Source organism: Sus scrofa, chromosome 2 (genome assembly GCF_054392235.1).
Source record: "Sus scrofa isolate SSC_HxYL_T2T_F1_AM1 chromosome 2, Sscrofa_HxYL_maternal_Yorkshire_Landrace_v2.0, whole genome shotgun sequence".
Taxonomy (NCBI): Eukaryota; Metazoa; Chordata; class Mammalia; order Artiodactyla; family Suidae; genus Sus; species Sus scrofa.
Genome location: NC_139384.1, coordinates 25,357,034 through 25,429,122, shown reverse-complemented (window position 1 = coordinate 25,429,122; position 72,089 = coordinate 25,357,034).

Genomic DNA, 72,089 nt, shown 5'->3' with positions numbered 1-72,089 from the left:
TTTTTATCAATGACAAAATGAATTTATACAATAACATTTTCAGAAATACATAGTAACATATGTAATGTATTCATAAAGAATATTGACAATTTTCAAAGAATCATCCCTGTTTACACACCTATCATATACAAGGCATGAAATCAGAAGCAGCAGAAGGAAAATGGGTCAAATCATTGCCTCCACCTCTGAAAATATGCAATTTAGGAGTTCCCATCATGGTGCAGTGGTTAATGAATCTGACTAGGAATCATGAGGTTGCGGGTTCGGTCCCTGCTCTTGCTCAGTGGGTTAACGATCCGGCGTTGCTGTGAGCTGTGGTGTAGGTTGCAGATGCAGCTCGGATCCCGCGTTGCTGTGGCTCTGGCATAGGCCGGTGGCTACAGCTCCGATTGGACCCCTAGCCTGGGAACCTCCATATGCCACGGGAGCGGCCCAAAGAAATAGCAAAAAGACAAAAAAAAAAAAAAATGCACTTTAGTAGAAAAATAATATATTTATGAATAAGTTATTAATCATGGGAGTGTGCAAAAAGAAGCTTAGGGTGACACATATTTCTTCATTATTTCAGAATGGCAAGATGATATTTTTGTTTAGCAGTGGAGAGGACAAGCAAGAGGTCACTACAGAAGAAAGAGTAAAAAGTGAGACAGATTATCCAAGAACAGAGGGAAGCAAGTTTGGCTAGAATATTTAATCAGTACATGTCAGAGTCTCACGGAAAGGGCATATTTGAAATTAATAATCTTCTGACACTAATTATAAAAGTTATTTTCTCTCTATTTCCTCTCTCTGACTTTAATTTCTTTCTTTTTAAAACAGAGTGGTTGGGTATGCCATGATGGAAGATAATATAAGAAACAGAATGTATATATGTGTATGACCGGTCACTGTGCTGTACAGCAGAAAATGGCACTACATTGTAAATCAACCATACAATGATAAAACTTTTTAAAAATGCAAATATATAATAAAAAATAAAAATTATTAATTTTATAACTCATCATAGAGTAAGTATGTCCACTTCCAACTAATTCTTCACACTGTAGTCCACTCAGAGTTTCCTTTTCAAAATGCAGATCCTGTTAGGGCACTAGTTTGATTACATCCCCTTTCACACAACATCAGGGAATAGGGCTCTGCTCTGATGGTTCTACCTACTTTCCAACCATAATCTAGACTTACTTTCCTCTAGCTGTCTCTAATTCAGACACACGTTTTCCAATTACTAATATTCACATCATGCTTCCTCTGACCTCTATGCCTGGAATAATCTTTACCTCTCTCTTCTCTTAACTCCTAAAAGTCCTTTCAATTCCTTATTCATATTTATATTAAAATCCTCTTTTATATGCTTTAGCAGCATTGTATCACTTTCATTCATAGCACCTATCACAGCTGCACCTTTTCAGGTAGCTGAATGGAACCAACCTCTACATATTCCACGCCACTGAAAGTTCCATGAAGATCACAGCTATGTCTATGTTTGCTTTCTATGTTATTTCAGCACCTTATTTGTGCCTGAAAAGTGTATATTGAATGGATGGATGAATGAATCAAACAAGGAGTAGAGAAATTAATGATGACAGTGAAAATGGAAAGAATGTATATAAAGTATATTTATGAGTGTCTTCTTCCTGATATTCTAATTCTCCACATGGTCTGATAATACTAATGATTTTCTTTAGCTTCTCTCCAAACAGTGCAGACACAAGAACTTGGAAGTGCTGTCAGAAATAACATCATCATTATAATCATCATCCTCAAAATCGTTTTTCTTTATTATTATCCTCATTATGATCACCGCCATCGCTATTATCACTACTAGAATAGCAAATGCACCTCTGTTCAATATGTTAGCAAAATGGAAATTAAAAGTATATATACATCTAGAGCCAAGCATATTTTCCATGAATAAAGAGGATTAATGATCAGTTGAAGGGGAAGAAAGTGTAAATCTGCAGAATTTATTCATGGTTTGAGATATCATGTGAAAATTTAGCTTTGAAAGGAAGCAATAAAATTTGCATTTTTGAATTTATACCTAGTTTGACACCCTCTGGGCCAGGACAAGGAACAGATGCTGTCAATACAAATTGCAGGACTTATGTAATATTGTGACATACATGAGTGAATGTAAGCAGCATTTTTCTCAAAGATCTTTCCATCACAAGGCAATCACTTTTTAGCAGTTGTCCTTCATCTACAATATATGGCCCTCATCACCTTAGAAGTTAACAAAATATTACTGCACCATGCTGTTTTCTCAATCTGAATGTGTATCTTAGGTGTATGAAATATTACCTATTCATAGAACACTTCCTCTGAAATTGAATATACATGCACACCAAACCTATAATGGGTTATTATGAATACCTCTCTTTTCCTTTGCAGAAAAAAAAATAATTAGGATTTCTATTTTGGAAAATAAAAAGCTGCATTTGTTCAAAATGTTACCTAAGGTATCAAACCTGTATCATATAGTATATTATGCTTTTGCGTATAATATTACATTATAGTAGGTTAAGCAGAGTATCATGCATGCATTTTTTCACAGCATATAATTAACGTCTAAAATATTTGTTAGGTGAGTGAATGAATGTGCTCTACAAGTTAATAACTCACTTCTGCAGTTTTTGTTAGTGATTAAAGTATTTTTTAAAAACAATTCAGTCTGAGGTGTACTCACATACAAAAACACCTGATTCATTTGATCTTGCAAAGTACGGCGTATTTGCTCAAAGGGTAAGAGTAGTATGTGCACAAATTACTTCACTATCATCTTAAATGTAATTTCTCCGTTTTCAACTGTTTCAATCCCATATCCAAAACATAAATGAAAAATTCTAACCCGATGTCTAACTCTTTAATAAGTAATAGATACTGAATTAAATCAACACATCTCTATTTTTTGTGATTTTCTACCAGTATTAATTTTCTTAAAATTATACATTTTAGTAATAAATGGATAGGTAAGTATGGAGTCAAATGCTCTCTCCTGATTTTCAGACAATTCTTTTGGCTAACATTATGAGGAAACGAAACTTTTTTACTCGTGAAAATAATTAATTTGAAACAATTGAAATTTATGAAGTTCACATTTTAAATAAATGTTCAAATTCCTCAGAGAAAGAACATTTTCTCTACACCTAAATTAAGGCTATTATCATCTAACTATTTCATTTATTCACATATATGGGAGTCCCTGAGAAACTGGAGACTGAGTGACGTATTAAAAATACAGGTGGATTCATTACAGATTGTTATACATTTTGAAATCTCATGTAACTTCCTTCAGAAGTTTCAAAACTCAGTGGGCCTGCATATGAAAAATAGGAATCTTTTAAGTCCTACCTTTTCATTATTTCCTTCATTTTGTCCATACAGTTTTTCCAGCTATCACTGACTGGCCTTGAAAATGAAACACTGAAAATTCACTATCTCAAGATATTCTAATGAGACTTTGGCCTAAATTTTTTTAAAAAAGTATAACCTTCATATGAAAGCTCTTAAAATAATCCAAAAAGTGTCTAAATGGTAACTTTCTCAGTAGAAATTCAAACTTGACTTTGATGTTCACTAGAAATAGTAATCTTTCATTATATACAATCACCTAGATCAACTCTCACTCTACAAATACCAGAGATGGAATTAAAATCTTATTTCCCAATTTGTTTTCATTTATCTATGCTGCTTCTATGTTTGAATCTTCACAAATGAATGCAACTGACCATGGAGGATAAGTAATTTCCTAAAAATAAGCCAGTATAGGATGTAGTGACCATTTACAGTTATTTTGGCCACTCAGAAACCGAATATCCTTCCAACATTGTGGAAGTCTCCAGGCATGTAAAACAAAGTCTCTCTCTCACAATAGAAGATATAAAACTAGATATCTGTTTTGCCAAGCCCCCTCGCACCTACGAATATACACACACAAATAACTTGGATTTAACCAGTCAGCTGTACCCAACCCAGACCTGAAATTGTAAGCATAAGCATAAAAAAAAAAATGTGTATATCATTCTGGCAATGTTGAGACTATCAACATTCAGTTTTTAGACTAACTACATTCAGTTTTTAGAGGTAGTGATGCACGACCATATTGAGAAGTTTCTAATGACATTAATACAGAATTCAAAAAAAAAAAAACAAGCAAGCAAAGAACTGAGGCAATAATTAACATTTAGAAAAGCAAAATGTTGTATAAGCACAAAAATATGTTTATGCACATTACGTGGCACAGGGGCAAACAACAACTATATAGTCCCAAAAAGCACATTCATGAAAAATACAGATTTAAGTAAAAATTGGGATGCCACTGTATTACAAACAGGAAGAATAGGAAATGGTTAAAAAAAAAAAAAAGTTTAGCATCATCTCTTACATTTGGAAAAAAAAAGTCAGAATTTTCCAAAGAAACAGAACAAAAATGATAACAGGATGAGTATATTTGTACACAGAGACAGATGGAGAGTTGAGAGAGAGGGAGGAGAGAGAGAGATTGAGATTTATTTTTTAAAAGATTAGCTCACATATTGTAGAAGCTTGGCAAGTTCTACATCTGCAGGGTAGGCCAGTAGCCTAGAGACCCAGGGAAGAACTGCAGTTCAAGTCCAAATGCAGTCCACCGGCAGAATTAATTGTCACATGGGGAGGTCACTCTTTTTCTATTAAGGCTTTCAACTGACTGAATGAGGCTCACCCACATTAGGGAGGGTGATCTGCCTTGCTCAAAATGTACTGATTTAAATGCAAGTCTTCTCTGACAAATACCTTCACAGGAACATCCAGAATAATATTTGCCCAAGCATAAAGGATGAACATTTTCACTCCGTATGACTGCTCACGTCAGAAAACCAATCTAGGTTTGGAAATTCCTCATCGTGGGGATCTCACTGGCCCACAAAGATCATCTCTTCTTACACTGAGAAGTCTGTACTCTCTTTCTATTCTCCTTACAGCTGGACACACTTTTGAACCTGTAATATAAAGGAGCAAGAAGCTTTCTCTTTCTCACACTGAGGATAGTGACCAGAGTTGCAAAGTCAGGTTCTTGAAATAGAAGTGAGGACAGAATGAAGTGAAATATTCTCAGCCTGCTGGCAGTAGCAGCTGTTCCCTCTTCAGACTAGTTCTAGGCTGTAGTTTGGGGATTTGCTGCTAGAAACTGCCTTGAGCCTAACCGGCAAGACCTCTTAATGAATTTTTAAAACAACCCAATATCTGTTTTATTTAATCTTCCTTTTTTCTGTGTTTTAAACAAGAATCAGTTTTTAAGGGGATGGGCTGAAGTAGAAGTACAGCTGCTGTCAAAGTAAATTTAATGGGTGACGAGGAACCAGCTTGCAACAGAGTAGGTATGTAAGACACTAACGGAACTGCAATCAAGAGAAGAAACCCATAAAACCCAATATGGTCAAGGGCAAGGGAGGAATGTTTTTGGGGGGCTTGTGCTCATCTATTCACAGGAGGAGTGCAGTATCATGGGAAAATCAAGGATTTTGAAAACATATAGGCCTGACTTCTAAGTTCTGACTCAATTATTTTTGAAGGCAAGAGGCTTCTCACACACCTTTACACAAAGACATTATTAAGATGACAGTTATTATTTGAGGATAACAAAATCACAAGTGTCATCTAGACAGGATTTGTAGAGACATCAACACGTGTATTTTTATTTTCTCCATGTTCTACAGAATATTCCAATGTGCAGTGGGGCAGGTGCCTCAGTATGTGTATGTGTGTTTTCTCTGTTGACTTTCAATGAGTCAGATTACCACTACTATTTCATTAAGACCTGCCCTGTATATAGGTTGACCATAAATTGAACAGCTATAAGTACTTGCAAAAATAATAGAAATTTCCTGTTTCATGTCTACATACATCCTATAAAATACTTCATTTACTTATGGAAGCTCTCCTTATAACATGTTTCAATTAATTCTACAGTAACTGAAAACAGTTTTGCTGTTATAATATCTTGGTTTTCATGTTTTAATGTAATTTAAATTTTTTCCAGATATTGTTAAGGGAGGAAATAAACAATGAAAAGACTAATGCAAAGTCTGCTACCTACATGTCCCTGATAATAAACCTATGTGAATTTCAGTTTTGTCAACTATAATATAGTGGGATTAGATAAAAAGAGCTCAAATATTCCTTCTTATATTAAGATTCTGTGAATACAGATTGATTTTTTTTTTTTTTTGCCCAGGATGGTACCAAAACAAATATTTCTATTATTACAAATCTAATAAAATTTCCCATTTCTGAAATTGAGAGTAGCATTCCAGAAAAACTGAAAAGTCACAAAATTATAAGCATGAAATTTACGATGGAATAATTTGACACCCAGAATTGACATCTTATAACTGCCACTTTCCAAACATTATTTTATCTTATAAATATACTAAGGAAATATTCTGTGACTATATGGAGACATATGGAGAGAATTACTCATTTTCACTATTTTTTAATATGTGGGTATTTTGGTGGCAACTCGGGCTTAATTTTATATTAGGTGTCCACTCTACAGAAATGTAAAATAACATCTTCACTAGAAAGTATCATTTAACAATTTTATTTAGACTTTGAAAAAGAGACTTCACAATCAAACTAACTTAGTTTTAATACCTATCTGTGATTATGATATAACAATGACTTAAGATTTTGCTGTATGGAAAGAGTAAGCTAAATTTTATTTAAACAACTATATTTTAACTCTTCCAAGGGCATTATATGCATTATTCTATTTTTCTCCCTGACTTATCTAGGTAATGCATATTATGCCTATTTTATAGATTAGAAAGCTGGAGTTCTGAATAAAGAATCAAGGTGAGCTTGTTAAGATGATTTAATATACATTATTGTTTAATATCAGTAACAACCCTTTTATTTTATTTTTATTGAAGTACAGCTTATTTACAATGGTATATTAGTTCCAGGTATATAACATAGTGATTCAATATTTTTATAGATTATAATTCATTTAAAGTTATTATAAAATATTGGCTGTATTCCCTGTGCTATACAATATACCCTGTAGCTTTATATTTTTTATATATATGACAGTTTGGACTTCTTAACTCCCTACCCGACTTGCCCCCACCTCCTTCCCTCTCCTCAGTTCTGCTGGTAATCACTAGTTTATTTTCTATATGAGTGAAATCTGTTTCTGTTTTGTTATATTCATTCATTTTTTTAGATTCCACATATAAGTGATAATATACAGTATTTGTCTGACATATCACTAAGCATAATACTATCTAGGTCCATCTATGTTGTTGCAAATGGAAAAATTTCATTCTCTTTTATGGCTGAGTAATGTTAAATTGTTTTACACACACACACACACACACACACACATGTTCTTTATCAACTCCTTTGTTGATGGACACTTAGGTTGCTTTCATATCATGGCAACTGTAAATAATGTTGCTATGAACATTGGGATGCATGTATCTTTTTTAAATTAGTGTTTTAATTTTCTTCAGATATATACCACAGAGTGAAAAATAATGGATTTAGAACACTTTCTCACACCATATACAAAAATAAACTCAAAGTGGATTAAAGATCTAAATGTAAGACTGGAAACCATAAAAGTCCTAGAAGAAAACACAGGCATAACACTCTTTGAAATAAATTGCAGCGATATTTTTTTTTTTTTTGGATCTATTTCCTAAGGCAAAGGAAACAAAAGCAAAAATAAATGACTAGGACTTAATTAAACTTAGAAACATTTACACAGCAAAGAAAACCATGAACAAAAGTGAAAAGACAACATACTGATTGAGAGAAAATATTTGCAAATGATATAACTGAAACTGTTATTATTCAAAATATATAAACAGATCATACAACTCAAACAGCAAAACAAACAACCCAATTAAAAAATGGACTGAATGAATACCTGAATTGACATTTTTTTTTCAAAGAAGATATACAGATGGCCAACAGGCACATGAAAAATGCTTGACATTGTTAACCATCATAGAAATGCAAATTAAAACCACATGAGATATTGCCTCACACCTGTCAGAATGGCTATCATCAAAAAGTCTACAAATACCAAATGTTGGTAAGGATGTGGAGAAAAGGTAGCTATTTGTCAGAATGTACACTGGTGCAGCCATTGTGGGAAACATTATGGAGGTTTCTCAAAAAACTAAAAACAGAATCACAAGATCCAGCAATAATAATCCTTTTATAGCTAGAGGCCACTCTCTCCCTGTTAGAGACAGGAATAATGATATTTATAGGGAGGGGATAAGTAACACACACGAGGTTACTGAACTTGCAGAAGAGTAAAAAGAACAAAATGAGTAAAAAGCTAGTTCGGTTTATACTCCAAATCTTGTTCATTTTACTCTCTCTTTCCTTCTTACATCTCTATTTTTTACAAGACTGGTGAGCAGGAAAAACAAATTTGAGCTATAACAGGTACATGTGTTTGTGTGTAGGTATACATGCATTTATGTAAGTGTTAAAGAAACTGGAGGGGTTCCATTGTTAAAAAGTCTAAGACAAGGTTTCTGGCATCAAAGAGGCTAGACTCCATACAGGGAGAGCATTCATGTATTAATACAAAATTCAAAAAGATGACAATGCGGGAGTTCCCTTTGTGGCTCAGCGGTTAACCAACCTGACTAGGATCCATGAGGATCCAGGTTCGATCCCTGGCCTTGCTCAGTGGGTTAAGGATCCAGCATTGCCATGAGCTGTGGTGAGGCTGCAGATGGGGTTTGGATCCTGCATTGCTGTGGCTGTGGCTGGCAGCTGTAGCTCCGACTCGACCCCTAGCCTGGAAAGTTCCATTTGCCTCAGGTGCAGCCCTAAAATTAAAAAAAAAAAAAAAAGACAATGGGTCACAAATGAGTAATTAAGAAAGCATATGCTACCCCAGTCTGCACAAACTACATATTAGCTCATTGTGGCTACACATCTAAAGAGTTTAGAGACAGATCAATCAATACTCTTCAGTGAATCACTATTTGAACTCTGCTGTAAAAAACCAAAAAGGACCATAAATGAAAGGCAAGTTTAACATCAGCTTAGAAAATGTATACTACTTGTTAATGGACTTAATATGTGATATAGGGCAGGACCCCCTAGCAGGAGTCAGAGAACCAATGAGGAAACCTGGGCTCACTGGGAGGAAACAGTTGAGAGGGAGGAAACCAGAGCAATGTTTGATTTGAAAGAACCCAGAAGAGAAGAGGAGCCAAGGCAACACTGTAGAAGATTCAGAATCAAAGATTCCAAATGAATGCTTCAAGCTAAGAAGAGTGGTGGTTAGAAAGTAAGAGCTGATTGTTTAAAGCCTACCTAAGAGCTAAGAATCAATAAGGATTTTTTGAAAAGCATACTTTTTCAAAGAGTAGTTTTTAAGGATCTTATTGGAGTTAATTTTGATTGGAGTTTACATATTTAAAAAAATTACTTTAGCACTTTTAAAAATTGCCATCTGAGAAAAATATGGCAGTGATCACATGATCATCTTGGAGCTGAAGAAACACATAAGTGGTCTTTCCTTGTTTCTGGAGCTATGAAAAGTAAGCAACTATTTTCTGAGAATAAAAGTGGCATAGGTATAGGTGGATTCCCTTCCAGGTAACCCAGCAGAAACAGTGCAACAAGAGATGGAAACCCATACACACAGACTGAATAATCTAGCCTGAAGAGTGTGTGGGCATGCTTTGCACAAATTATTATAAAACTTTTCAATTTAAAAGCATTTAAAGAGACATGTCTTCTGTCTTCTCCAATTCTCCCTTGACTTTTCAATCTCTCTCTCAACATATACATATATACATACATACATATACATACATATATATACACATACATATACATACATACATATATATATACACACACATACACACACACATATATATATATTGCCTAGTGTATATATTACCTAGTATGCAAATAATGTTTTTCCTGCTAGGCAATGTAAATATCTGAGTTAAAAATTCTTAGGATGGACTATAAAACATTATTTTCAATAATATTTAGCTGAAGAAGGCCTAGGAACTTAGTTGGTCAATGAAATCAAATTCAATGATAAGAATCAAGCATTAAAATTCCAGAAGAATTGAATACTGTACAAAAATTAGGTCTTTTTTCCCCAAATTCTCCACCTGAAGCGGCTACACATACAAATATTAAAGATTATTTTATTGAAATTGAGTCAAAGACCTCAAGAGTACTTAAGCATCTTTGGTTAAAGTTTATTCTGTCATAAAGGATGTATAATGGATGAGGGTGGTTATAAAATTCAAGTGTAAATGTCCTCATTTTGCTTTGGGGAAAAAATATATAGGAAGGGACTCTGATGTCTAGCTAAGTAATATTTCATAAAAGTTTCTCCTATATGAATATATTAGTTGAAATATTCAGAGATGCATATGGTATATACCAACTAAGTCTGTTAAACCTGGAATAAATAAATACATGCATACATTTGTAACTAACACATAAACACATATGTAATTTCTAAAATAGCATAGATTAAAAAGTGAAATGACATTGAAAAATGACATTTTCCCAGATAAGATTATATCAAAAATAATGAAAGTATAAGACAAAGAACAGGAAACATATGTAACCTTATAACCATCTTATTTGAAATTTATGAAACTCAGTACATATATAACTTCCTCTTAATTCCTCTTAATTGAGAAAACATTGCACATATTGTTCATTGTGATCACTGTATAGCTAGCAACACTTTTAAAGATTCATTGCTCATGAATATTCAAATATTAACCAATTTATTGTGTGAATAAAAGAAAGGAAGAGTGAACTAACATATTTTATGTAGGGCATCTGAAAACTTGAAGTTTATTTTATAATTGAGGTTTATATATTCAAGGAAGTATGAGTGGTCCTAATGCTAAGAAGTGGCAGAATCATTATTAATAGTCTAGTCTTCCTATTATGCACATCAATTTTTCCCATTTATTAAATTACCTCTCACTTTTAGGCTTAATAGGACAAGTACAAAATTTTTAAAATTATGCTTTCCAAATGAAAAATCTACATTCTTGGAAACAACTGGAAAATAAAGAATTCCAATGGAAACTAAACAATTACCAGTACAGCCACTCCTTGTAATATGCAGCTTCTACTTTGAGGTTTCTATGCACATACTGATTTAATTTTACTAACTTGGAATCGTTCTATAGATACCTCTTTACAACATATTTTTTCCCTTTTGTCGACATTTTCATATGCCAAAAGTATCATCCCTCATCATTATTTTAATCAATTCATGAAGAAATACATTTATCAAGTACATATATTGGATATCTGTCATTTCTCTTTTTTGGCTGTACCCATGGCACATGGAAGTACCTGAGACAAGGGTCAAACCCAACCCATAGCAGTAACAAGCTGAATCCTTAACCACTAGGCCACCAGGCAACTGCTATCATTTCTAACTTTTATGATCAACAATACTATGATGAACATACTTTCAGCCACCCCTTCATGCATATCTCTAATGACTGTCTTGTAATAAATTCAAAGACAGAATTTGTTCAGCTGAAAGGATATACACTTCTCAATTTACCAATATATTGCTAAATTACCTTCCCAATATTTTTACCCATTTAGATTCTGAAAAATACAATATGAAATCATCCATAGCCCGTCCATATTATTCCTAAAGCTAGATAAGAACTTTACCACACACACACACAAAAATACTGCCTCCGGGACTGAACCGGCATTTCTTTGACTATTAGTGACGTTGGGAATCTTTTCATCAGCTTATTGTTTTTTTGTGTATCTTCTTTTAAAATAGACCATTTCAAATCTATTTTTCTATTGGGATTGTCAGCTTCTTTTTAAAACAGAGCTTTCACACATGAAAAGCATTTCTAGTGTGTGTTTGCTTCCCTCTTCAGTTTTAGCCTTTTATCTTTGTAATTAATTTTATAATCAGATGATTTATGTTTAATATAGTCAAATTTGTAAACACTTTGAACTTTTCATGTATGTTTGGCAAAGACTTTACCACAATTTAATTAAATATCTCTATCTCCTTCTATATTTCTTAGTTCTTTTGTGTTTACATTTTTAGATTCAAATATTTAACAGAGGTTTGTTTGTCATAATGAGATTTTTTATTTTTCTCTTGATATTGTTAGGCAATATTCCCAATCGTCAAGGCTCTTTGAATGCTCAGCATAATTTTGTTTATCTTATTTTATTTTATATCCCTGTGTGTGAATAAGCCTTGTGACCCAATTATGCTTATCTTTCACAGAATCACCAAGTAATCTATTCTAGGCTTTTCTAAAAGAGAGAAGGAACTCAGGTTATAAAAGAAACAAAATAAGGTTAATGTTAACTCTCCTAATGAAATGTGAACATTCTGTGCACATACTACGAGACAAGCTTATTCTAAACTCAGTGAAAATGTAATTTCAGGTCCCTAAATATCCTTATGAGATAAATGGTATTAACATTCTGATGTGGGGATGCAGGTTCGATCCCTGGCCTCACTCAGTGGGTTGGAGATCCGATGTTGCCATGGGCTGTGGTGTGGGTCGAGGATGTGCCTCGGATCCTATGTTGCTGTGGCTCTGGCTAGGCGGCTACAGCTCTGATTGGACCCCTGGCCTGGGAACCTCCATGTGCCACGGGTGGGGCCCTAGAAAGACAAATAGACAAAAAAAAAAAGAAAAAAAGCCTGATTTATAGATTAAATAAATAATGATCTTGAGGCAAAAAGTCACATATAGAAATGGATAGAAGTAAGATTCAAACCTACGCATGTCACCGCTAGAGGCTATGCTATGAATCACATTATGTTTTCCCATAAAGAAATAAAGGAGAGAGGGAAAGAGAGAGAAGGAATAGGAGGAGGAGAGGGGAGGGAAAAGGGAGGAGGAGGAAGAGCAGGAGATGGTTAGAGAAAAGAGAGGAGAGAATGGGGGATAGGGATGGTCAGAGAGAGAAAGAGACTGAGGTAGGGAAGGAAGGAGATGGGGGGAAGGGGTGGTGGAAGGGAAAGCCTAGAATGGGTCGGGGCCATGGGTAGGGGTAGGATAGGGGGACTTAGAAGGAGAGGAGAAAAGAAAATCAATATGCACACGAAAGCAACATACCCTTTCAGCTATGTTTCGTTTTTTGATTTTTTTTTTCTTTGCACAGACTTTGAAAGACAAACACTAGAATTGGTTAGCATGAAAAATGAAGCATATTCACAGGTAAGTACAGCCAAGGGTAAAGAGAAACATTCTCCAAAATGGGCAAAAACTGTAAGGTATTGGTGGTGTTATATCCCCAAAAGTGCTTAAATATATGATGATTGGGGTTGTATTTAGTTAAATTCTTCCCCTCAAGACGACAACAGTTATTTCAATTACCAGATGGACAGTGATTAGAGAGGCACTAAAGAATCTCTCACCAATGTTTCTCAAACATATTTCTTTTCTTTTTCTTTTTTCTTTTTTTTTTTTTTTGTCTTTTTTGTCTTTTTTGCCTTTTCTAGGGCAGCATCCATGGCACATGGAGATTCCCAGGCTAGGAGGCTAATCGGAGCTGTAGCTGCTGGCCTACGCCACAGCCACAGCAACACCAGATCCGAGCAGCGTCTGCAACCTACACCACAGCTCCCAACAACACCGGATCCTGAACCCACTGAGCAAGGCCAGGAATCGAACCTGCAGCCCCATGGTTGCTAGTCGGATTCCCTAACCACTGAGTCATGACAGGAACTCATCAAACATATTTCTATTTAAAAACAATTAAATTCACATATACCATACTATAAATTATAAGCTGTGACACAGAAAAGGTTACAGGAAAAAAGACATAGAAATGAAAGTCAATGTAAAATGCTCAGATCAAGATATTATATTTTGATGTATACACCACACATACACTTTTGCATGCACATATGCATACATATATAGTTCTTATCTCAGAATTTAAAATACTGCTGGTAAAATGATGTTTCTACTTTGCTATTGTTGCCTTTGAGTAACTGAAAAATTTCCTAAAGCGGGGGAAAATCACCTATGATGATTGTTATTTGCTATGGTAAAGCAAATGAAAACTGACAAAGGCCAAGAAAATTCAAACATTAAGATTTCCAAAATAAGAATAAAGAAGGGATTCCAAAAACAAGTACATAAGTGAAATCTTGATATGCCTTACTTTTCAGGATGGCAACTCATTAATTGACTAGTGGGAGTTAATTAAAAGGTTTACTTACAACTTTTGCATTTGTTTCTTATTTATTGCTTTACTCTACAAATATCTAGTGGTAATAAATCTAACCAACTCATACACGGACTAGTAAAAAGGAAGGCCAGTTAATGCATCCACCTTTACATCCTACGATATGGGCACCACCCAAATGTTTCCACATGGTGTTGGAAAAGTGCATACAATTTTCTAAAAGATGTGCACTTTGCTTCACCCCAGGTATTGAAAAATACAAAAGCTATTTGCAGAAGGATTGAGAGTATCTGAGCTCTTTAGATATTTTCTTGTCTGAGGCTTGTTTTAAATTCAGGTCAGAAAAGCTAGTGTAATATTGGAATTGAAAAGAGCAACAGTGTTTTGACATTGTATATCTTGGCATAAACCTTGCCTCATTCACAGTATGAGATGTCATGAAACTCAACTCAGCATAACATAAAATCAAGTGGGTTAAAGGAGTTCAAACAGAAAACATCCAGGTGTCTCTGGTGTCCAGCATCTAGTAATCCAACAAGTTTGTGACAGAATAACATCATCATGCCAATGTTCATTCACTACTTCTTGTGCGCCTGCTATGTGCCAAGGACTGTGTCAAGGACACAGATGAATAAAACATTTCTTATTCTCAAGGAGGAAACGATCTGACAACTAGTATTTACTGAAAAGTCAGACACTAGCCCTTGCATTTTACATGTATTATTTTTTAATCCTCACATTAACCTCATGAATTTGATTATATTATTTTACAGGATAGAAAGAGGATGCTAAAAATGTTGGTCAAATTATCTAAGGTATTTAACCAGCAAGCGGCTGATAAATATTTGGAATAGAACTGTCTTATACACAAAATCTTTATGCTTTAAATTAGCACATTTTCTCTCTATCCACTAAAAAAGACAACCTAACAATGCAGGAAATCAATTCATTGTGAAATGTACTTTCGTATAACTGCATAAAAACTACTGCATGATAGTAAAGAGGGCATGTAATCCCTGAGGCTGTTTTTTGAGCATGGTATGGGATTTTAACTGGGCCTTTGGCCTTGAAGTCCAGCCTTACCTTCACGGTGAGCCCGGCCTGGCAGGGCTACCCTCCTGACAAGCTGTGCGTGATGGGAATGGCAACGACGACAGTGGATGCAGGAAAAACATGCACCAGGTGGCCTGCCACAGACCACGGTTCGCCCACTACCTGCTGGACACTGTGAGTGCCGCGTCGCAGCGCCGCACAACAGGACGCATGTGCTGGGAGGCCATGCACAGCCGTGCGCAGCAGCCGTGGCCGCGCTTGGTCTACGTGCGCATCTATGACGTGATGACGCGCGTAGGATGCTGGGAGCGAGGCTCCAGCTGGACCACTCCATCTCTGACCAGCCTGGCGGCTTGCGGGCTCTCTTTGCCAATTCCTTGTGCCTCCAGCGGCCCCTTGGGACCTCAGCCTGCAACCAGGCCGACCTTCACTTGGCCTCGGAGGTGATGGGCCCAAGCACTTTACCCCCGGGCTTTGGCTGCCCTTTCTTCCTCCGGGCACTGCTGGCTTGAGGCTCCTGCCACTCTTCCTTCACACCAACCCATCGGCCGGCACTTCACAGGTATTTTCGGGGTTCTGCAAGTCTGTGGCTGTGGTTAACCAATGCTGGGGGAATTTCAGCAAGGGTTCTATTCCTTTAATCGGGTTTACCAGGCTGCTGTTTCTCAGCTCACACAGGGTGTGCCGTCACTGGCCGCCTTGGCCTCCCTGCTTCCTAGCTCTGGTCCTGCTGGGCTGAGAAGGTGACCTTCTCCCAAAGGACGTGGGGGTGGCACCCAGGCAGGGGGGCCGAGGCACATTTCGCCCCTAGCGTGGGCAGGGAGGGGCAAGGTGAATCCGTGGCATACCAGCGTCTATGGATTTGAGTAATGGGGAGCTCTCAGGAACCAGAGAGGAAGCAAAGATACATAAAGTGGCACAAAACTAGTTTTAGTGATTAAAAAGATCCCCTATAGTTGGCCTTTTCTGACCCCATGTTGTTGACCAATGAAATAAATCATTTTGCATGCACACACACACGCACAAACCACATAAACAACCAAACAAAAACAGTATATCCTAGGAAAAGGGAGCAGCTTGTAAAAAGCATATTAAGCACAACAATTCTCTTTATAAGAAGGAAAGAAAAAACAAAGACCGTACCAGACATACAGATAGGACCAAGCTGTGAAGGCCCTAGTAGGAAATTTCTTAAAATATGGACTTTTTTTTTTTTTCATAGGAAATGAGGGAGTCAAAATATGTTTTTAATATGGGTGAGACACCAATACATCTACATTCATTAACACTTTATTTTTCAAAACTCTTTCTTTAAACATAAAATAATTGTTTTTCTTAAAGTGCTTTACATTTGTAATGACTTCAGCGTCACTGATTTTCACAGAATAAAAATAACTGAGGTAAATGTGTGTGACAGGAACATTTGGGATCAAATGTTTGTGAAATACTTTGCCTGCAAAAAGCCATGAAGTTTCCTTTGTGAATATAAGTATGGTAATCTTTGTAGCTTCTGAGTTTCAAGTAAGAGATTAAATGCAAATCATCATTCTTAGGCAAAATGGTATGTCACAGGGACAGATGTTTGGAGATCATTGTGCTCTTGTTTATTTTCTTTTTCACCAGTTTAAAAAAAAATGTGTGTATAGTTTTCTATTTTTTGTGTATGAAAGGAGGAGGGAAAATCCTGTTTTATTTGGTCTACTGGTTTCCCCTTTTATAACAAAGCTGCTTATAAGACTTTAAATGAACCCTGATGCTACAAAGTGCTGTCCTAAGCAACATATAATTATCTTAGTTCACTCTAAGTGCTTTTCTGTCTTCCAAATATGGTAATGGTGGCACCTTAGAATCTGATTTTTTTCATCTTTACAGCTTTGTATCTGATGGTGGTCAAATTTCTCTCTGTTTTGTTTGCTTGTATTTATTCTCCCATTTATTTCAAAGACAATGTTGTTTCCAACTTTTCTATAAAATTTAATGTTTTCTAATTTTGATCTACCTTGAAATTTGATAATCAGGGCACTTATATTTGGAGAAACATTTTAATTTTTATAAAGAAAACATGCAGATATACAAATCCAGGGGAATTTTACCACAGATACTTTTAGGATATTGCACACTGGTTAATTGGTTGAGAGAGAAGATAAAATGCACATATGCATATATGTATGAATGTGTCTGTATGTGTTTTGTGTAATCCTTCAGGGGGACCACTTTCAGCTGAGTGTCTTCTTAAGTGACCACTTGGTTTACATTGGAAGCAGAGACTATGTTTATGCGTGAAAAAAAATTGCATAAGAGCTAATGCCCTTTTGCATATCTGTAATTTTGTTTCACTTGTTAATTCAATGCATACAAAAAGAACACATTAAGACAAATATTGTAACATAAGGCAATGTGTACTCATGGTAAGATTTCATGAGATGAGGAAATATGTGTTGAAAAGATCATTTTCTTGGCCTCATGCCTACCCTTATTCCTTAGCAACCACTGAGTCTGAATCTTTGAATATGTTCAGAAAAATTCTAGGTATCAGTTTATATATATCATTATTAAATATATCCATTGAATACTTTTTAAACATATGTGATTGGTAACATAGTATATAAGTGGTTCCTCAGCTACTTCTATTCCCTTAATATTTTAATCTTAGTAATCATCTAACATCATTTTTAGTGACTTTTTAAAATATTTAAAACTTTGTTCCATTTGGAGTCTGTCTTGTTATAGGATAAAATAAATATCAACTTATATTGTTTTACTGGGAAGGGTACCCAGCCTAATGCTGGGTGTATGTAAACAGTTAAGGATATGCCGTCTATCCTCAATTTATGAAGAATTTGTAATCATATAGTTTAATTTCAGTAGAATATTTTTGACTTTAATTAATTAAATTTTTCAAGCATATGCAAGTATTACTGGAAATGACCATAACTTTCTATTCTAGGATGAAGTTTTGCTTTTGACATATAATAATGGTAGTGAACTACATTAAAAGATATATTTTCCCTGACCTATTCTTACATTCCCATAATTAATATCTCAAGGATATCCGAACTTCTTCACTCAGATGCTGAATTATGTTTGTCAATATTTATTTTAGCTTTTTGCACTATTATTCCATAGGTATGTTTGTTTAATTTTATTTTCTCTGTGTGTATGGTCTTTGTGACAAATTTTGGATGAATTATAACCTAGAGTATAATTGTTTTGGAAAATTCCTTCTTTTTTTATCTATTTTCCCACTGTACAGCAAGGGAATCAGGTTATCCTTACATGTATACATTACCTTTACATTTTTTTTCCCCACCCTTTGTTCTGTTGCAACATGAATATCTAGACAAACTTCTCAATGCTACTCAGCAGGATCTCCTTGTAAATCTGTTCTAAGTTGTGTCTGATAAGCCCAAGCTCCCGATCCCTCCCACTCCCTCCCTCTCCCATCAGGCAGCCACACGTCTGTTTTCCAAGTCCATGATTTTCTTTTCTGTGGAGATGTTCATTTGTGCTGGATATTAGATTCAAGTTATAAGTGATATCATATGGTATTTGTCTTTGTCTTTCTGGCTCATTTCACTCAGTATGAGATTCTCTAGTTCCATCCATGTTGCTGCAAATGGCATTATGTCATTCTTTTTTATGTCTGAGTAGTATTCCATTGTGTATATATACCACATCCTCTGAATCCAGTCATCTGTTGATGGACATTTGGGTTGGGAAACTTCGTTCTTTTAACTATGTTTTGGATTTCGTTGGAAATAATGTGTTCCCTTTTTTTTTTTTTTTTAATCACCTAGATCTAAGTTTGGGGGAGTTTTCTTTCTATTATTAGTTTTTAGTTTTATGGGAATGCAATTACTAAATATTTTTGTGTATTACCTTTTTTTAGAATTTATTAAAGTTTTATTTGGTGCTAATATATGAAATTGATTTTTATAAATATTACACACATATTTGAAAAAATCTATAATCTATGTTTATGGGAAAATATTTTCAAAATGTTTTAATTAGATCAATGTAAAGATTATGTTCCCAGGTCTCGTATATTTTTATTGATTTTTGGTCAATTTGGTCACTCATGACTTGAAAAAGATGATTTAAATTATATGGTAAATATTGTATTTTTATTTCCCTTCTATTCCTAGAGTTTTTTTTTTTTTGGTCTTTTTGCTATTTCTTGGGCCGCTCCCGCGGCATATGGAGATTCCCAGGCTAGGGGTCTAATTGGAGCTGTAGCCACCGGCCTACGCCAGAGCCACAGCAACGCGGGATCCGAGCCGCGTCTGCAACCTACGCCACAGCTAACAGCAACGCCGGATTGTTAACCCACTGAGCAAAGGCAGGGACTGAACCCGCAACCTCATGGTTCCTAGTCGGATTCGTTAACCACTGCGCCACGACGGGAACTCCTCCTAGAGTTTATTTTTAATTTGTAAGTATTGATCTATGTAATTTGGTGCATAAACATTCACTTCTTTATAAAGTAATTTTACCTTTTCTATGTAAGCTAATTCTATCCAGTTGAATATGTTTTTCTTTATCTTAGATGTCTGATAATTTTGTGCAACGAACTTGTTAAGTGTTGTTTCTTTTTTTGTAGGTTTTAGTATATTCTTTCAACTTTCTTTTTAAGTCTTCTTTTCATTTTCAAAAATTTTAATTACATATTTCAGTATGTTTTGCCTTTATGTCTGTAATAGTTGTTTTTTAATTCTGATTTTACTAAGCTTAGCAGCTTATAATTCCTCCCCAATTTATTGAGATTAGCACTGTATAGTAGCTCTTACTTTAGACTATTTCTTCTGTGCCTCTCCAACTGTATTATGCAAAAATGCCATGTCGTTTAATTTAATTTGAGCCCTACTTTACCTGCTTCTTGAGGTTTTTTATTTATTTATTTATTATTTTTTTACTTTTTATTTTTTTGGTCACCATGTGTTTGAGGCCTCCACAATCAAAGTATATAATTTTTTAATATATTTTTCAAAATTAATGGAGAAAATACTTAAGATAAATAATTTGAATATGTTGAGTTTAGGTATCTGTTAAACATGCACTAAGAGGTATCCACAAGATATTTGGCTATATGGACTAAGTACTTAGTAAGAAAAATATTTTTGTATGTAAAGAGGAGGCAGAAAGTAACACTGAGAAGGTGAGCTTAAGAATATAAATGGAGGATTTCCGTCGTGGCTCAGTGGTTAATGAATCCAACTAGGAACCATGAGGTTGCCAGTTAGATCCCTGGCCTTGCTCAGTGGGTTAAGGATCCTGCATTGTGTAGGTCGCAGACACTTGGATCCTGCATTGCTGTGGCTCTGGCGTAGGCTGGTGGCTACTGCTCAGATTATACCCCTAGCCTGGTAACCTCCATATGCCTCAGGTGCGGCCCTAGAAAAAGACAAAAAAAAAAAAAAAAAAAGAATATAAGTGGAGAAGAAAAATTCACAAGGAATAATTTTTTAAAATTCCTTTTTCTTCTATAGCTTAAGAGACTATGATGGGACTCAGAAAGAAAATACATTTTAATCTACAACATATGTATGATCTACATTATTACCTGCTTACAGTTTACACTTTCTAACTTGTAACATCCTAGATGTTTTATACATGAATACTGGCTTATCAATTAGACCTTGAACATCCATTTGGACCATTTCTTCCCCGATGGTACATATTTATCTTGTGAAACTCAAATACTTAATAGTAACCAAGGCATTAGAAAAAAATTTAGAGACTTGCTTAGGTCTCCTGATCTATATAAACAGAAAGAACTATAATGTCATAAATTACTACATTTTGTCAATGCTCTACAAAGATGAAATATTTTAAGCATTCAAAATGGAAAATATTTGAAAGTTTTTCTGGGATGAAAATATAAAGCAGGACTGTCATGGGTAAACTGGGATAAATTGTTGTCTAATTCTAAGATACTTGGGAAGGTACATATCATTGGTGAAACAAGTACATCAGGTGGTTATAGTTTGATTTTACTCTTGATTACTGTCGAGCATTGATTCTAACTCTATGCATCCAGCTCTCTTACTTATAATCAGTATTCTGTTAGATTTTGTTTCTAAGTAGGCTTTCTTGCCACAAATGGAATGTGTGTTTATCTAAGTGACACTTCTTTCCAACTCATCACACAGTTATTTGTCAATGTAAATAAGTGATTTGCTTTTTTTTGACATACAGTTTATCCTTTTAGGGTTTGGGATAGCTAGGTCACTTCCTTAATTGCTTCTGGTGATTTGATGCTGCTTAGTTGCCAAGCTTGAATATGAGGCCAGAGACCTTAGTATATTCAGAGAATAATGAGTAGAGCAATAATGTTGGATCAGAGCCCATGAAGTTCAATTTGGACAACATCAACGATCCAAGTTTCTTAAGGAATGATTCTTATAATTGCAGCCAGCGGGTACTAAGCAATGTCCCTTCATCTCCATGGAGCATTAACTGAGAAAATATACCCTAGGTTTCAAACTGTCATTGGTGTTCCTCACTGCCACTGTGCAAAATGTAATTGGTGAAACTTTTTTTTTTTTTCCTGTGGTTGTTTCCGTATGGACTATCATCGTGGAAAATCTAATGAGATGTCTTTTTTTTTTTTTTTTTCATTATTTTCTCAGTCCTCCATCCATTGTACATATTTTCATAACTCATTCTTGTCTCGTTCATCTAAGGAAAGTGAGTAGGTCAATAAACTAAGAGATTTAGACTCTCTTCTTTTTTTATTGCATTCTTGGTAGTTTTTATCCTCAGCCACACATGTTAAGTGGCAGACAGTGATGGTGCAGGTAATAAGAATATCTTGATTCTAAACCAAAATAAACAGGCTGTCAAAAAATATGGAATTGAATAGATGACGAACTGAAGTCTCTCTGCATGCAATTATTTCTGAACCTCAGATCTAATAATCTACAATCTTGAGGGCTAAGAGAAGTGCTCATTTGTGGCTCAATTAATTTAAAACAGAAATCCACATGACGATGCAGAGAGTAGCTGAGGGGAAAAAAATGTTTCTTTGTTCTGAACAAATGACAGACACCTGTTCTCATGCTTATTGGATCTCAATTTATTACAGCAATAGTGTATTATGCAGTCATCTGTATCATCAAATAATAGCTTCACCGACTAATATAACCATATTTTTTACAGTAATGCAATGGTAAATGAATGAGCACAATCATATTCTCCAGGGAAAGGTAGATGAGTCCCATTAAGCAGATATTTGGTAAAATAATTTTGACTCTATTTAGGATTTTGTGTCTTAAATAATGTATTTAATTAGAATAATATCTTACAGTTGATGAATACCTTTATTTATCTTTTTTAAAAATGACTTCATAAGAATGGCACCAGAGAAGTAAAATCCAATACATAATAATTCTGTTATGCTCTGAAATAATTCTAAGTACAGATAGGTAAATATATTTTGAAGAGCTATCATGAGCCAGAACTAAATATTTTATCCCTTTTAATCCTTAACCAAAGAGATTTCTATTATTTCCACTTTAGCTTAATGAAAAATTAAGTTCATATTTAGGAAATGCTTACCCAAGATGATAGGTAGGGAGTGGCAGAGCCAATGTTCCAAATATCAGTCATATTCCAAAGCCTATATTTGCCTCTATCACCTCCACTAACTGAATGATGTGAGAGGCTGAATAGAAACCATGCTTCTAATATTGCCATAATTTACTAAATATAGAATGTAGTCATCACAATATAATGCTACCTACATAAATTTATACTGAAAGAGATTATGAAATATCTCAATCCATCAGAATGCTACAGAATTAAAATAATTTTGTGTACTTCACTTGAAATCCATTTAAGCAGTTAGTAGTCATGCCAAGATTGTGCATACAGGTGAATGTCCATTGTTCATATTGTTTACCTTGGCTCCTTAAAGTAGTGAATTTAAGTTGTTATTATGTAAATTAGAGAAGTCCAAAGCTGGAAAGCTTTAAATTTGTACAAAACTTACATTTTCTAAATAAACTAATACTGAGGAAGTAAGGTGATTTACCCAAGATTTGATAGGAAGAAGGAAATTTTATTTTAAAAAACTTCCATAGTTCTTATTTGATATGAGGTATATTCAGATTTTCTTTTTTTTTTTTTTTTTTTTTTTTTGTCTTTTTTTGCTATTTCTTGGGCCGCTCCCGCGGCATATGGAGATTCCCAGGCTAGGGGTCTAATCGGAGCCGTAGCCACCAGCCTACACCAGAGCCACAGCAACGCGTGATCCGAGCCGCGTCTGCAGCCTACACCACAGCTCACGGCAATGCCGGATCGTTAACCCACTGAGCAAGGGCAGGGACCGAACCCGCAACCTCATGGTTCCTAGTCGGATTCGTTAACCACTGCGCCACGATGGGAACTCCCCAGATTTTCTTAAATTCTAAACAAAATTCAGTGTTTAGCTAAGGTATAATTTTGAACTACTAGAATGTTGCTTGGCTTATAATGATGCAAGACTTGTAATGTCTTACAGGAATTAGGCCTCCTATAAAATGTCTCCTGCATGTCTTTCTGCTCAAATTTGAATCACTATGAGTTGTCTAATACTTAAATCCCAAGGATATAATGATCTGTACCTGCTAATTATAATAAGGAATTATGTAACTACAATCTAGAATTAGAGAAAGTTTAAGCATTTTGCAACTTAAAAGGCAAGGTGGTGTTTGGGCAGTGTTTATACTGCAAACTACAGTTTCGTAGAGACAAAAAGTATCCAGATTTGGCAGAAAATAAATCTAGTTTTGTGATACATGTATAATAAACTATGAAGTGGTTCACATAATTGAAAGGGGCATTTATTGGTGAAATACATGTATGTTGCACTGTGGAGTCATATTATTAAGTTCTTCATATTTGCCATTGGGGCAGAGAGCACTTTGAGTTACTGGAAATATAGTATGGTTTTATCCTTTTTCTCAAGAGTGAACCTGATATTTTTCTTCATTAGATAGTGAAGCTACAGCACAGAAAACTAATTTCAGGGAGACTTGAGTAGGCTAACAATATGGTAGTATACTACCTACTATATGACAAGTGTTCTTCTGAGCCCTTTCCATATAAACATTCATTTCAACCTCTAAGCAATACTAGAGGATTGTACTTGTATCACCCCTCTTTATGGATAAATAACTCAGGTGCACTGAGGTCAATGAACTTGGTTTTCTTTACAATTGCTTCATTGTTTTCCTCGAATATTTTTACATCAACGCATTTTAAATACCCCTGACTCAATCCTTCCTGAACACTGTTTGCAAACAGAAAAGTTACTTATAACCTTCATGTTGCCTGTTTAAATGTGTTTTATAGATGAAGCTGAAAGTGACAGCAGATGGTGGTTGGAGAGAATCCAATATTTTCTCTTTTTCTTTCATGTAATAGCAGTTTTTGCTATCCTCTCCTCACTCCACACATTCTCCCCACCCATCAGAATAATTTTCCAAGAAATTTAACTAATGAAGCTATTTTTACAAACATATACTTGGTATATATCATTATACATATGAAGCAGATTTAAGCCACATAGTTAAATGGTTGATCAGCCATTTCTGTCCTCATAAATGTCTCCACTGCTTTTGCCCTTACCTTTATCATCCCTAGTTTTTTAAGCAATGTTTGAAATGTGGATATTATTAATTATTTCATTCTATAAGGACTATCAAGATTTCACAGAGCATTGCCTCTTTATTTCAGATGAAAGGAAAAGATGAGAGATTTCTAAAGTCTATATGATACATTCAGAAACAGACTTAATTTTTAACTAGCAGTATAAACATCCTTTAATCACCAAGAATGGTACAATGTCACAATCACAGCACATCTTATTGTCTCAAAGGGACGTAAATGCTAAAAAATAAAGATAAATAAAATAAAATGCTAAAAAAGTAAAGATAAAATTGAGAAAGCAAATGCTAAAAAATAAAGATAAATAAATAAAATAAAATTGAGAAATTATGCTCTAAAATGTTTCTTACCAATTGGTAATATGAAAATATGTTAATATATAAACAAAATGTTGGATAACCACTAGATAAGAAAGCATTGCTTAAGATAAGAAGAGTGAATGAGATTTTATTCTTCAATTTTAAATGCTGTTTTTAGTATATTGCAAAATGATGATGTAGCTCATAAAAGAACAACCTAGTGACTGGATGCTAAGTAAAATTTAGATTCTTGGTAAACAAAGAAAAAAAGATATTTTAATGTGAAATTTTAATAAAAATATATCTTGTTTCATTTATTTACCTCATAATATACATTTGATTCCCAACAAAATGAAATAAATGCTTTATATATTTGGATTACTTAGTTGAATTTATTTTTTTAAATCTGCCTAACCTATTGTGTAACAAGCTATGTGACCTACTGTTTATTTTTTTAAAGACTATTTATTTCACAAATCTTGATGCAGAGCCCTTTTAAAAAATACTGCAGGTTTTTTAAAATTTAAAGCATGTGAACAGAGGCTGTCACTGAAAATCAATAGTCTTTACCTTAAATGATGTCTAAAAAGTCTAAAACCACTGCAAAGAATATTAAATTTTTAACTTGGAATGAGGGTAATATTGAATGACATATATGATCATTTTTACAATGTGTGTCAGTTAACCACTGCTCCCTAACAGCATCTCAGGGGCTCCCAATTTATCCTTATCCCTCTGATGGAGAGAACCCAAGAGAAAATTGTGGGTAGGAAGAAGTAAAGAATCAGTGCCTGTGGATGAATCTTCCACAAAGAAAACACAAAGGATAATATCAGCATATTTTGGACAAATGGATGATACTGCCAGAAATCCTCAAATTGCATCTGTGTGCAATTTGTGATTTTAAGAATAAATGGAATTTATACAAAACACAATAATTTTTGCCACAAAGCTCAAATAGTTATTTAACAAGTAATCACAAAGACATGAACACATTACCTTTAGTTATCATTTTTCCTTAGGCTACTCTTCATTGTGACAATTTCTCAGACTTTTCTTGTATTTGATGAATTTGACAATGTTAAGGAGCACTCATCAGATACTTTGTAGAATGCCCTTCAATAAGTGACTTTTTCTGACATTTTTCTGATGACTGCATTGGGACTATGGATTTTTTGGTAGAAAGACTAGAGAATTCCAGTGTCATTTTATCACATCATATCAAGGATACATGCTGTCAGCATGACAGCCCTTTTGTTGTTGACCTTAATCATGTGGATGTGGTAGTGTTTGTCGGGGTTCTTGACTGTAAAGTTATACATTTCCCCCTTCTTTAGTTCTCCGCTTGAGAATATTCTAAAGTTTGGATGTGCCACAGTTTGTACATCCAACATACAATCACTCATTGAAGGAAAACTTAGCCATTTCCAGTTTGGAAAGATTTTTAATAAGGCTGCTGTTATAAATAGTAATATGCAAGGTTTAGTAGGAACCAAGTTTTCAAATCAGCTGTGTATATACTATTGATGGATCATATGGTAAGAGTATGCCTAACACTGTAAGATATCTATGAATTGTCTTCCAAAGTGACTGAATGACTTTACATTCCCTGACAAAATAAATAAGAGTTCCTGTTGCTTCACATCTTCACCAGCAATTTTTTGGATTTTAGATATTCTGATTGGTATATGATGGTTCTGAGTCTATATATCTTTGTGCACACATTTACAGTGTCGTTTCTCACACATTTTATGGTATGTGTGTATTGTCTCCACTACTATACTAAGCCCATTAGGGTAGGTTCTATATCTTATTCACCATAAACTCTCAGTGTCTGACAAAAGGTAAGGTGATTATTTTGTAATGAAGGCAAGACTGAATGAAAGAATAAAAGAATTGTGTCTAATGAATAACTTCCAAGATAATTTAAGTAATTAAATGTGTTGAATAAGCCTTATAATGAAGCCCCTCCTTCCAATTAATTTCCTTTTTAAAACTATCATTCTTGAAAAATGTTCCAATAATTCTTTAGAACCATCTGTTGGAAAATAAATTTCCAAACAAAAATACTTGGTTCCATGTAATAATATTTAACAAAAAATTTTTACTTCTTCCAGTTAGGTACCAGGAACAAATATTTGAAGCCAGTAAACATATTTGAACAATATTAACTTTCAAATTTAGCATGTAACTACTTAATGGTATATCTTTTGTGAACATACTATCAAGTTGAGTTTGGGTATTTTCCCTGGTTAATCTCTTCAGGGCTGTTATACATCCAAGCTCAATTCTGTTATCTTCCTAAAGATATTGTAAACCAACTAATATTTTTAGTAAATCCCTTTTGGTTCAAACAAATTAGAGGAAATTTGTTTACCTTCAGTTGGGAACTCCAACAGTTTCCATGATGCCACACTCTCTTGAATACTTTCTTATAACTACAGTCACATTTGGTCTCCTTTTTCTCTACATCACTTTTCTAAGTGATTTTTGTCTTTATAATGGCCTTAAATCCCATTTAGACCAAAATCCTCTGAGTTCCAGGCTAATGTAATAGGATATTATCTCAAAATTTTGCGGAAGCCCCCAAGTTAAGAAACGTAGGGAATACACCTCTCAATATTGTAAGAAAAGTAGGAAATACACCTCTCATTATTGTAAAGCTATGCTAAATAGTATCTTGAAACCAAAACTTGTATTACCTATTGCCAGACTCTGTTTAACAGAGGGCATAATTGAAGAAGGAAAGACTGAGTTATCAATTGCAGGCACAAGAGACATGCCCTCCTCCATGGTGAATAGAAAAGAAAAGAGTTTCTTCCTCTTCATGACAAGTATTTATCAAAAAGGGAAACACTTTGCTCTCTGGTCTGGACTGAACTATGGAATCATGGGGTATCCATGTCATTCTGTAGTAGGGAGTTTTTGAGAGAGGGGTATGTATCCTGTGGAGTTTAGGAGTAGATGTGATCATAGAGTTGGAGACTGCTTCTCTTCTGGGCACTTATGTAGAAAGGAAAAGTACATGAAAGCAAAAAGGTGGGGAAAGGAGAGAGTTCGGCCATTGGCACATTGTCTTTCTACACTTTGGAGGAAGAAAGATGACTGAATTTCTCAAGAGCCAATCCTGTGGAGAATTCTCCTGATTTGTAGAGTATAACTGCAGAGGTGGGTTTGTCATAGCCGATTATGAGCATCAGAAGCTTTAAGTCTTTTCTTAGACAGTTGGAAGAGAAGTCTTCTAACTATAATTCATCAGGTCTCATTTAGAATTCTTCTACAGGCATTAGAAATGAGCAAGAGAAAACCATTGCTATGGAAGAGTGACAGCCACAAGTTTCTGATATCTGTCCCACTGAGAGGTGGCATCTAATCCTCTACCCCTGATTTCTGTAAGGGCTTTCTCTCTGTTTTGACAAATAGAATAAGTTGGAAGTGATGATGTACCAGTTTTCAGGTATAAGCCATAAAGGGTTGGCAGCTTTCACTTTGTTTTTTGCATACTTGCTCTTGGAAATCAGTTGCCAGATAAGAAATAAAACTGCTTTGAAATCTCCACATTTGTGGGAAGAGATGCTCAAGCCATGACGAGATACCCTGAATGAAGAGAGATTTCATAAATTGAGAGAAAGACCAAAGAGGCTAAATGTCCTATAGTGGTGAAGAAGCCACATGGTACTTAGACCCCTAATCACTCCCACTGATACTATGTAACAAGTTAGAGACAAATGCCCCAGATGAATTCTGAAATGCCTTACCTTCAAATTAATGAAGAAAATAAAGTGATTGTTTTGAGCCACTAAGAACTGGGCTTCTTTCTTACATTGCAATAGATAACAAAATAATTAGAAAAGAAAACTAGGAATTATTTCAGGGAGTGAAGACTTTTATCACTTGTAAAGATGTTTGCCTTTTTTTACTCTATAGCTATCTTCAAAAATACTCCAGTTGTGAATATTTGGACTGCAGATATTTTCATTGTAAATGCTTCCATTTCTGTAAAGTGATGTTTTTAGCTTGCTAATGCAAATTAAGCAGTTGCTTATAAAATGAAGATAAAGAGAATGACTGCTCTAGAGTGTTATATGATTTTTAGATGTGGGAAAGGAAAATAATGTGATAAATAGACTCATTGTATTTGGATGTGAATTTTAAACAAAGCTAATTTTACACATGACAGTTGTTCCAGAAAGATTCTATTTGCAGAGTTTCTGTGGTTAGCAAGAAACTATCTCACCTACATCAGCTTACCCAGCAGAAACATGCAGTTACAGCCATACTTAATAAACTAATAGTATCAGTAATAGGTAATGTGTTACATTTGCCAAATAAATGAAATTTTTTCCTTTTGAATTTTAATTCTGAGCACAGCTAAGTAGGCAGTCATTTAAGTGAGGACTGCTGAAAATCAATAATTTGAATTTCTAAATGTGTATGTCAATTAAAACCTTAGTGAAAACAGAGAAAGCCTTTGAATCAATGGAGGATTTTTAGTCAAACTGCTTTGCACAGTGTTCTGCTGTGTCCTAGTTACTTGAGATAAGCCTTCCAGGATGCAAGTTAAGAATAGAGATGGGTTGCCTGGATGCAAAGAAAATAAGAGCAACAGCAACCTCTAAAATATAGGACTGCTGATATCACAGTAAGGTTATGTACAGTAGTGGCTTGAAAGGAGGGAGGAGAATCAGTAAGCTGGACTTTTCTCTGAGTGTTCAGAATACTCTTCTGACTTTATATCATCTTCTGGATAAACACTGCACAGCTTAGATGGCAGTCGTTTTATCCAAATCCATTCCTTTGGTTGGGGGAAAAAAGTCTTGCCATCATCACAGAAGTGTGAAGAGGGGGAGAAAAATCTTGAACAAATGAAAGCAAAATATTTTTAGATTTTTGATTTGTCCCTGAATGACTCTAATAAGGACACTGCTGCTGCAAAATTGAGATTCTCACATAAGTCACTTCAATACCATCCTCACTTAAATGGAGGATGGCTGTAACATTACTGAATAAATCATTTTCTGCTAAGAAGCAAAACATTTCGAGTGCTGTTACAGTAGGTTTCAGGTACTCAGTGGCAAGGAAGAGCTCAGCAAGCCTATGTAAACAGTATTTATAAAATGTGATTTATACACCAAGCCCAGAAAAAAATCTAAACTTCACACTTGGTAAAATACAGTTGGATTATTATTATTTTTTTTTTTACTGCAAATAGGGGAATAGCTATTTACTAGAAGGTGCCAGATCTGCAGTTTTGAAAACTCAGCAAAGGTAGAACACAGCATTTTTAATGTCAGAGGGGATTTAGTGGGAGATTTTTGATGAGAGAGGAGTCACCCTAGTCAAGGTCTCTTTGTGGGAGACCGCCTTGGTAAATAGCAATCAAAAAGTACCACCTCTCCACAGACATCAGGTCACTGATGTGGCATGAATCATTCATCCAAGGTCTCCAAAGTCCCTGCTACCCTGGGCTTGCAGGGCTTCATGGTGAATAAGAGATGAAATGAGGCTCATGTCTAATTCTTCCTTTAATGCCCTATAGAGCTTTCTTTGGACAGATTTAAGCAATATTGGCTGGGCGCTGTTGAGGCAACACAGAAACGGCCGCTGCTTAGACGATTGTTTTCTCCATAAATAAAGAGAGCCTTTCTTTTCTCTTGGTCAATTTTATGTCTTTCAATAGCACAGTAATGATGCAGGGAAAAAAAGTTTTTTGTACTAACGCAGGACAAAAAGATACTAAATACAACTAATTTGGGGGGAGATGTGGTTTGGGGATACATTTCTTACTCTTTGTGAGTCTGCTTTTACAACACCTACACCACTTCATTGAAATGAATGATTTCTCCATGCTGAGTTACACCCTCTAGCTTTTCACTGTTTGCCCACTAATCAGATTCAGAACTTTAATAATCACCCTGGATTGATGCCAGTATTGGTCACTTAGAAGTCTTGGCCATTTTTAGATAAATGTCAATTCCATGTACTCGCCAGTGTCGTGTAGAGATCTAGGTGTGTGAAAAGTGAATGAGGTCAGCTTTAGTCACCACTTGGCCTAGCAGAGCCTGGGGATGGGGGGTTGCATAATAAGTGCAACTTAGCCTCTCAGAAGCCTTGTCCTTCTTTCAGCTTATCCCTGACTTAAGGAGTGTGAGTCACGCATCATGAGCAGTCCTCCTTAAGCCTTAGCACCAATTACATCTTATAATAAATATTTATCTAGCACATTGGAGCAATGAACACTTAACAATTGCAGAGGAGAAAGTTTGCCAAGGGAAACAGATGTTAGATTGCTCAATTTATAGCATTTTGTATTGATTATTCCTAACATGCTAATTTCTAAGTGAATGATGTCTATTTCATTAGCACCCCCATATTCCTGTTAGTCGTGTTTCACCAATCTAGCCTCTCCTAAATATTTCAAACTTTTACATGGCATACAATAACCGTTATAAGATGACCATGTTTCTAATATACTAAAATAAATCAAAGTTCAGATCAGTGAAGCCAAAATGCCAAATACAGCTGAATTAATGAGAGGTTATATTACTTCTTATATTTAAAAACGAAGTTGGGGAAGTAAGTTTCTAAATTCCACTAGTGTCTCAGTTTAAATACATAAATATATATAATTGTCAAGTGATTTTGGCTCTTTTGTGAAAGACATGAGATACTGTCATCATGATAATTGTTATATTTAATAGAACAGTGAAACCTGGGAAAATAAGAATTTTGGCTACCTTCCCAAAGTACTCTAAAACAGGATGAAAAAGCCGTAGGTGGTTTCACTCCTTTAGCAACTTGAGGATTTCCTTTTAAAGGATTCTCATTTTCAAAATTAGAACTAAATGCCTCATCTCTGGATATAAATAGGACTCAGCTTGATATCACAAGTCAATTCTGATCTTCTACAAAGACCTAGTGGTATATAAGCTAAAACATGATTTTGGAACTGAAGTTAATATTAGTGTGTCAATACAATATTCAGATCAAATATTAATGAGACTGATCATAGATAGCTTCTAAGGATGTTGACTGTAAATGAAGTAATCTCTTGGTTTTTCAAGGATATGCTGCTTGGCTAGAGTTTAATGATCAGAACATCTACAGAGCATTCTTTGTGCTAAGCCCAACTTGATGGCTGCTAAACCAATGGAACACTGAGTGTGGATGTGACTTCTCTCTTTAATAGGGACTCATGGCACCGAAGATTAAAGGGAGAATGATACAAATGCTGCATCACACAAAAACTATGCAAAATTAGGAAGTGCATGTCACCCAATAATTATTCTTTTGAAATTGGCCTTAAATAATTAGGTAAAAATTGATGTAAGAGAAATAGGGAGAGATTGGCTACAGTTTTCACAAAACCAGAAACTAGGAAAAGAAGATTGTCAAATGCAAATAAATGAGAAATAATCAATTTATTCAGTGAATTAATTCATTTAGCTCCAGCCATACAACAAACACATCAAGTCACTGAAGGGGGTAAAGAGCTGGATAATCATGATGATAGAATCCTCAGTAGTCATTACTATTCCTAAGGAATATCTGCTATAATAAAAATAGAACATAGCATGTATACATCTATGTTTTATAGCTGTATGTATTTATAGCTATATATATATATATCAAAATACACGTTTATACATTTCTACTAATTATTTTTTAAATTATTTATCAAGAGCATAATGACAACAGGGAGTAAATACAACAAAGTATTATCAGTGGCATCTCTGGAATATATAGCATAATTCTATCTGCTTGCATATGTTTTCCAAATTCCTGGTTATAAGCATAAATTATATGTTTTTTTAATTAACAGTTTATTTAATCTGCCTCTGTGGATGGCTTCTTCTGAGTCTGCATTAACAAGATAGTCTGATGGCTCGGCAGAGATTGTTTTACATATTATAGTTGGGGTTCAAATCCGATTTCTTTTAATATTAGCCATGTGACTTTGTGAAAGTGAAATTGGCTTCACGGTTCCTTCTTTCCTAATTTGTAAAACAGAAAAAAATAAAGTATCAAAATATTAGACCTATTACCTTGAGAAAGTTAATTGACCATAATTTTCTCATTTGAAAATGTAGTAAATAAAACATCTAAATCATAGGATTCTAAAGTAGATCAAATTAGTTAATATACCTAAAGCCTGTTCCTGCCTGGCACATATTAAACCCTCAATATCTGTTACCTCTCATTTTTATTGAAAAATTTTAAGATATAAATTAACCATATTTTGTGTAATATTTAGATACAGATAACTTATTACACAATAATATACAAAAAGTTCTAAGACCCCAGATAATGTTATGCTGAAATATGATATCACAACTTTTTCCTTTGGGTTTAATTGTCAGAAATGAATTTTAATATCAAGTTCTCACCTGTAGTGCTGTGTCACAGTGTGACCAAAGAAAAATTTCTGTGATGTGTGAGTATGCTTAATTCTGTCTGTGCATAGTAGCATCTACACGAAGAGAGAAGTGCTTCCTTAACCCTTATAGTAGAAAAAAATAAAAGCTATCCACTGGCATATGAAAGTGAGTCTTGAGCATACAAAACTTTAATGGATGTTTCTAGAATGAATGGCAGCCAAGTTTTCTCACTTGTTCTTCCCATCAATGTTGGAAGTTATTTTCCAGTTAATTAATAGGAAGGAAGACTTTGACCCAGCAATGCATGTTTGTTTGCTCTATATTATAAATTGACTATGTCAGAGCCTGAATTTGAACTTTGAGTTCTCTGGTTCTAAACTACCATTGGTCTTGCAAGATTAAGATTCTACCCTTTCTCCACACTGAAGCATGTTATTCTCTTACTACCTTGATTTTTGGTGGCCCAGAACCTATTTCTCCATCTGATTGAAAGGACACCATGATTCTCTTTGGGGAATTTTGGCTGTACCTCTGTGAACAACCTAGGTGAACCCATCATTAAGTTTCCCTCCCCAGTGATTTGTTACCATATGATTTAGAGAAACCAATCAAATCCTCCCCTAAGAATTTTTATCTTCAGTACAGTTAATGTCCATACAGAGGCATATGGAATCCAACAATAATAGTGCCCCGCACACACACCTGTTATAACTGTGGAGAGTGGTTGTTGCTACCTATGCACACCTGGAGGTAATTCAAGGAGAAAAGGACATTCATCCCATGCTTTATTCTAAGAGCTTTAAACAGACAATTTGGTGTTTTTGATCACTATGGTTGAAATAATCCAATCCACTCTTACATTTCCATATGGTTTGGAAAATGCTTTTTCAAGGAGAGTTTTAGTGCTGAAAATGGGAAGGTATTCATGGATATTCCTGTAGACTCAGAGACTGAGTCAACCAATACTGCCTGCACATGGCATTAAAGTACTGATAAGGTATGTAAGGCAGGGTCCATTTCAACTTTCAGTAAATTATGAGGAGAATTCATTTTAGGAGAGCAGCCAGGCTCTCTGCGTGGCCATTGTTCAAATTACTACCAAGGTGCTTAGTTTAGAATGTAACACCCATTTCTTATTCATTTCTTTAAATGAAACATTCATTTCTTTTATGAAACTATTTCTGTTGTCCTTGTTTTGAAAGTCTGAAATAACAGAGGATTTTTAAAAGGATTTCAAAAGTACGATTTCATCACATGATTCTGATAAGTGTATTTATCAGAATATTAATGCTAAAATGATCTTTCTTTCAAAAATAAATCTTCTTTTAAAAAAAGTTTAAAATCATGGCTTTGGCATTCTTTGCCTGTTTTCATTGAAAGCTGCTTATTTAATCACCTGATTCTCCTTTCTCATCTCTTCTCATCTGCTCTCCCTTTTTCCATATTCCCATCTCTCTTCTTTATGTGGGATAAATATATTCTTATCTCATTTTACTCTTAACTGTCTTTGCTCTTCCTCTCCTCTGTGATTATCAGGCTTCACAAACAGAACTGGAATATGAGTGGAAATAACTTAATAAAGATTTCCTATTCAGAAAAATTTGTCTTCGGTGGTGTTTGATGATTTCTCCTGAGAAAAAGGCATTCAAAGTCTGACCCTAGTCATCTCTGAGCAAAACATTTCAAATTGGCTAAGCAGCTTCATAAAGGAGAACTAGAAGCTGACAGGAACAAAAAGATTTCCTGCAGCGGTAAACACAATGATGCTTTTATACTGATAACATTCTTAAGGGCAATTCCTGCATTTCTAGCAAAGGCCATTTAAAGTGCAGGTTAACAATAAGAAATCTAGCCCTTTTAAGACAGCATGCATGAATAACATGTTGGTTTGCATTCATCAGTTGGCTTTTAGATTTGTCTATTTAAAAAAAAGAAAAGAAACAGAAACAGTATAACTTGTGCCATTTGAAATTCCTATGCATTTAATAAATCAGCTTAAAAATAGACTTGGTTAGTTTTCCAAGGGAATGAAATTTTCTTACAAGAAGTTCTAATTAATGTATCAGAGAAAACAGAATGCCCTAAAAATACTTCGCAAAATGTTTTACCCACTACTATTCTAGTGAGAAAAAAGGGAATATATAACCCTCCTGGGATCTGGCCAGTTAGCAAGAAATTCTCATAAATGTGTCTTAAAGCTTCAAGTGAATTTGCATTCTGTTCGATCCACAGTCAATTTTAAAATTATGTTTTAAAGAGTTTAACTTAATTTTCCCTCCAATCTTTGAGAAATAAAATAGCTGCTCAAAAAATTATCATTGCTTATCATTTGGTTACATGCATCTTTCTGGGCTGGTAAATCATATAGCAGTTTAAGAAACACAGACCAGGGAGTTCCCATCATGCTCAGTGGTATCAAACCTGACTAGTACCCATGAGGATGTGGGTTCAGTCCCTGGCCCCGCTCAGTGGGTTAAGGATCTGGCATTGCCTTGAGCTGTGGTATAGGTTGCAGATGCAGCTCAGGTCTGGCCTCACTGTGGCTGTGCTGTAGCCTGGCACTGCAACTCTGATTCAACCCCTAGCCTGGAAACTTCTACATGCCAGTGGGTATGGCCCTAAAAATTGAAAAAAAAAAAAAAAAAAAAAAAAAAAAGGCCAAAGAAGGTAGCCTTTCAAGCAACTAAACAGAAGGCTATATTGTTATTTTGGATAAGATGCAATTTATCCTCTTCACATGTTAGATTATTGGTGTGACTGTTGCTGGAATTTGGCCTCTGTTTGCAGGTGCTGAATTGAAATGCAGAGACAGAGTTTTGGGTAAAGGAGAAAAAAATAGCTTCATTGCTTTGCCAGGCAAAGGAGGGCCACAGCAGGCTAATGCCTTAAAGACTGTGCCCTCCCCCTCTTAGAAAGAATTGCAAGGAGTTTTATAGTAAAAAGGAGAAATAAGGTTTTCAGATAAGAATCAGGATTAGGACAAACATGCATTCTTCTTTCCTTGGGGACCCTTAGTCATCAAAGCTGAAGTCAGGTGATCTCGGCCTGATCATGATGGTGGTCTTCTGGGTTATTGCCTAGAATAACAGTATGTGCAGAAAGGGCACATTGATCAGAGATTAGAACAAACTAGGAAAGTTCCTGAAAAACATCATGTGCTAATAATCTTTAGCCCACAGGCAGTTATGCTCAGGGTGCCTAATCATTTGCTTATGGGTGATTGTGTTTAGGTTGTAACTAAGGGAGAAAGATAAGGAAGGACTCTAAACTGTTCAATTTCAAATAATTCATTTCAAAAAGAAGCGTAAGGAATGTAATTTTTCTCTCAGGGGTATGAGGCGCCTGCCTCATGACTTAAAGGATAATCATTTCTTCAATTAGTCAACCAATTATGTATTGTGTGCTTGTTATGGGTACATTCTGTGGATGAGGCTGGTAAACAAGGCAATTACTGAAGTTGCCCTCATGGTCCTGGTATTTTATGGAAACTGCTGACAGTTAACAATGCCAATACATAAACAAGCCACTCAACCAGTCCACCAACCAGAGAGAGTTGCAGATTGCAATAAAACTGGAAGAAATGTAAGATGAGATCAAATTCTGAGAAGAAGCCCATTTGGATAACATACCCTGAGGAAGCCTCTTAGAAGACAATGATTGTGGGACTATCCGAAAGACAGAAAAGAGGCAGCTGTGAAAAACCAGTGAATCCTGATCACAGTCTTTTATGGATAAAAAAGGTGGATTTAATGTCAGGGATGCTTTAAGAAATTCATGATCTGGTCTCTTGCTTCTTGGTTTAGAGATCAGCCAGAAGTTGTTCTCAGTTATGACTACTCTATTCCCAGTTTCTCTGTGCAAAGCTCAGCTTTCTGCTACTTTAATTTCACAGATATGCCATACTTTCTGGAGAAATGCACCTTGAGATGGCATTTCTGTAACATCTTTAGAATAATTTAGTACATTCTAGACATTAATTCCCTTAGTGCGGGCTTCATTGGAAGGTTCCTATCTCAGAATTGTCTTATACTTGATTTTAGTCCGTACAAACCGTTATATATGTTTTTCCAAAGAAAACATGAAAGGAAACAGTGTTTTTTTACCATCCAAATGAAGAATTTTTTTTACTCCCTTCCAAAAGAGTTACATGTAAACACACACACACACACATTCTCACACACACACTCAACTTCAGGAAATATTCTTCAAATGGAATTTCACATGGAAAAACAAACGCTACCAAAATGTAGTAAAAGAAAAATTCTGATTGAATCCAAATTTGGAGACCAGGTTGCCTCCCAGAGAAGCCTTTTCCTGCCATGCTTCTTGTTCCTCACCTCCTTTCTTCAGCAGCAGACCCTGAGCAACTTGATGTGTAATTGTGGTGACTTGTAGTTGTCCACATTCGGGCTCTGGGGAGCAAGATGTGAAAATAATTTCCTCGAATGATACAAAGGTCCATAACAACCTGCAGTTTTTACCTCTATGATTTTGAAAAGAAGTATATCTAATAAATGTTATGAACTTTGACCACATTGATACCTTGGGAAATGAGACTATATAAACAAACGCTTCATCTGCTGTAATTTTAGCGGGATATTACAGGAAGATATTCCAAAAAATTTTACCTTCTACATCTCATGTTAGAAAATTCTCCTTTCATTCTCTCAGGCTCTAATTTTAGTTTCTTTAATTTGTGAGCTTAGAATATCTAATAAAGTCACCTTTCTAAGATGTCGAATTATTTCTAATCATGCTCCTTTCAAGGCAAAATTTTTCCAATCTTCAAAATTTATTATTGGATTTTTATCAAATATCTACAAATGAGTCTCATCGTATTATTATTACCAATGGTGTTCGAAACATATGATTTTAAATATGCCACCAAATTTACAAGTCCCTCAAGGGAAAAGCTCTTCTCAGATTTTTTTTTAATAGTTATCATTCCATGAATAAATATTTTAAAGAAAAACTCTTATCATTTTTTTCTATTATTGTGTCTTGTTCAAAATAGTATTTACTAGGTGGTCTTGTTTCCCAACTGCTAGTATAGTATTGAATTAGAATATTGTTATAGACACTCATTATTATCTAAGGCATACACTGTTTTTTTATCAAGCATTTCCAGGTGCTTCTAAAGCATCCTCTCGCTTTAGAATAGCTGACCTAAACCGTGGATTGGCTTATGGTTATTGCAATCAGTCTTAACAGAGGAAAAATTATAAATATAAGCCACTTTCAATAAAAAGTTTACTTAAATGTCACCCTGTGGCTTTCTGCAGTTGGAGGTAGGTTGCCAGCTTACTATCCATATTGGAACAGATTTAGAAAGTTGGAATTGCTTTATCAAAATAGTATATTTTTTTCAGTAAAGTAAGGCATTATACATATTAGAGGTTTCTTGATAATAATATTGTGTGCCATAAAACTTCTATGTGTTATTTAAAGCTAATCACTAGATTTTAAGAATGAGTCCTAGTTTACTCACTTAACCATGTACTACCTTTCTTTCTTCTTTTTCTTTTTCTTTCTTTCTTTTTTTTTTTTTTTTTTTTTTAAAGCTACATCTGCAGCATGTGGAAGTTCCATGGTTAGGGGTTTAATTGGAGCTATTGCTGCCAGCCTACACCACAGCCACAGCAACACCAGATCCAAGCCACATCTGTAACCTATGCAACAGCTTGTGGCAACTTGGGATCCTTAACCTGATGAGTGAGGCCAGGGATCCAACCTGCATCCCCACAGAGACTATGTTGGGTTTTTAACCCACAGAGCATAATGGGAACTCCTGTCTTTATTTTTCCAATAAAAATTTGTGCAATTTTCCTGATGTGACATAGGAGAACTATGTATATCCCTTATAAGTGAATGTAAAAAAGTGAGTCAGAAAAAAGTTTTTAAATGAATAACATGTTGAAAATTGCTTTTGTTTCTGCGGGATTTTCTTTCTGATTATTCCATGCATTATACTTTTTTTGGTACATTCCTAATATAGGCAAGAATGCTTATAAACTTTAAAATATTAAAGTACCTTAAAATATTTTCCTCTAAATAATCTTTGACTCAGTATTTTCAGAAAATAATTAAAGGAAATGTTTTACAGATTTCCATTGCTAGATTGAATGGAAAAGAACAAAATAATTCAGTGGAATAGGATAAAATTTAATGCAATTTTTATTATTACTCTGGCTTGTTGTATCACACTTTATCTACCACCTGATATATGGGTCAAGATTTTATAGCAAGCTATGATTTCTGGATTAAGTAAGTGACTCGTTTGAAACAACTAGAGAATATTACTTCTTTTCTTTTTCATTTTTTCAAATGCATGATAATCTACTTCTGGGAACAAGATCCCAGCTCAGGCAGTCAATATATGGCAATTATCAAATTTTAACAAAAATGTAATTTAAAAATAGCAAACAATTTGAACAATGGTATTTGAACACAGGAGATTTTAGTAAGATTATTTTCTATGGAAAAGAGAAATGTACATCAGAAGAAAGAAATTATTAAATAATTTGTTTTTAGTATTTTTCCAAGTTTTCCTTATTTATTATTTCAGCAGCTAAGAACAAAAGACCTACATACAGATTATAATTCTCTGAACTCTTGCTCTGGATGGATTAATTAAAAGCAAACCTTTTCTTCAAATATATGAGACCTACTACTCACATAAATTGTCATCTTCAGTTTTGATTTTCAGAAGCATACACTTTGCTATTTCCAGGGCAATTTCAAATATGTCTGTATTCTAAGTAAAACAATATCTGCTTTTTTTTTCATTCATAAAAAAAGAAGTTAAAGGAAATGAAGAAAGAAGGGAAGACAGAGGGAAGGAGAAAGAGGGAGGGCAGAGGAAAGGAAGTGATTTGGAGACACTAAGGAAAGATGAGCGGCTCTAAGGCATGGCCCTAGAACTTTGGCATAAAATCTTCTGGTTTATGGTAGATATACTCAAAATAGATTCCCACCTTGCCTGTTTTCCTGGGACTCGTTTTAGTTTCTTTATTAACATGTAATTCTGGTATATTGAATTTTCTCCTTTTGAAAACTTTATACCTGTTGCCCAGAAAATCATAAACCTGAATTATCTTCTAACAGATTTCTTTGGCTTTTTCTTGGGAATGAAGATCTGGAATAGAGAAAATTGGAAAAGAAAAAAAAAATAAAGGGTCTCTAACACAAGAAAAGATTTAAGAATGAGCCATAGAAATTATTTAAACATTTAAATGCTGTGTCTTTCTACAATTTTTCATGCTACCTAAACAAAAATATGTTAAAATAAACCTAAAAAGAAACCTAAAAAAATATGTGTACATCCTAATGCCTGAAAACTTCCTTGTGACTTTCCAAGAGGCAAAAGCTGGAAAGAGGTGAAAGTTGACATTTATAAATGAAAAGAAATACGAATGTAAATAAAGATCTTGTTTGAATACAATCCTGTACTAATCTCTAAGGCTAAAGCATTATTAATCACCCAAGCATGTAGAAAGATTAATGGTGTAACTATTTCCCTATGCTATGTTACTCTAAATATTTCAGTTTGAAATTTTAGCCTTTAAATATTTCTTGGAAAGGAAAAAAAGATAATTTTGGACTCACTTATGTTAGATAAACTGAGGTACATTAAACATTTTAAGAGTTTGAACAAACATTGATTCCAATATGGCAGCAGCAAACTTAAATTGTTTAGGAGTGCTCCATGGATAGATGCTTAAGGAGAGGGTTTATGGAGAAGGCATAGAAGCAAAGCAAAGACATTATTTGATTGGCTATGGCTTAAGCAATTGCCTTATTTGGGAAAGCCTAGTTGGTTGGTTGTGATTGGTTGTTATTAAATTTTATTTTCATGGGTAAAAGTGAATTTACAATTAACTTGGCTTAGGTTTCAAGTTTGCTTGTATAAGCTACCAAGGCATTAGAGCCCCCTTGGTCTAATGAGCTCTTTCTTTAATTGTGCTAACAATCCCCCTTTTTGGTGATGCTCTCATACATGAGAGATTGGCCAAAGACTTGGCATTCATGCCATTCTCAGTCATCATCTGCGTGAGGTTATTCTTATCTCATTGTGATAGTCATAGGTTATAATGTTAAGTGTATGGAAAGTTTTGTTGTTGCTCATTTCATTGTCCTTGTTTCTGTTTCTTCAAGGGCAATGAAAATATCTGAAGTACTGCTTATGGCCATGAAGATGGATTTAGGGCACTTGAGAGAACACAGTGCACTAGGGAGGCCACAATGATGACTCTCAGGAGGACAGTATCAAGAGACTGAAGTATGTTTCTTACCCAGGGTTCCCATTAACCAAACCAGTTGGTCTCAAAAAAAAAAAAAAAAAAAGAAAGAAAGAAAGAAAAGAAAAAGTAAAGAATGTACCTAAGGAGGCATCAGTCTGCTTTAGTCAAGTGGCTTATCTATTAATTTCTTTTGTTTGAGTTTCTATAGTACCAGAGATGTTGAGCCTGGTATTGCAGAAGATATTTGCTATGGCACAGACTCTTTGTTAATGAATAATCCAAAGTAATTATATTATCCAGAACCACCCTAGCAAGAGAGCACAGGGACTTCTGTTGTACCACTATGGCCTTTGGGGTAGATTCAGCAATAGTTGCCAGAGTTAAGGACAAGTTTCTAATCATGTTTTCATTTGCATTTACTCCAAGCCAAGGAGAATGGTACTCCACCAATGATGCACATCCAGAGAGGATTAACATCTGCAGGCAAATTTCTTTTGGGTTGATAATACCAATTTAGAGGAATGGGCCATTGCTGGGTTTCTGATTTGTTTTGCAGTGACAATGGTGCTGCTAAAATTCCTAAGTCACATTAGGAGGCATTGGCCAACCATTGGGACAGGCTGAACCATGCATATTTATAACCATTACCACCACAGACAAAACATATCCTGGCAGCAAGTATAGCAAGAAGAATGATTGACTCTATAGGCTCTTTTTTAAGTTGAGTCTGCTGGACTTGTCATAGGAAATCTCAGAATAGATTTTTAAAAGCCTTTGGAGGTTAAGAAGCCAGCAAAGAACTCACCATTAGACGTCTCCTAAAATACCTATAGATGTGAGTGAATTGCACTCTTCCTAATGTTCCCCAAATGTCCTGAGTTTTCTGGGCATAGAGGAGGTAACCTTTATTACTCAGCTGTTATGGTTGTCAGGAATCCTGTAAGCAAGGTACCAGATTATTTTTCCAAGGGTCTGTTTTGGCTCCACAAATTCAACCTTCTGTCCTTAGGACTGTCGCGTCATTTCTGATTCTGTGCACATCTCTTTAATATGGAATTCCAGTCAAAGCCTTGGTAATACAAGCAATATCCGCAATTGTGTCCTGTTACAAAGAAAGCAGATTCTTGCTGAAATTATGCAAATAACCAGTCATATTGCCATGAATATAAACATACTAAGAATTTTCTGAATTCTGGAGGCATCAGATAGGAAGAAAGAAATAAATGTTTCAATTTTGTTTACAGATATGACTTATCAAATTGCTGTACATTAGAGATAACTTAAAAGAATTTTTTTTCCTTAAACCGAGAAAGGAAAACTTATAAAAAGAACCCGCAATGTTTCAAAACAAAAAGTCATAAAAATTACAATTATCCCCATGAGTTCATTCAGTCCCAGATAATTAATTCTTATTCTTCTTAATCTTGGATTAGGAGTTTTATGAATTCAGTTTTTCCATTAAAATTCTAGAAGTTCTTATCTAATACAGTGGTATGATTGTAAAGTTATCAGAAACTTATATTTGTTAGTGTGCTCTCCTTGAATCTCTTTGAAGACAAAGTAATTTTGCAAGAGCATCAGAGTAAAACAACTCTGTAAATGACAAAACTCTTAAAAATAGCTCAAGAAAATTTTGTTGTTTTAATATACGAAAGGATTAAAGTTTCATGTGAACTCAAAAAACTTTTGGATTAGTTTCCATATTTCAGAGAGAATATATATTATATGAGGGCTTATTTTTCTTTAAGCCAATAAATAGAGCTCTTTTACAAATTAATTATGGCAATGCCATTTGGAAGAAAAAAAATCACACATCTATAACATGCTTATATATATATATACAGAAACGTGCAGACATGTACAAACAGAAATCTTATAGCTTTTGTTTAAAAATTTTTAGCCATAATACAGGTACTATAACACAAAACTCACTGTTTTACAAAAAGAACAGTTGAATTAAAATTGTGTTTCTAGTGCTGGTAATAAATTTAGATCTCCCACTAACTTGACTAAAGCTTTTTGGTAACATCTGAGCAAAGACTTTTAAGGTATTTTTATTTGATTTTTGCAAGGAATCTTGAGGCAATTTTTTATTCATTAGAAGCTGCTGCATACCAATCAAAAACTGCATCCCATTTTTTTGGGGAAGTATGTGACATATATTTTTCTGAGGCACCTTATAAATGGATATGCTTGTCTGGAGTAGCCACTATAATTCAAGATGGTCTTTGGTAAGACTAACCTACTTGTTCAGACAAACACAGGTTCTGCATCTTTTTTTAATTAAAAAAAATGTTATTAAAATATAGCTGTGCTGTTTTCTGCTAGACAGCAAAGTGACAGATACACACACATACATATATACATACACACACATACACACACATACACACACACACACACACACACACATACATACACACATTGTTTATCCATTCTAAACATAAAAATTTGCATGTAATAACTCCAGACTTCCAGTCCATCCCACTCTCTCCCTGCTCCCTCTTGGCAACCACAAGTCTGTTCTCTATGACTCTGAGTCTGTTTCTGTTTTGTAGATACGTTCATTTGTGCCATATTTTAGATTCCACGTATAAGTGATGTCATATGGTGTTTGCCATTCTCTTTCTGACTTAGTTCACTTAGTATGAGAATTTCTAGTTGCATCCATGTTGCTGTGAATGGCATTATTTCATTCTTTTTATGGCCGAGTAGTATTCCATTGTGTATATATGTACCACTTTTTCTTAATCCTTCTGTCAGTGAACATTTAGGTTGCTTCCAAGTCTTGGCTATTATGAATCACTATTGCTATGAATATATGGGTACACATATACTTTGGATTGTAATTTTGTCCAGATATATGCCCAGGTCTGGGATTGCTGGACCATACTTAATTTTCTGAAGAACTTCCATCCTGTTTTCCATAGTGGTTGTACCAATTTACATTCTCACCAATAGTATAGGAGGGTTCTCTTTCCTTAAGACCTTCTTCAGCATTTGTTATTTGTAGACTTATTAAGAATTACCATTCTGACTGGTGTGAGGTGATACCTCATTGTAGTTTTGGTTGCACTTCTCTAATACTTAGTGCTGTAGAGCATTTTTCACGTACCTACTGGCCATCTGTATGTCTTCTTTGGAGAAATGCCTATTTATGGAGCTGTCATTTTTTTTTAGGGCCACACCTGTAGCATGTGTACGTTCCCAGGCTAGGAGTCAAATCGGAGCTGCAACTGCCGGCCTATGTCATAGCTACAGCAGTGCCAGATCCAAGCCATGTCTGTGACCTATGCCACAGCTCGTGGCAATGCCAGATCCTTAACCCATTGATAGAGGCCAGGGATTGAACCCACATCCTCATGTATACTTGTCAGATTCTTAACCTGCTGCACCACAATGGGAACTTCTGGACCTATAATTTTTATATATAACTTTAAAGTCCCAGATGGAGGCATCTCAGACTCTTTGGACCTGGAGGAACCCATTTTCTCCTTTGTCTTAAGACAAAATTTTACCAACCTGAGATCTCACACTGGACTCAGTCTAATTTTAGTCAAACCTAGTCTAACCCTGGAAAAAGAAAGGCTCAGATAAAATCAGAGCATTCATAACTCTCTGTGAAGCTCGAATCTGAGACAAACTTACTTGCAACCCTCAGGCACAGTGCAGTGGGCTCAACACGTACGTAAGCCTGGTTGCTGGTTGCTCTCAGGGTCATACAGAGACTCCTTTGGATGGGCTTTTAACACTAGAACTGTTCAAGTGAGGCACATTAGAAGTTTCAAGAATTTATTTAAACAAGTGTGATTTGAATGGGGCAATGCAAAATGAAAAAGAGTTAGGAGCACTCTTAATACTCACCCTCAGTACTTTGGAAGTCCTACCCCATAGATGTCTGTGTCCTAATCCTCAGGACCTGTGAATATGTTGCCTTCCAAGGCAACAGAGAATTTACAGATATAATTAAGGTTTAAGACCTTACCATGAGGAGATTATCCTGTATTATTCAGATGGGCTCAATTTAATTCCCTAAGTCCCTAAGTTGTTCTGGTCATGATCAAAGAGATGGCAACATGAGAAAGATTCCAATTGCCCTTACTATCTTTGTAAATAGAGGAAGGGGGACATGAGCCAAGGAATATGAAAGACCTCCAGAAGCCAGAGAAGTCAAGGAAATATTTTTTTCTAGAGCCACTGGAAAGGAAGAGAGCCCTGTCAATATCTTGATTTTAGCCCAGTGAGACCCATATTAGCCTTCTGACTTGCAGAACCATTAAGATAGTTAATTTGTATTGTTTAATCTACCATGTTGGTGGTAATTTTTTGTGACAGCATAAAAACGAATAACCTGCACCAGTGCATGCCTACTCTCCCACTCTCACATGCTATAATATAATTGTGTCTAGAAATGGACAGAACCCAAATGCCTAAGGTAGATGGTGGAGTTGTTTGACTTTAGATAAAGAGCTTATTTTTAAAAAGGATCAAGAGCAAATTCTTAAAAAAATTGAATTTAATTTATATTTATTACTTCTTTATCCATGGAAAAATAATTTCTAAAGTAAAAGAATAAACTTAAAAAGAAAATAGAAACCCCAGTCAATGGTCTTAATTATTTTTTCTTTTGCTTGAGTATCTTTACATAGTGAGAAGACAAACATTTTGCAAAATATTCTAATTGTCTTTTATAATCTTTGTATTAGTGGGAACCACAGAGTGTTAAAAACATTTAAACATTATTAATACAGTTGATAACCGTTGTAAGAGAGGTAATGGCCAAGTGTTGCCAGTTTAGGTAGTTTAATTTTTTTGGGGGGGGAGCATTGTTTTTTTTGTTTGTTTGTTTTTTTGCCTTTTCTAGTGCCACTCCCTCAGCATATGGAGGTTCCCAGGCTAGGGGTCTAATCTGAGCTGTAGCTGCTGGCCTACACCACAACCACAGCAACTCGGGATCCAAGCCACGTCTGCAACCTACACCTCAGCTCATGGCAACGCTGGATCCTTAACTCACTGAACAAGGCCAGGGATCGAACCAGTAACCTCATGGTTCCTAGTCGGATTCATTAACCACTGAGCCACGACGGGAACTCCCTAGCTAGTTTAATTTTGAATCAAAGATGACTTAGATAAGGATAATTACATCTCTGAACTGAAAAAGTTTGCCCTTTAAAGGAAGTAGAAGGCTTAGGAGAAAGTGTAAATAACTGCACTTCACAAAGCATATGCAAATATTCATGCAGGCATTTGTATACATCACCTGCCTGTCCCATACTTAAGTGTATTTGGTTAACCTGCTTCCAATATTACATAGACTTGGTTTATAATATATACTGTTTTCTTTCTTTCTTGACCCCCTCACCCAATGGTAAACTAATCCTAAACAGAACAGAACATTTTATTTCTGTTTTGTTCCCACACAATAAAATCTCAATACATTGTTGACTAACTTTTCAAGGTAACAAAAATAGAAACCACCTGCTCAGGGAAAAACATTGTCCTTGAAACTAAATGTAATATTACTTCAGCTACATTGCATTCATTTAGACCTTTATTCACATTAACTGTGAACCATCTTCACACCTGTCTGATGCACAGGTAGAATGCATGGCACATATTAACAACATGCTTACCTAACTCAATAACCTAAATAAAACATTCTTGTGCAAACTTAAAAAAAAAAAAAGATCTCTCAATTAGGGCTAGACAGTGGCTCTTCAGCTTGAATGTGCATAACAACCATATAAAATATGCAGATTCCTGGGTCTCCAGTTTCAGAATATGATGTTTCTACTATAGGTGGTCAAGGGACCACACCTTGATGAGACAACCAAAAACAAACTAAAATAAAACCAAGTGAGTAGACTCAACCTGGAAACAAACAGCTGAGGAAGGTAGATAATTTTTCTGTAAGAAGAGTTTATCAGTTAAATCTCATCCAAGGTAACAAACATAATCTCTGAGCACTGCCTCCCCTTACTGCCCCCTCATCACTGCCCCATATTTAAAACATCCTAAGAGATCTTTAATTTCCTTCAAGGAAAACCAGGTGTCAGTTGTGTCACCATGATGCCCTTTCTATTTAGATTAGATCGAACTCGTCTATTAAAAGTTTTAAACCATGGGCATGACTGAAAGAGGTAACACACTCTAATTGGGCAGATATGAGCATATGAGTGCCATGAGGCTAAGGCACTATCCCACTGCAGATACTGACCTGAGAAGGATAGCCAAGTTCTCTGAGACAAGGATTCCATTGCCTCAAGGAAGGGAGGTACTGAAATCTCCACTGTTTTTCTGTATGGGCACAAACGTGGATGGACTTCTGGAAAATGCATGGCAGATCAGAAAATGCAAGCAGAAAGGACGTACGTAATACCAAAATAAAACCAAACCAAATACAAAAACGCTTTCACTTGTTGGTGAAGCATGTGTTTCCAGAGCAAGGATAAGCCTACAGAAATCAATGATCATTTTTAGTGATCCTACTACTTCTCAAGCAATGAAGAACATGGCCATTAGCAAATTGTAAGCATGATTTTCCTTATTGTAAAAATGAAGTTAATAATAAATAAGAATTTATCTGGTTGTCTAAATGCTGGAAGCATCATCAAAATGAAATTGTTCTAAAAAGTTTCTATAAAAATAGTCTTATGCAAAAAATTTTAAAGGTAACAGGCTAATACCATCATTTCCCTTGGAATGCTTCATGAGGTTTATTAATACAAGAATAATTTTAAATACGTGGGCATATGTACAATGTTTTAAATTAGAACAAGTTTCTCCTTTAGCTATCTGAATTCATTTGCCTTTATAGTTACTGCTCATTATGTGCAGCATCTGCTTTATTGAATAAATCAATAAATCAATTAGGACCACAGAAGCATGAGCTAGCAAACTAGCACAAATTCCAAAGCTTAAGAACGTGTGTATGAATTCTTCTGGTTAATTCTAATGAAATGTTATAGAAAGAGTAGTAAATCGGGAATCAAGAGACTTGGGTTCTTTAGCTTAACACCTGCCATGGATTTCTTTGGCAAATCACTTTCAACTAAAATATTAAGAAGCAATTATATACAAATGATTTACATCAATTCTTATGCAACAATAGCCCCTTTATCCCAAATGAAATCAGACTTGGCTATATGAATCAAAAATGCAGGACCCTTCCCTTATGTAGCTAGGATTCAGGGAGGTGCTACCTACTTGTCTGCCTTTTACTCCACCCCCTATTCCTCCATAAAACCTTTCCACCCCACTAAAGAAAAATTTGAGGTAAATTAGTGTGTTCCTAATTATTAAATATTTTTTGAAAACCAGTGTTAATGTCTAAAACACTGACCACCTCAAATTTTGGTGATTCTTTGAACAGTTAAGCTAAAATTTTTGTCTATCTGATATTCTATCTAGATAAGTTTATTTATACAACATATTTTGGATTCATAAATTCATAAATTACCTTATTCCTTACATACACCCATGTAAATATACAGCCTTTCTTCCTTTTTAACAGAACTTCAACATTGGGGAAAGGGAGGCCTCTGCACTGAGTTCAGCTCAATTCTACATTTCCTTCACAACTTTTTCGATAGGGGTAACAGAGATAGAAACTGAACTCATGCTAGACCCTGGGGAAGCTCTGAAAGAGTCCTAGCTCAACTCCAAGTCTTGTCCCTGCTGCCTTGAACTGGAAGCAATGACCAAGAGATTGGGGCCATCTTGAAAACGTGGCAGGAACTAACAGATGGACGTCATGGTCTAAGGATGGCAAATCAAGTAGGAGGGGACCAGAGCCTTCTGAACATGGAGTAGACAAACCTGACATGAACATCAGACTGCCTATCTCTAGACTTGTCTTACAAAACTTTATCGTGTATAAGACACCGATATTAAGAACCAGCCTAACTTACTCCTAATACTAACATTTTCTAGACTACATGTAGAGAAGTATAGAATTGCAGTGACTACTACCTTTTTTTTTTTTTCTTACTTTAAATACCTTGTACTACTTTGAAAGAGACTCATGACTTTAAGAAAATGGGTCAAGGAAAATTGATGGGCTCATGTGAGAGAAATAAAAAACGATGGGCAAATGAGGAACAGTTAATGAGTGATGTGGAATGGTGGATAGACTCACTGAAAAAGGAGAAAGGTATAAACATAGGTTATTATTGGGATGTGGGAGCTTTTTTTGTATTTTTTGAGGAAAAAAGGATGACACCCAAGTTTGAAAGCTCAGTGGACACTTAGCCATTCTCTCTCTTAGACAAGCAAGTGATCTTTCTGCGTCTCAATGTTCTCATTAGTAAAGTGAAGTTTTTACCTCACAGAATTGTGTGATAATTCAATGACATAATTCTGAACAGAACATTTTAATTCTCCCATATAGTAAGTGCTCAATAAATTGAAGCCACTTTTGTTTTATCATCAGCACACTCTTCTATTAGTTAACCATAGTCTGTGGTACTCTTGACTTAGGGCATGAAAGGTGGAAACAGATGGCTTCTGGTGTGATTTCTACAAATTAAATGTTTCCTGACCCAAGGCAGATATAAATGATATATATGTTAGCAGTCTACGCTAAATTGTTTTCCCTCTGCTGCTTATACACTTTCCACTTAAGTTTTTATGGTGCCTCAAATTCTAACTATTTGTGATTTGTTGTGTTTTTGATTAAAAAATAGTGCAGGAGTGGTTAGGGGTTGTGTATTCTACAGTGTGGTGTGCATCAAATTGCCTCATTCTGAACCCTATTTGGTCTATGGGCTTTAGTATTACAAGACAAAAAGAGGTAATCAGGAGGAGAAATTTGAAATACTTTATACTACTGCTGGTTATAAGGTGACGGAGCTCTTTGCAGGGAAGTGTTGCTGGGGCGAGTAGGTCTGCACTTGAATATAGCCTATTAAGTAGAAAGAACTATATTGAAGGAGAAAAACAAGGTATAACCTCAAAGTGTCCTTATCTGAGTAAGGATCAAAGAAATGAAATAGCTCCCTAGACAAAAATTTTCCTAAAGACTGAGATTATCACTATATTGTTCATTAATATATCCACGGCAATTAGCTCAGGACCTGGCAGGTAGTAGACCATTAAGAAATAGCTGATGAATGTTCAACAACTTTCCACTTTTCTCAATACTAAGTTTAAATGCCAGGGAGAACCAAACTCTTAGGAATATAATGCTGGTCCTTTTTTTTCTCCCCCGTCCTTTGCATGTTGTTTTAGTTCTACTGCCTAGCACATTAAGTATCTGGTGAATAAATGAACAAGTGAACAAATTAATGAATAGTCCTTTCTGCTTTTGAGAATATGCCATGGTACAAACAGAAGAAAGACAGGAAGATAAAAAGGATAAAAGGAGAGAGCCATCTCTGTGTCTTTCCTCTCTCTGCCTCCACCCACTCCAACACCCACACATAGTTCAAGCCCCAGCCAAAATAATTCTAAATCAGAGCATGCTGTGCGGGAACAAGAATGAGACATTTGGCCTTGGTATTTTTATTTTAATATGTGTACTTGCAAAGGACAAAAGAAAGGTCAGAAAGCAAACAATGCAGAAAACCACTGGGGGGAAAAAAATAATTGTTGAGGAAAGCAGGGTTCTCTCCGATAGTAGTGACTAAGGATGAGCAAATGTTGAGCAGCCGTTGTCAAGGGGATTCATCTAAACCACAATTCAGAGGAGAGTACCAAAACCATTTTGTTACCTAGCGCATTAGGTATGCACAGAAGAGATGAGAGTAAATTGTGCCTCTTCTCAAGAGTCCTAATATGTGCCAGCAAGTGCTACTTGAGTTAGACATGTTCCAAAAACCACCTCAAAAATACTGTGGGGAGTCAAAGAAGTTCGAGGATGTCTCTTTTTGATTGGGTGGGAACCATTCACTGGGAGAACAGGCTTTTTAGCTGAAAGACATGCATGTGGGAGTTCTGAGCAAAGTGATCTTGCAAAGGAGAAAAGCAAAAAAAAAGGACAGCCTTTGGAGAGGAGGCAAACCAATTCAGGACAAAGATGAGGCCGTTTCAAATGCTGAGCTACTGGGAAAGTGCAGATTTTCTCCCAGGAATAGCCCACCTCTCTGTCTGTCTGCAATGTGTTTTGTCTCCAGCAGGCTCCCAGTTCTGTGCAGTAGCTCACCAACTGTTCGAAGCTCTACTATAAAAGAGTATGTTAAAAAAAAAAAAAGTGGAGGTGGAGGAAGATTCAGGGAACTCCAAGCTCTGTTTCTCTTTATAATTTTTAATAACCTCTAGCTATGCCTTGCCATAGCTTTATCTTTGATTTAATGACTATTACTCTTACTGTTATTACTACTAAAACAAGAGATATTCATAAGAAGGCAAGATGGAGTAGTGCCAAAAGCCAGTCTGCCTAAAGTACTACTTTGATTGAGATAATCAATATCTAGGTGACTTCGAGCATATCATTTAAACTCTCTGACCTCAGTTTCTTCAGCTGTAAACTATTATAAGTAGTACCTAACTCATAGGATTATATGATGACTAAATGAGTTAATTTTTTATGAAAAGAATTGATAACAGAGCCCTGGTACACTAAATGCTTTGGAAGCATTGGTTCTTGCCCAAAATACAAAACTGTCATAATATTAATGTAACAATAGAGATCTGCAGAAAATAAAATTTTTCATTTTTTAAATTTTGAAAGAAATTTCAAAATTAAAGTCTGTTAATTTTGAGTTAATCAAAATTACATTATCCTAGGTGAGCTTAACCTACATAGCTATGACAATCTCCTGTTGGTCTTAGAGAAACAAGATGCCATGTTGGAGAGAGGGTCCCCTGTCAGGAATTGATGCATAGCCTGTAGTGAGGAGGGCTTCAGTCCCACAACCACAAGAAACTGAATTCTGCGAATTACCAATGAGCTTAAAAGACAACCTCAAGCCTCATATGAGATCTGCAATCTTTTGAGACACAGAACAAAAGATTCAGCTAAGCTGTGCATGAACTCCTGACCCGTAGAAACTGCAAGGTAGTAAATGTTTGGTGTTTTAAACAGCTACTTCTAGGAAACACAGCAAACTGTCTGAAAAACAATACAGGAAAGTGAAAGTATAATTAAGTAGTTCAATATGAGTGAAAAAACAGAATCAACTCTTGATTCCACTTCTGACTGATGTCAAAGCAAGTGTGCTTAATAGTTATACTAAAGGCTTTTATTTAGATATATATATAATGTATATTTCTTAAATTACCACGTAAATATTCTTTGCTGAGTTTTATTCCACAACATAAGTGTGTGTGTGTGTGTGTGTGTGTGTGTGTGTGTATGTGTGTAGTGAGCATATGTAATATAGTGAGGCAATAGCTGTTGTATATTTACCTTGTTTGCTATTTAGAAACAGTGCTGCAAAAAAATATGCTTCAAGGTAAATATTGATTTTTTTTTTTCTGTCTTTTTAGGGCTGTACCCATGGCATATGGAAGTTCCCAATCTAGGGGTCGAATTGGAGCTGTGCCACAGCCACAACAACACGGGATCCAAGTGATGTCTGTGACTTACACCACAGCTCACAGCAAAACCTGATCCCTAACCCACCAAGCGAGGCCAGGGATTGAACCCACATCCTCATGGTTTCTAGTCCGGTTCATTACTGCTACTCTCTGATGGGAAATCCCAAACTAAATATTTTCTTTCTTTTCTTTCTTTTTCTTCTTTTTCTTTTAGGGCCACACCTGCAGCATATGGAAGTTCTCAGGCTAGCGGTTGAATCAGAGCTGTAGTCACTGGCCCATGCCACAGGCACAGGAACACAGTATCCGAGCTGCACCCACATCTACACCACAGCTCATGGCAATGATGGATCCTTAACCCACTGAGCGAGGCCAGGGATCGAACCTGAGTCCTCACGGATACTAGTCAGATTCCTTTCTACTGAGCCATGACAGGAACTTCTTGCATTTTCTTAGCAAATTCTGTAGAATCTAAATCTCCCAGGTAGAAACACTGAAAAAGCATGTGCATTTTAAAAGCATTTACTCTATTCCTAATAATTGATATGACTGACAACCCCACTGGGATCCACATGAGTATTAATTTCATTTACTATCTAGAATATACTAGGTGCTGTATAACTGTGGTATATCAAAACTCCTGATAATCTGTGATGTAAGAAAGTAATTTTATAAGGTTGAGGAAAACATAACCATAATTAATTCTGCACAAAAAAGTTCTCAAAAACCTTTTTGTGACAAGTAGTGGAAAACCATAGACATATTATTTCATCTCCTCAAGGACATGTACCAATCCCATAGCAAAGTGTGGCATCAAATTAGTGACCTTTCATAATTATTAGAATGTTACCACAGGCAGAAATAAAATTTGTAGACAATCTAAAAATTCTATCAGAACAAAAATTTTATCTCTATGTCTGTAAGAAATTTGAATAGCTGTTAATGGATTTTTATAACATTTATTTTTCCTTGTTTTTTCCCCATCTTTTACTGGTGGAATGCAATTAGCAAGAGGGAAGCTTGAGGGCAGAATAGCCAAATGGAGTCAAAAACACAATGAAGTTCCAAACCGAAACCATATTAACACACCTTGTACAAAAAAAAAAAAAAAAAAAAAAAAAAAGAATCTATCATGTCTTCGTAAGAAATGGTTTACTTAAGAGAAATAGAAACTACTGAAGTTCACTATGTTAAAAAAAAAAGTGGGGTTACTAAAATGATCAGGCATCTCATATCTCACAGAATCCAATGGCAGGAGATATACCTAAAATTTATGAGGAAGCAAAAATATTAGTTACTTTCTTTATCTCAGGCCTTCTGCAGTTTATGATCTCTCCTTATGGACTCCTCTTTCTGAAGACCAGCTGTTCCTGCTTTAGTGTGCTGTGACCATGACTCAGAGTTCAATGATCACAGGTCTGCTTGACATGAGTCAATTAGAGTTTCTGTGACATGATTTCAAATTCTCAAGAGTATTAAACTGATGTGATTTGAGACATGAATCAACTGCCATTCCTTTCCTTTTTTCTTTTCTTTTCTTTCATTCCTTTTTTTCTTTACACTTTTCCCTCCTTTACAACCAGTCTCAGTCCCCAAATGGCACCAGCTGAAGCCTCAAAGTTCTGAGCCAAGTCTCACAAGATTGCTGTGTCAGCTACCCTTCTTACAAATCTCATCAGGAGATGAAGGTCATACTTCTGTCTCCACTGGGCAAAAGAGCAGACACTGACAAGGAGCAGAGATAATTTGTCCAGAATTCATATTTACTCTTAGAATGTATTTCAAAAAAAAAACTTACAAACTCCACATTTTAGGATTTAAAAAAATTGTTTCATAGTTGTTGTTTTTTTTTTTTCTTTCTGGTGAATATAAATGAGAAAAGGATGATTTTTTTCAACTTTTTAGTTTAAAATAATTATAGCTTCATGGGAGGTTGCAAAAAATCTACAAGGAAGACCCGTGCATCTTTCTCCCAGCCTCCTCCAATGTTAACATCTTACACAACTATAGTAGAATATTAAAAACAAAAAATTGACATTGGTAAGATCCAAAGTTTGTTCAAGATCCATCATTTACACATGCATTCATTTGTGTTTGTTTATGTATTTGTACAGCTCTATGAAATTTCAGCATGGGAGTAGCTTTGTATAACCCCCATTACTATCAAGTTATTTAAATGTACTATAGTCACTGGACTTCCTCTTGTTACACCATTCAGCCCCTATGCCTAATTCCTAGCAACCTAATGTTATCTCCATTATTATGACTATGTTATTTAATGAGTTTTATGAAAATGGAATCACCTAATAGGTATTGCTTTTGAAGTGAGCTTTTTTTTTTTTTTTTTTTTGCTTTTTAGGTCTGCACCCATGGCATATGGAGGTTTCCAGGCTAGGGGTCAAATCGGAGCTTCAGCCATTGGCCTATGCCACAGCCACAGCAATGCAGGATCCAGGCCATGTCTACAACCTACACCACAGCTCACAGCAGCACCAGATCCTTAACCCACTGAGCAAGGCCAGGGATTGAACCTGCAACCTCATGGTTATTAGTCGGATTTGTTTCTACTGCGCCACAATGGAAACTCCAAAATGAGCTTTTTTGTTCAGCATAATTTCCTTAGGATAGTCCAAGTTGTTTTCATCAATAGTTTGGTCCTAAATATAGCTGAGTAGCATTTCATGGTATAGATGCACCAAGGTTTATTTAGCCATTCATCCATTGAAGAACATCTGAGTATTTTCCAGTTTGGGACTATTATGAATAAAGCTGCTAATACATCGATGTGTAAGCTCCTGCATGAAAATAAATCTTTATTTCTTTGGAGTAAGTGCCCAAGAGTGCAATTTCTGTGCTGTGTTGTAAGATTATTTTTAGTTTTAAAACTAACTTCCAGGAGTTATTGTTTAGCTCAGTGATAATGAACCCAGCTAGTGTTCATGAGCATGCAGATTTGATCCCTGGCCCCACTCACTGGGTTAAGGATCTGACATTGTGGTGGGCTGCTGTATAGGTCACAGACACAACTCAGTGTTGCTGTGGCTGTGGCATAGGCCTACAGCTATAGATGCAATTTAACCCCTAGCCTGGGAACTTCCATAATGCTGCAGATGCAGCCAAAACAAAACAAACAACAAAAACCTAACTTCCAAAATATTTTCCAAGTGGCTATATCATTTTACATTATCACCAGAAATGTATGAATAATCCAAATGCTTCTGCATCTTTGCCAACATTTGCTATTATCACAATTTTTAATTTTATCCATCCTGATGTGTATGTAGTGATATCTAAAAATGGTTTTAATTTGTATTTTCCTAAAGAATAATGATGTTGAACATTTTTTCTCATGTTTGCTTTCCATCTGTTTATCATCTTTGATAAAATGTCTATGAATGTCTTTTGCCCATATCATAGTGGATTGTTATTCTTTTACTAGTGAGTTTTGAGAGTTCTTTATATATACTAAATGCAATTCCTATCTTGAGTATTTTCTTTGCAATATATTTCTCTCCAAGTTAGTAGCTTGTCTTTTTATTCTTTTAACATAAGGTGTTTCACAGATAAAAAGTTTTCATTTTTGATAAGTTCAAATTTATCAATTTTTACTCTATGGATTATGGATTATGTTTTGATGTTGAGTTTAATAACTCTTTGTGTTAGCAAAGACTTTGGAAATTTTCTCCATGTTCCTCAACCTCATAAAGAGTATCCAATGATAACATCCTACTTAGTGGTAAAAGACTAATTATTTTCCCTGTAAGATCAGGGAAAAGGCAAGGATTCTGCTTATGTAACTCTTACTTAATATAATATTAGAAGTTCTATCAACTGGAATAGTCAAGAAAAAGAAATAAAATTAATACAATTTAGAAAAAAAGAAATAAAATTACCTTCATTTGCAGATGAGAGGATTGTCTACATATAAACACTTTAGGAAATCTTATGCTAAAATGTATGGAAAGTGAAAAGTCCAAGGACAGTTGAAAAAATTTGAAAAAGAACCAAGGAATCATTCTTCCCAATGTTAAGATTTACCATATATCTATAGTAATCAGATAATGTGGTACTGGGGTTCCCATTGTGGCTGAGCAGAAATAATCTGACTAGTATTCATGAGGATGCAGGTTTGATCCCTGACCTTGCTCAACAGGTTAAGGATCTGGCATTGCTGTGATCTGTGGTGTAGGTTGCAGATGTGGCTCAGATCTGGCATTGCTGTGGCTGTGGTGTAGGCCGGCAGCTGCAGCTCCATTCAAACCCTAGCCTGGGAATTTCCATATGCTGCTGCACCTATGGCCCTAAACCAAAAAAAAAAAAAAAAAAAAAAAAAAAAAAAATTGTGTAGTGTGGTACAGGTGGTTGGATAGACACAGAGATGAATAGAACAAAATAGAAAACCCAAAAATAGATCAAATATGCCAAATTAATTTTTGACAAAGATGCAAAAGTATTTCTATGGAGAAAGGAAAGGTTTTTCAATAAATGATGCTAGACCAATTGGACATGCATTCACACACACAAACACACACAAATGATGTTGACTTAAACTTCACACCTAACGTGAATTAACTCATAATGTATCATACACTTAAGTGTAAAGTAGAAAACCATGACTCATCTAGATGATGTTTTTAACTATCAAAATCTAACAGTGCTAGCATAAAGTTAAGAAATTAGAGTAAATTTTAAGAGTCAGAATATTTTACATGTTTTGAATGGACGTCTTCACATTTAAACATCATAAAGAATGTTAACAAAGCTTTCTTTAAAGAAGAAATATAAATAAGCTCATTATTTGATACACAAGTATCCTTATCAGAGAAACATTCCTGATTGTGATTCAATGATAATACCCCCCTTATTTTTCTTAAGTATTCATGGTAATAGCAACTATGTCAGGAATAGATTAGAACCATGATATGTAAATGTTTGCTTTGCCACACTAGTCTATATGAAAAAATATGGAATAACAGTTGTGTCATGGTAGAATAGCATTAGCTGATTGAACACTAAAATTTCCCAAGATTGGAAATGTGTGGCTTTAATATGTTTTTGTTCACTTTTAAATTTATTTTGTGTCTTTTTTGCTTTTTAGGGCTGCACCTATGGCATATGGAGGTTCCCGGGCTAGGGGTCTAATCAGAGCTACAACTGCTAGCTTACACCACAGCCACAGCAATGCCAGACCCAAGCCACATCTGCGAGCTATATCACACCTTGAGGCAACGCCGGATCCTAAACCCACTGAGCAAGGCCGGGGATGGAACCTGCAACCTCATGGTTCCTAGTCGGATTCGTTTCCACTGCACGACGACGGGAACTCCCTGATATGTTTTTAATACAAAGAATAGATAAAGCCCAAAAGAATAGGATAATATACTCTTAAGTTCTGTGTAAACTAAAATTCAATAAATTTTTAGCTTCTGTAGGGCACAAAATAAAGAGACAGAGACAGTGTACTGGAAATGAGTGGTTTAAACCCCAGCTGTGCCATGAAGGCAGTCTGTACTTCTTGGAAAATCATTAAGTTTCTTTGATTCTAATTTTTCTTATTTAAAATGCAGGATTTAATATTTAACTCATACACTTGTGAGGACTTGCAAGTTGTGTAAGAGGTTAGCACATGGTTAGCACTCAGTGAGTGGTAGTTATAGGTATAGATAATATTGTCATTAGAATTCAACGAAAGTCATATTTTAAATCTTTAAACCATAAAGGACCTATTAAGAAGCTACCATAAGGGTGATTTTAATTGTCACCTTTTCTCTCTTTACTTGCCCTTTAGCCAAGTGCTAATTACCCACATGCCTGTAACAAATCTAATTTGGAGATTTAAATTTCTCTCTCTGTTGCCCAAGGTGTAAGAACTGACAAATTTCTGACCTCCACTGGCCATCATAATTCCCTGATGCCATTTTCAGCTTTTTCTAAATGAATATATATCAGCTTTGCAAGGCACTGGACTAAAAGCTTCCCAAAGATTTTGCTCTGATAATCACAAAATGCCAGTTCCCCTTGACAGCATAGTATCCTTGCCTTCACCCATTGCTCTTCACTTGCTTACAATTTTCTTTTTAAACAGGAGAATGCAATCCTGACATATCCTTTGACATATCACTTGACTCCATGAACTTGACATTTTATAGTCAGTCACTCATTTGGAGTAATGAATCCATCTGCTTATTCAGGAAGCTGAAAAACATGGTGCTCTTTTAAGTTTGTTTCCTTTATATAGGCACCTCTTCCCATGATTTGTAAATAGTCTTTACATAGGTAAGAGAAGAAGGAAGAAATTGTGTACCTGCTTCATTTATTCCTTCATTCAATAAATATTAATTGTTCTAGAATCAGTGTATATCCAGAAATTGAACTGTCTGTAAGAGATAAAACGACAAGCAACACATTAAGATGGATGGTTTCCTAAAGTATGTAATACTTCCCTATTTTTTATGTCACATTACTTCTACACAGTAAGCTCCTTAAAACAATACACATTTATTATTTCAGTTGGTGTGAGTAAGGAGTATAGACATGACATTGCTTGGTGCTCTGCGTCAGGGTCTGAATTGAAAGCTGATGCCAGGGTGTGGCTACAGTCTTTCCTGAAAGCTTTGGTGGCAAAGGATCCATTTAAAAGATGATGTGACTTTTGACAAAATTCACTTCCTCACAGGCTGTGGGACTGAGGGCTTCAGTTTCCTGTTGGTTGTTGGCAGTATCACAGACAGTCTATTGCCACAAAGGTTTCTTTGTAAAGAAACTCACAATATAGCTGCTATATTTAATAATTCCAATTACTCTGACATCTAGATATTATTATCTCAATTAAGAGATAAGGATACTGAGTCTCAATGTGATATCAGTTCAGTTAGCAGCCAATAGAGTATTTCAACTTAGGTTAGGTTGAGCTATAGCTGTGCTCTAAAAATAAAAGTAATGAAAGAGTATACCCTTAGGTATACTATAGATATTATAAAGATAAAAGCAAATAGTATAAAATACTTTATGGCAATAAATTCAACAAGGTATTAAGCATGTACACACTTTTTGAAAATAAATAAAATCTACTAAAAATTAAACAAGAAAACAAAGAAAACCTAAGTCTCCCATAGCTGTGGAAGAAATTGAATTTATAAATAAAAACAGTCCCATGGAAAAAAATTTTAGATTTGCATAATTTCACTAGTGAATTCTATCACACATTTATGGAATAAATAATACCAGACAGACACAAACTTTTGCAGAAAATAGAAATATTCAAAACTCATTTTATTAGGACAATATCTCAGTAATAAAATCTTAAAGGTATATTTTGAAAGTAAGGCATATTATAAACCAATATCCTCTAGGAAGAAAAACACAAAACTATGTAATAAAATATTAGCAAGTTAAATTTAGTAATATGGAAAAAGGTAATACATAACAATCATAAACAAAGTTTATGTCAAGAATGTAATGTTTCTTTAACATTTGTAAACCGGCCAATGAAATTCACTTCATTAACAGAATAAAAAACATATGATCCTGTCAATAGATTGTTTTTAAAAAAGCATTGACAAAATTCAATATTAATGATGAAAATTTAACAAACTAAAAATAAAAGGAAATATTCTCAATTTGATAAAGGTCATCTACAAAAATATATACAGTTAACATTATACTTAATGATGAAATATTAAACAATTTCTTATTAAGATTTAAAACAAAGCAACCATGTCAGCTATAAACAATTTTATTTAACACTGCATAGTATGTCTTATCCAGTTCACTAAAGCAGGAAATAAGTATAAAGTTTGGAAAATAAGAAATAAACTGTCTTATTTTCAGTTGACCTAATTGCGGATGTAAAAAAAAAAAAAAAATCTCCTCAGAAATTATTAGAACTAATAAAAAAAATCAGAAAGATATTATTCAATGTACTGAAAATACAGTCAATATTCAAAGATCTACTGTGTATTTATATGCTATCAATTAATTGTTACAAAATAGTATTTCTAGGAGTTCTTGTTGTGGCTCAACAGCAACAAAACCAGTTAGTATCCATGAGGATGCTAAAATAAAAAACATATGATCCTGTCAATAGATATTATTTGATCCCTGACCTCACTCACTCAGTGGGTTAAGGATCCATTGTTGCTGTGAACTGTGGTGTGGAAAGAAAATAGTATTTCTAAAAAATGACATAAAATATCATCAGATTTCAAAAATCTTAGGAATAATTTTGAGAAAAAAATGTGTAAGACCTGCAAGCTACAAAACATGGTTGATAAGCATTAAAGAAAATCTAAGTAAAAGGAGTGATCTACCATGTTTATTGATTAGAAAATTCAATATTTTCCAAATATTATTATTACCCAGTTGATGAATAGAATCAATACAATGCTAATCAATATCTCAACTTTTTTGGGTAGAAACTGTAAAGCAGATTCTAAAATTTGTATTGAAAAATCAATGGACCTAAAATAACCAATAAAACTTTTTAAAGGAAGAGTGAAGTTGAGGATTCACATTTCCTTATATTGTTTCACTAAGACCATGTGGTATTGGCATTTAGTAAATATCAATGGAACAGAATAGAACATCCAGAAATAAAACCACACGTACAAAGACGAAAGATTTTTAACAGTTACAAGGGGAAAAAGAAAGGGTTTTCAACAATTGTGGCTGAATCAATTGTATAAATTTATTCATAAAATAAATTTTGACCCATTATTCTATAATATAGAAAAGTGTTTGAATCAGGTGGGATGTATACATAAAAGTTAAAACTGCAAATTTTCTAGAATAAAATAAAGAGGATCTTGGCATTCCTATTGTGGCCCATCAGAAAAGAACCCAATTAATTTTCATGAGGCTGCAGTTTCGATCCCTGGCCTCGCTCAGTGGGTAAAGGATCTGGCATTGCCATGAGCTGGTGCTGTAGGTCACAGAAGTGGCTCGGATCTGACCTGGCTATGGCTGTTTTGTAGGCTGGCAGCTGTGGCTCTCACTTGAGCCCTAGCCTGGGTACTTCCATGTGCCACAGGTGCGGCCCTAAAAAAAAAAAAAAAAAAAAAAAAAGGACTTAGCATATTGGGAGTTCTCGTTATGGCTCAGTGGTAAAGAACCTGACTAGTATACATGAGGAGCTCGAGTTCAATCCCTGGCCTTACTTCATGGGTTAAGGATCCAGCATTGCTGTGGCTGTAGTGTAGGCCAGCAGCTATAGTTCCAATTTGACCCCTAGCCTGGGAACCTCCATATGCCGCAGGTGTAGCCCTAAAAAGACAATAAAAAAATAAAAAATAGTTGAAGAAGATCTTGCAAACTTGGGTGAGGCAAGTAATTCCTATGATACAGAAATCCCTAAACTAATAATAAAATAAAAATATTTTAAAATACATTTCATTAATATAAAACTTTCATTCATCCTAGGAGACCATTAAGAATGTAAAAAGAAGCCAGACGCAAAAGGGTTCATATCATATTTTTCCATTCAACTGAAGTTCAAAAAAAAGGCAAAATAATCTATGATAATAGTAAGCTAAGTAGTGGTTGCCTGTGATTGGGTGGAGCTTGACTAAGAGTAGACACAATGGAACATTTCAGGGGTATGAAAAGTATATCTTGGGTTGGGTTAATGGTTACCTAAATATTTGTTTATCAAAAATCTTAATTGTATATTTAAGATCTGTACATTTCACTACAGTGTAAACTTCAATTTAAAAAAAAGAAAATTATTGTTGAGTGAAAAATAGACATAAAAATACATTAGCATATGCTCCAATTTATATGAAATTAAAGAACAGGTAAAATTATGTGATAGTGATAGAGAGCTGAAACAGTGGGTGTTGGGGATGATAGGGACACCAGGACATTTTGGGGGTGATGAAATTTTAATTATGCTTGTCAAAATTTACTGAATTTTAAGGATAGAAACTTGTACTTGACACAGGACACCAGGGACTAGGACAAAAATTTTAATTTCTATCAAGATACTCTCATTTTCTACCCCTTTATTATGTTCTCACATGTATTAGCTTCAGCTTCATAGCAAATGTATTTTAACTTCATCTTAAAAAACCAATTTAAAATATACATTTTCATTGTTACATTATGTTAGATAAATTATTTATGGCACCTGTTGCATTCAAATTCATTTCCAGTTAACACTCCCCAAACAGTTGTCTTTTGGGGAAACTACACAATCCTTTCATTTATTTATTTATTTATTTATTTATTTATTTTTTTTTTTTTTTGCTATTTCTTGGGCCGCTCCCGCGGCGTATGGAGGTTCCCAGGCTAGGGGTTGAATCGGAGCTATAGCCACCAGCCTACGGCAGAGCCACAGCAACGCGGGATCCGAGCCGCGTCTGCAACCTACACCACAGCTCACGGCAACGCCGGATCGTTAACCCACTGAGCAAGGGCAGGGACCGAACCCGCAACCTCATGGTTCCCAGTCGGACTCGCCAACCACTGCGCCACGATGGGAACTCCTCATTTATTTTTTAAATGAGTGGTCACTGCTTGGAACACCACTGTACTCCTGACTTAAGGATTGTGCCGATAAACATATAAATCACTCACGAAATGGTGTGGTATAGAAGCTTATATAATCAGTATATAGTAAGTTGCTAGACCGACCATGTATCTCTGGAATCCAACCTGCAGAATAGAGACATGATTGAATGGTAAGGAGTAAGAAGAACATAAACAAAAGCTGAGATGCCATGAGAGAGGACATCTAATCTAAGTCCCACCTAATGTCAATGTCATAAATATCACCTTGGAAATCTTAAAGATTTAGCTTTAATAGGTCCACGGTGGAGCCTGAGATTCTGCCTTTCTAACAAGATTCCAGTGAAGTCAGTGTTGCCAGGACCAAGGAGCAAACTTTGATGAACAAGAACCTAGCCCATAAGAACTGTCAGTTTCCTCCAATTCTCGGGCTTTTCAAATTCCAGTTCTAATCTATGTATATCCCACTCCTGTTTCTTAAGGTTTTCCTGATTCTGTTTCTTGCAATGTACACAGTTGGCTTAACATAGAAAATCAATATATAGTATTTCAGAAAAAGTAATTTCCAATAGTTCCCTAACATGACTGAGGATCTAATAACACGTCTATGTCTCTCATCACTTTCTTTTTTGCAGCAGTTTGTCTTTGATGTCATCCCTTGCTAAATGATGTCATCTCATTTTTAAGTGAGTTTCATGTATTTTAATTTTGGAAAATATAAGCAGCTGCAACAAAATTCTGGAACCTGTGAGTTTGAAGTTTAGACTCACATTTCTCCTCTGCTTTGTGTAACCTCAGATTGCCTTTCAACCAAGATATGTTTTCTATGTGATAGTCACCATAGCCATAGTTAAGAACTAAGATGGCAGAATTTCTTTATTTTGATCTGTGTTCCCAAACTGTCTTTCAGAGTGCCTGTTTGAAAAGTATTTCACATTTTCTGCTTTTTTCTTTCTTCCTTTCTTTCTTTTTTTTCTTTCAGTGGCCGAACCCGTGGCATATGGAACTTCCCAGGCTGGGGGTTGTGTAGAAGCTGCAGCTGCCAGCCTAGGCCATAGCCGCAGCAATGCCAGATCCAAGCCACATCTGTGACCGACACTATAGTTCATGGCAATACTGGATCCTTAACCCACTGAGCAAGGCCAAGGATCAGGTTTGTTACCACTGAGCCACAATGGGAACTCCCAGTACCTAACATTTTCTGACATCAGTTGCAACACCTAGGAATTATTGGATTGATATATTAATCTAATGAAGATGTTTATAAACAAAGTAAATATTGTATGGCCAAGAATTTTCACCATTATTCCAATCTTTGCTGATACTTAGAAAAGAAAAAAAATTTATTCTCACTTAGTACTGAAGTTATTATAATGCAAAATTCTGTCCTAGTAACCAAACTGCATCTGGGCGTTTATGCACATTAAATCACATAGGAACCCAATACCATCACAGCAAAAATATAAACAAATAAAAGGTAAAATAAGAATATTTTATTATTCTTATTTTAAAAATATTTTATCTTTTCCTGTTCTCATTCCGATGTACATCTATGCTCAATTCTTGATTAATTGACCTTCAACTCTGACTTTGAACCTGTCTTTCTTTGAACATGGTGTTTTGGAAATGAATCTACTTGGTACTTGAAGTCCCCCTTTATCTTTAGACTATGGTGTATGTCCCCAAGTTCTCAGAAACCCCTGTCGGCAATTCTAGGAAAGAGTCTCAAGTCAGATATAATGTATCTCAAATATGGCATGATATGTTACCTGTACTAAAAAAAATTATCAAGAAATTCAAATTTAACCTGATATCCTCTTTATTAGCTAAATCTGACAACTCTTTCTTCATGGAACTTGGTGTCACAGGGGAACCATACTAACAAATATGAAGATCAACTTGGATTTGACCCTAGGAAACTTACTCTCCTTCTGTGCACCTATAATTACACCTGAATGGACCACAAGATGAGTATAATGAGTCAGTCCAAATTCCACAGATTTTTTTTTTCATATGTCAAGCAAACAGAAGTGGACAGAAACTCAGAAAGCATAGACTGTATAGATACCTAATCCAAAAAAGACAAGCAAATAGGTTCATTAGAGGGCACTGAATTAATCTTAGCTGTGCCTTATTGTCAAATGGACCAGAACAGTGGTTCCTAAACAATGGAGATAAGAGTGGCAGAATTGTTTTGAGAATATAGTGAATTCCTGTGGCCACTAGCCTGTAAATAGGCTGGAGATGATATGTTACATATATGTTTTGATTTGTATATAAATGTTGTAATAAATGCAGTATAAAATTATGAAAAACTTATACTGAATTCATTAGAGAACTTTCTTGTTGAGTTTTGTTTTGAAATTATTAGGTCATGCATCTATTCAATTTATTTATTTTGTCTAAAGCATCTGATAATTGAACAGGTTAAGTACCATTTGCCTAAAGTTATTCAAAGAGGTAAATATACAAGTTCAACTATGTAAATGTCACCTTTTAGTGTTTAGGTTCGACCAAGACATTGGCTGTCTAGGAAAATGAGAAAAGTAAGGATTCAGCTGCGCTGCTGAGAAATAATGCATAAAGTGATATTTGTTTTTGTAGGAATATAAAACAGCCATTTAAGCATGGGAGGCACAGGATGGCACTGCATCTGCTTCCCATTGCTCTTTCTTTTTATAAGAAGCTCCACTGCAACAAACACAGAATGGGGACAGAAGAGGGAGAAATGAGAGGGCGTTTGGCTCTAACACTGGCCAGCTCCTCTCTTACATTAAAAAAAGGAACAAGGCAGACTGCCATCATAATAAAGAGAGAACAAAGTAAAAAGTAAGCTGCTTTAAAAAAAAAAAAGTGCACGTCACTGAGAAGATAGAGATGAAATCATTTCTGAGTAGCAGCTGAATTCACTTTGCACAATATCCTATTCAAGGCCAGGTTCGCCAATCATACTAGATAACTGAAAGAAAAGAGACATGATTGTTTTACAAAAATCTGCCTGGTCCCTACCCTAATTTCATCAGGACCATCTACATTTATAAGTTGGGGGTAGGGGAGAGTTCTATTTTATGTCATGTGATCATTGTACCTATGTCTCCAGTGTTTCCTTGTGTGTCCAAATTTTCTCCTCTAAGGGTACCAGTAAGACAGATAGGGTTTGAGCCCACCCTAAAGGCCTCATTCTTATTTAATCACTCCTTATTAGGCCTTATATCCAAAGAGAGTCATATTCTTTCCTATCTGGAATCCTTTTTATTTCATTTTCTTATCTGATTATTCTACATGAAAGCTCCAGTATAATGAGGAATGGAATCGGCAAGGGTGAATATTTTTTCCTTTTTCTAATCTTTCCAGTCTTTCATCATGATGTATGATGTTAGTTGTATTTCATAGGTGTCCTTTATCAAATTGAAGTTCCTCTGTATACATTTTTTTGAGTTTTTATCAAGAAATGGTGTTTATTTGCTTTTTTTCCTTTTACAGCCCCACCAGCAGCATATGGAAGTTCCCAAGCTAGTGGTTGAATTAGTGCTGAAGTTGTCGGCTTAAGCCACAGCAACATTGGATCTGAGCCACATTTGTAACCTATGCTGCAGCTTGCAGCAATGCTGGATCCTTAAGCTACTGAGCAAGGTCAGGAATCGGACCCACATTCTCGCAAACCCTATGTTGGGTTCCTACCTTGAGCCATAATGAGCACTCCGGATTTTTTAAATGATTTTTTTCTTCATCTGTTAAGATGAAGTGTATGTGTTTACTGTTGATAAGGTATATTACACTAATTGATTTTCTGATATTAGATAAACTTTGCACTCCTAGCATATGCTCCTTGGTCATGGTATATAATTGTTTTTGTTTTTAAATACATTGCTGGATTCAGTTTGCTAGTATTTTACGATTTTGTGTCCATTTTCATAATAAGTATTAGTCTGTCGTTTTCCTTTCTTGTGATGTTTTTATTTGAATATTTATTAGGGTAATACTGACCTCATAAGATGATTTGAGAGTGTTCCCTCTTATTCTGTTTGAGAAGGATCAACATTAATCATTTTTTAAACTGGTAAAATTCACCTGTGAAGCCATCTGGGCTTGGGCTTTACGTTTTGGAGAGTTTTTGATAAGTAATTCAATCCCTTTACTTGTTATAGTTATATTTAGGTTGTTCATTTCTTCTTGTTTAGTTTTGGTAATTTGTGCTTTCTAGGAATTCATGTCATGTCTAAGTTGTTTAATTTCTTGATATGAAATTTTTCATAGTATTCTTTTAATCCACTGTATGTCTGTAAAGTTGATAGTAAGTCTCTTTTTCATTTCTGGTTCCAATAGTTTGAGTTATTTCTTTTTTCTTGGTCACTCTAGCTAAAGTTTTTTTCAATGGTATTGAAAAAAAAGAACTAACTTTTGGTTTTATTGATTTTCTTTATTGTTTTTATAATTTCTATTTCACTAATTTCTGCTCTAATCTTTATTATTTCTTCCTGTCTGGTTCTTTAATTTTAGTTTGCTCTCTTTTCCTTAAGGTAGAAGGTTAGGTTGAGGTATTTCTTCTTTATTAATATAGGCATTAGCTATAAATGGCTCTCTAAGCACTGCCTTCACTGTGTCATGTAAGTTTGGTCATGATTTTAATTCCATTCATTACAAACTATTTTATAATTTCCCTTCTTATTTCTTCTCTGACTCATTTGATTATTAGAAACCAGACATTTTAGAACATATATTCTAACAATTCATGGAGTTCCACGTGGCTTAGTGGGTTAAGAACCTGAGTGTCCCTAATGATGCAGGTTTGATCCCTGGCATCACTCAGTGGGTTAAGGATCCAGCATTACCACAAGCCATGACATAAATGGTAGATGCAGCTTGGATCCAGTGTTGCTGTGGCTGTGGTATAGGCCCCAGCTGCAGCTCCAATTCAGCTCCTAGCCTGGAAACTTCCATATGGCATAGATGTGGCCCTGAAAAATGAAAAAAAACAATCAAAAAAACAGCTACAAAAAAAAAAACTGGTTCCTCTCCCACCTTCAAGTGCTTGTTAATGGTATTTGCCTGTTAAATGTTTAGTGGCTGGGTGGATTATGTTAGTGCAGTCTACTTTCCACCCATCTCCTCAGACACAGTGTAAAGCTGTCCTCTTGGTTGCATTTTCCTGGAACTTAGCCTCAGAAACATGTAGCGAGAGGCAGGATAAAAAGTTTGATCTCCTGCCTCTCCTTGTAGAACAGTCTTTCCCCTGAAAGAGGGAATTCTGTTCTGGGCTATGCCAGCCTGCATTGGAGTCTTTGCCTCATTGAACAGGGAGGGTAGAGTGAGAGTATGGGTATTGGCTGAAACACCATAAATTCTCATAGCCCTTGTAAAGATGTAGTCGATTTTCTTGAACAAATGCTTCTTTGTTTCCAGTATGCCCTTAAGGCCATTTATAGAGCCAGTGAGATAAATATATATATTCATATTTCACCAGTTTTGCTGGACAGAGGGTCCAAGAACCTTCTCACACTCTCATGCATGAAATCTACCCTTTTTTTTTAATTTAGATATTTCAATGTAAATTCACATTGACTCCTAGAAGAATGGTGCAGAATAGGAATTTAATAATAAGAAGAAGAATCTCTTTTTTTTTTTTTTTTTTTTTTTTTTTTTTTTTTTTTTTTTTAGGGCCGCACCTACAGCACGTGAAGTCCCCAGGCTAGGGGTCAAATCAGAGCTACAGCTGCCAGCCTATGCCACAGCCACACCAACATAGGATTCAAGTGACGTCTGCAACCTACACCACGGCCTGCAGCAATGCTGGATCCTTAACCCACTGAGCAAGGCCAGGGATCTAACCCACATCCTCATGGATCCTACTCATTTTCGTTAACTGCTGAGCCATTAAGGAAACTCCCAGAACGTATAATATTCTTAAACACCGTGTATGTAGAAACATTATTCATATACTGTGCATATTTCTTTCATCAACACCATCAGGTAAGTTGATAATGGTACAGATCAGGAAACCAGAGATGAGGAAGTATTTTACCAAAGTCATTTAAGAGTCCAAGGCAGGAGTTCCTGCTGTGGCTCAATAGGTTGAGTGGTGTCTCTCTCCAGAGCACTGGGCTAAAGATTTAATCTCTGACCCAGCACAGCGGGTTAAGGATCTGCCCTTGCCACAGCTTTGGCGTAGGTTGCAACTATGGCTTGGATCTGATCCCGGGGAATCCATATGCTGTGGGGCAGCCAAAAAAAAAAAAAAAAAAAGAAGTCTAAGGCAGAATCATGGAATCTACTCAAGTCTCTCACTTCACTTCAGTGACATCATTTATAACTAATTATCTGACTTGGAGGCAAATGTCAGTGTAGGGGAGCTGCCCTAAAATGCATCTCTTTGGGGAGTTCCATTGTGGCTCAGCAGGTTAAGAACCCGACTCATATCCATGAGGATGTGGATTCAATTCCTGGCCTTCCTCAAGGGCTTAAAGGATCTGGCATTCCTGCAAGCTGCATTGTAAGTGGTGGATGCAGCTCAGATCTGGCTTTACTGTGGCTGTGGAATAGGTGGGCAGCTGTAGTTCCAAGTTCCTAGTCTGGGAACTTCCCATGTGCTGCAGGTGCAGCCCTAAAAAGCAAAAAAATAAATAAAGTAAAATAAAATAAAAAGTGTCTCTTTGTCATGAGTATTAATTTAGGTTGATTATTAAAAAATAGATGTTTTTTTTTTCTTTTTACCTTTCCCTTGACCACCTAAAGAACATAGATAGATATAAAGCGTATTCCCAGACTAGAAATTTCAATGGAGATACCTATAAAGAATATGGACTATACATATTAGGGGAAACTCAGCACAACCTAGAGACCAGAGTCCACTCTGTGTCCCATTGTCTCTGCAGGCCCCAGCAGACACATTTTAACCAAACATTTGCTTTTCCATCTCCATGTGAATTGCCCTCCTCCCCTTTGAAGCCCCAACCACTACCCCCAAAATCTCCTTTAGCTGAAGATGGTATTTAAGGTGGAGGCTTTGGCCATTTTGGTGAGTTATTTAGTTTTCCTGAGTCTCTGCCATATATATATATAATTAAATTTATGTTTCATGTTATTCCCATTAATCTATCTTATGTCAATTTAATTCTTAGATCAACTAGAAGAACTTAAGAAGGTAGAAAATGTCTTCCTTCCTGACAGTCTACACAGCTGGCAGGATTCAACTTTTCTGGCTGGATAGTCTTCACCCTGAGGCTCCTGCAGCTAAGAGATCCTGGGACAACTGACAAAAGCAGGCAGAAGGTAAGAATTCTTACCATGTCAGTCAGTCTTCTGGATCTCTGCCTCCAGCGTCTGTTGGAAACAAGAGCCCTATTTTTCCCCCTCTGTTTTAAAATTAGAGTAGCAAGAAATAATATTTGTGGAACTAGTTCCTTGGACCTAGCCACTCTTGAGAAATTTGGTAGAGTACTCTTGGCAATTGATACATTTCCTTTGTCTCTGTTTATTATATGATTTGTCCCAAGAAGGGAATTTCATATGGTGGGGCACAGGCATAAGTCCTGTATGCCTGCTGTCTGGGCCAGCTCTGCAGACTGGTAAGTTTGCTGGTATCGTCCGACTGGCATCTGTTCAGAGAAACTTTGCTCTGGGTTAATATGCACCAGTGAAACCTGTTGTTTTGATGAGGTATCTTGGACGCCAAATCTGCAAAATCATGGGCACCACTCAAGCATTTAAGACCGTTAAGGTGATTGCCACCTCAAGGAGGTACCTGTGAAATGATTAGTTGGTCACCAGAAAGCTTAGATTGACGTGAGGTCACCCAGCAACCTCAAGAAGATGTCTAAGCAGTGAGATGCTCTGTAAAACATCACACAATCCCCACCTCTCCCACACATCCCTCTTAGGTGTTGAAGTACATATACGAAAAAAAGATGAGATTTTTCCTTCTATACTATTATATGTTCTGAGATCTTGGCTTCTTGACCAGTGAGAAATCTCTCTCATCTAGAAGGTACACATACTGGTGTGCATTTGGAGGCCAGTCAGAAGGTCTAGGATCCCAAGCGCTGTAGCTGTGGTCAGAGGCACACAGAGCAACCTGGGCTTGTGACTAGCATCCCGTTGTCAGCTGTGCCAGCCCTTAAGGTGGTTTGTCATAAGGGGTCCCAGTCCCTAAGGGGCTTTTGTATCTCAACCCTCATTGCTTTGTCAGTGCTGGCACTGTGCCATCCTTACTGCCTGTGCAACGAAGGTCTTTGCTTTCTTAGATTATTATAGTAATAATAGTAGTAGTAGTAGTCATGTAGGGGTGTGAAAAA